Below are 72,089 nucleotides of genomic sequence, written 5' to 3'. Positions count from 1 at the left end.
GCCACCTAGGCGCCCTTATTCTCAGTACCTTAATGAAACTTTTGAGTTCATTGGTGAGTGAAAACACTTAGGACTTGTGGATAAGTGTTTTAAAAAAATACTGGAGAGCACTTCTCTGTAGCAGTAACAACAATAGAAGGTAGAATAAATGGTACAATTATTTCAGAGGGAAAAAATTAAATACATGCCAACCAATATATATCCAAAGAAATGATCTCTCAAGAATAAGAGAGAAAAAAAGATAATTTCGGATAAAATAATCATACTTCCATTAGATTGTCACTAAAGGAACTTATAAGGATGTAATTTCAGGAGGAGGAAATTGTTCTATAGGGAAGATTTGAAATACAAGAGGCAATGGTGAACATTTGTATTTTTTTAAAAGGTTTTGTATGTTTGTTTGTTTGTTTGTTTGTTTGTTTGTTTGAGGAGGGATGCAGAGAGAGGGAGAGAATTTCAAGCAGACTTCATGCTGAGCCTGGAGCCTGACATGGAGCTTGATCTCACAACATTGAGATCATGACCTGAGCTGAAATCAAGAGTCAGATGTTTAGTGGACTGAGCCCCCCAGGTGCCCCTGAACATTTGTATTATGAGGATAAATTTTTTAAAAAGTGACTTGGACTGGTAATAATAATAACATGTAATTTTGAGGATTAGAAAAAAGAACTGTTACTGTGAGGTCTGAATGATACAGGGTTTGCAAAATTTATATTTTTACCTACCACAATATTTAGTAAGGGTTGCAGCTCTACTATCAGATTCCTTTCAGGATAAGTATATTTGTTTTGTTCCCATATGTTTTATTTTTAGCTTGTCTTATAATTTATTTTCAACTTTATTTTTGGTAATGTATTCCTTTTTTTTTTTTTTTGGTTTTCTCTGTGAGATATTTTAGTCTTGGATTTGAACCAATAGTTTAAAGACATAAATCTTGATTTCTTATGTTTAGGTGCATTCAAAATTATTGAAAATCATAATCAAATTATGTTTTATATCATGTTAAAACTTGAAAAATTCACAAGATAATCCAAAACTTAATTACTTGTAAGATGGTTTTAAAAACTGGTGATTTGGGGCACAAGTCCAGCCAGAGAATTTTAGCTTGTTTTTTGTTCTAACTTTGCATTTGAACACCTTTACATGGGTTTTAAACATAAAACTATCCGTTTCATGGCATTTCATACATTTATGTTACCTGCCTAATGCTTAAATTGTATTTTAGTTCTTGATTAGTGACTTACAAGATGACAAGTATATGAAATATGTGTATCCCAATTTAAAAAATGCTGGAAATTCCATAAACTTGCTTTCACTTTTCTAAGAAAGTCTAGCATGTAATACTAATGCCAAGATTTATTTAAAGCATATATTTGTCAATCGTTGATGTAAAATCATGAGCTAATTATTTAATAGCTCTGAGTCTGCTTACCATCTGTAAAATAAGTATAATAATAATTACCCTGTCCATTTCAACCAGCGTGCTGTGTAGATTTCTGTTACCACATTTCTCCCCACCCCCCAAATAAAACAGAGCTGTCTATTATATAAGGAGCTTAGAAGTTCTCACTGCTAACAACACGTAACAAGCTGTACAAACTGAAAAATCAGCAACTCTTCTTAAATTTGTCAGAAAAGTGAGGTCACAGGGCAAACCGTGAGATCGCAGTTGGAGAGATAGACAGGCAAGTGTGGGCAATCACAATTTACCAGAGCAGAAAGCTCTGTGGGAACCAGTGCCAGCAAAACCTGAACTGGAATTGATGAATTGCTGGAGACAAATGTGAGAGTTAAAATCTCCAGGGCGACCCAGTTATAGAGAGACCCTACACTTTTGTGAGTTTTACCTCCAGGAGCTTAACTTAGAGTATACATCAGAGAAAAATGCCCTCATACTTCTGGCAAGGGGAGAGGAAAAGCAACCATTTTTAAATACCCCAGATAATTCTCGTCTTCTCAACAAAGCCTGCCTTCAGGAGAAAACGATATCACAGACCCTAACCTTCTGGGAAAGAGCATCATGGGATAATAACTAAGGGTTGTATGGAGACTGCAAGGGGGAATGTTATATCAGAAAGTTTTAAAATAAACATATCTTTAAAAAATTGAAACACAGGTCATCTCTCCATATGGAATATCTAAGAGACACTAGCTCATATTCCCATCCACACACTCTTGTTTTCCCCTTTCTAAAACTAATATCACTGAGATTCTAGGTTATATATTTCTTACTTAAAAAATTTAATAGCTATTTTAATAATCAGCTTACTCTCCAATGTAATATATCCTGACACTAAAATTATCTTTTCACACCAGTTTCCCCACTGCTGTTAATAAGGCAGTTAGTACCCCAATATTATAGACCTGAAAACTTTTCATCATCCTTAACCCATTCTGTTTTTGCAAGCAAATTTTCACAAATATTTTTCAGAATTTCTCATTCATTTTCATTACCACTGATCATCCCCAAAGTTATTACCATGTATGGTTGTTTTGGACATTTTTCAACATTTTTTGTTTCTACAGACATACCTCATTTTATTGTACTTCACAAATACTGCGTTTTTATAAACTGAAGGTTTGTGGCAACACTGCCCCAAGCAAGTCCGTTGGTGCCATTTTCCCCAACAACATTTGCTCACTTTGTATCAAATTTTGGTAATTCTCACAACAATTCAAAACTTATTGTTAATATTATATTTCTTATGGTGATCTGTGATCAATGATTATGACTCATTAAAAGCTCAGATGATGTTTCGTATTTTCAGCAATAAGTATTTTTTAAATTAAAGTATGCACATGTTTTTTAGATATGCTATTACACACTCGATAGACTATGGTGTAGTGTAAACGTAACTTTTAAGTGTACTGAGAAACCAAAAATGACTGATTTGAGGTGCCCGGATGGCTTAGTTGGTCAGGCGTCTGCCTTCAGCTCATGTCATGATCCCGAGATCCAGGGATCAAGGCCCGAGTTGGGCTCTCTGCTCAGCCGGGGGGGTCTGCTTTCCCCTCTCCCTCTGCCCCTTCCCCCATTCATGCTCGTTCTCTCTCTCTCTCTCTCAAATAAATAAAATCTTTAACAACAAAAAAAAAAGACTCTGATTCATTTTGTTGTGATATTTGCTTTACTGTGGTGGTCTGGAGACAGCCCAACCTACAATATCTCTGAGGTATGTTTGTATATATTAATTCTGTTCAGATTTGGTGTGTCTTGATTGATGTATTAAGGCTTACTTGATATCAATGATTGCTAGAGAACAGAGCACCCCAGACTGAAGGGTATCCTGGGCTGGGATGGAGGTGGGCCTGTGGAACCCAACTCCAAACATGAGTCCCTAAGGGGCAGCTGCCCTGTCCAGTGCTAAAGTCTAGAGGAGCCCCGTGCTCAACTTGAATTCCCCAATGGTCACTATTACAACTTTAAATCTGGTGGACAGGGAATAGTGGAAACAAATCCAAGTTCTTAGGAGCTAAGCTAGTGGTGGAAATGGTTTTTTAGTATGTGTCCATATAGGGCAAAAAACCAACCAAGGCATTGGTGATATGAAAAAAAAAAATTCATTCTTCAGGAAGAAAATTGTCAACATTGTTCCTTAATCAAATATACTTTTTGTGAATGTATTTTCAAAGATTCCTGACAAAACGCAGTTCCCTTTGCAACTAGGAAAGAACATAGCTAAATATCATCACCACTGAATAAGAAAAACAAGTGTAAGAATAAGGACCACGAAATTAAAGAGATTTCCAAAAGGAAATTCTATTTCATATTCTAATGGGGAGGTTTCTGTTCTCAGCTGGAGTTCCTTTGGGAAGAATTTAATTATTAGGGTAACAGAGACCAAGTCTTTGCTTAGATAAATAAAAAAACAAGTCTATCAGAGACAGAAGATTTCTTTGTACTGCAAGTTATAATAATACTTTGATTTTACACATCTCATCATCTAGTAAAATGAAAATTTAGCAATTAATCCCAGTTTGATTGTGTAATCAATATTGTCAGCCAACAATTAATACATGACATTTGGGACACCTACCGTATGTTTTGTGCTATGTTCATTATAGGACTGTAATTTGTTTTGAAAATTTATTTCTGTAACATTTTCAGTTTTGTTATATGGTACTAGAGCTGATTAAAAAAATCAGCTTCAACAAATATAGGAATAAGAATCCTTTAGCTTTGAGAAGAGGTATATTAAAACCAAGATATAGCAAGGTACAGAGGAAAATACATTGTAATTATGTATCAAATTGTAGCTTAAATTCTAGGTTCTACTTACTAAGATATTTCTCTGGGTGGCATACTTAAAATCCCCTCTGAGCCTCAGATTGCACGCCTACACACTGGGACAAATATGATCTATTATGCTTATTTATGGGTTGTTAAAATAAACAGAAATATTTTATTTTGTGGTTTCTTTTTTTTTTTTTTAGAATTTCCAAAATATTTAAGGCATTTTGCCTTAAGAAACCATCCAGAAAACCAAATGTGGAAAAGTCTATGTAAATAGCTTTTTCTCTTCTCTAGAGATCAAAGTGGGTTTTTCAGAAAATCACATCTCAATTTGCAATCCCCGTCATGAAAACAAGCTTCACTCTGCACTGAAAGGATATTGATAAGACGAACTGCTTTTCCCATCAGTTCTGCTGCTTTTCTCATGTTAGATTTGTCGAGCCAGCTCACTCCTGGACACCCCCAAGGATGTCTCAAACCTAACATGTCCAAAACTGAAGGCATTCGCTCCTTCCACCTGCTTCTCATAGTGAAATTAAACAACAGTAAATACTCAGGTAATGACAGTGCTATCGACTTAATCATTTTAAGTCCGAACTTGGTACTCATCTTCGGGTTTACTCTTTCTCATACCACCTCCCCAGACATACAATCACCAAATCCTGCTGATTTTAAAACTTTCATTGGTTAAGTATTTCTCAAAACAGTATTCCTTTGATCTCATTGCCACTCTAACTCAGACCCTTTGAGAGTGCGAAATAGCATTATAACAGGTGCGGTTTCTACTTACTTAGCTTCCCTTAGATCCTTTATTTCTCTACTTCCAAAAAATATTTTATAATACTTTTCAGAATGGAGCATTTAATAATAATACATTACTCTCTGACTTAAAAATTCTTTTTTAAAAGATATTTTTAATTTTTAAGTAATCTCTGCACCCAACGTGAGGCTTGAATTTATAAGCCCAAGATTGAAAGTCCCATGCTGTACTAACTGAGCCAACCAGACATCCCTCCTACTTTAAAATTCCTAGAACTATTGATGTCCTATGACATGGTGCTTAGCATGCCACATAAGGCCACCATAATTTCACTTCGTCTTGTGAATGAGCACCAATTTCCACCATTTCTACTCATTTTTTTGCTCTCAAGTAATACAGAGGTACTTCACTGCCCAGTAGTTGTCACCCACTTCTACCTTCAGTTCAAGCTGTTCTCTCTGTCTGTCCCCTTCTCTACTAGTATTCTATGGCTTCTGTAAAAAGTTACCACAAAGGTTGTGGCATAAAACCACATACAAGTATCTCCTACAGTTCCCCAGGTCAGAAATTCAAAACCTGTTTCACTGGGTTGAAGTCAGTGTGTCAGGAAAACCCTGATCCCTCAGAATCACTAGGGAGAGAATCCATTCCTTGCTTCTTCCTGCTTCTGGTGGCTTCCAGCTTTCCTTGGCTTGTTGCCCCATCAGTCCAGTTTCTGTCTCTGTGGTTACGTTGTCTTCTCTTTTGTGTCAAACACTTCTCTACTTCCTTCTTACAAGGATGCTTGTGGTCCCACTTAGGACCCACTCCAATAATCTAGGATAATCTCCTCACCTCAAGACTCTTAATTTAATTACATTTGCAAATGCTTTTTTTCCCTATATAATTTAACATTTACAGGCTCCAGATTAATTAGAACTTGCTATCTTAAGGGGCCATTATTCTGCCTATTACATCTACCTGTAGAGTTTAGCTAGGTTTCTCTTATCTGGTCCCCCATGGCACCCTGTGCTTACCTCAATTTACACTTGATATATAAATATTAAATATTCCTCATGAAAATGAAAACTTTTTTTTAAAGATTTTATTTATTTATTTGAGAGAGAGAGACAGACAGGGAGAGAGGGAACACAGGCAGGGGAAGTGGGAGAGGAAGAAGCAGCCTCCCAGCGGAAGAGCCTGACATGGGGCTTGATCCCAGAACTCCGGGATCACGCCCTGAGCTGAAGGCAGACGCTTAACAACTGAGCCACCCAGGCACCCCTGAAAATGAAAACTTTTCAAAGGATGGATGATTTTATTAATTTTTCTTTCTTACTGCCAATGCATTCTCATGATGTCTGACCAACCCATAGTAGGCTCTCAATGTGTATTTCTTGATCTATTGAAATGAAGACAGCTCTGCTCTTTTATTTTCAAAGTAGATGACTTACTCCATGGGAAAGAACAAGAAAGATCATATATGCTTATCTCACTGTCCAAAGCTCTCACAGCCAGTGTGGCTTGGTTCCTGACCCTGTCTAATGAAATAATGCAAATAAAAATACTTCACTTTTCAAATGCAGCCTTATTAATTCATTTTCTTAGGATAAAAATTCCAAGAGAAAACTGCTAATGGGGTTATATGGAGAGTACTGACTCAGAATTATATGGAACACATTAAAAAGTAATTATGTCCACATCTGTTTATTTATTAATGTGAAACGTGATCTAATCATCACCATTAATTCTTACATCTATAAATAAAACAAAATAAAGGTATACTTTGTTCAGAACAAACAACAAATGAAGAGTTAGGGCACATGACAGATACATGCTAAGGTGATTCCCCCGTGAGTCTCATCTTATGTAAGTGCAAGCATAATTTGCTTCTAACTACTAGAATATGGCACATATGGTGGAATATCAGTCCTATTATTATGTTACAAGATAAATATATATAAGAAACACACAAACACAAAGATCAGTATCTATCATCTATCTATCTATCTGCAGGGGCATATGGACAAAGCCAAGTGACGAGGAATTACGCGGTCATCCAAGAACAGAGAAAGGTCCTGGCTGATAACCACCACCACTATCAGCACCAGCACCAAACAGAGGAATCAGAATTCTACAGCCCCAGGGAGATCAGAAATAGCTTTTTTACCAGTAGGGCTTCAGAGAACGTCGCAGCCCCAGCTGACACCTGGATGGCGGTCTGGTGAGATCCTGAATCAGAAAATCCAGTTGAGCAGTGCTGCCTGGATCTGATCTATTGAAGTTCTGAGATAATAACTATGTGTTGTTTTAAGTCATCAGTTTGGGGTAATTTGTTACTCAGCAATAGCAAACTAATGTAGGACATAGCTTTTTTTGTAATACAGAATTGGCAGAAGTATAAGAAAGTCATTGCAGAATCTTACAGTAGTAAGAACCATAGAAGAAAATACTTGATATAAAGCAAAACTGAAAAAAAATTATATTTACTTTAAACAAGAAAGGAAATAGAAGGATATCTTTAAAATTACGCACAGCTTTATGCTTGTGAATATAAAGGGATAGTGCTCTAATGACTCAACTTTTGAAAAAATAACCAAGGAGATGAGGTAAGAAAAAAAAAACAGTCAAATATAAACATGTATCATAAACCTGTTGGAATAACATCATTGAGGCCAGAGCACAGGTATCAGAATTTTGCAAAAAAAGGTTGAAAAGGGAAAATCTGTTTCACATAAGAACAAATGAGCAGGGAAAGGAGGGTTGATGGTGGTGTGTTATAGTGGAAAGACTGCAGGCTTTAGGCCAACCTGCTTCACTGCTTACTCTTAGTGTAACCCTGAGCAAATTACATTTTGAAATATGCTATCAGAGAAAATAAAATTTATTCTTGGAAATTGCATTAGGGTTCTCCACAGAAATAGAAGCAATAGGACATGATATCCACCTATCTATCAAGAAATGTATATATGAATATATATATATATATACACACATTATGTGTATGTATACAGTTATATATAATATATAATTATACATTATATAAATAATAGATAATATATAAAACAATATATAATATATAATTATATAAAAATAATATATAATATATAAAGAAATGTGTGTATATATACAAATAATGTACAACTAGTACAGACATTATAAAAAATTGGCTTATATGATATGAGGCTGAGAAGTCGTAAGATCCATAGTCAGTGAGCTGGAGATGCAGGAGAATCAAGGGTGTAGTTCCAGTCCAAGCCCAAAGGCCTGAGAACCAGAACTGATGGCATAATTTCCAGTCCAAAGGCTAGCACAGTTGAGACCCAAGAGGAGCCAAAGAGCTGATGTTTCATTTATGATTCAGGTTTATGTGAACAGAAGTGAAGCCCAGCTATTCCAGGCTACCCCCCAAAACCTCCCACACATGATTCATCATGCTCTTTCCCTCTCCACTGCCCCAGGGCAGGATGTTTGGAAACCAGGCATTGAAGATGTTGGACGAGAATGGTTTCACTGATAAGGAACACATATTTAGTATTTTATGTGAGCAGGAAATACATTTTCTTCTTTTTGAACCATTACATGTTTTGAAGTCTATTTATAACAGTCTTTCAGAGGAATCATACTTTTTATTCATTCAATTCCATTTAATGGTAGGATTCAGCTTGAATTCTGAAAATTTAATTTTGGAATATTTATTTCTAAAGGGTAATGAAAGGAGTTGAGAAAATAAGAGTTATGTATCCTTCTCACATCTGCATTGCTCAGCCTTTTAAACTCCTCTTTCTGCAGAATGTGCACTCACTGAAGGAAACCATACGTTGCTCACTCAAGCTTCCTGTTAGAGCAGCTGCGTTACAGAGGAGGACTGTTTTTGAGGACCATAGTCACTTTTGTTCTACTGACCAACTGCAAGAGATTAGGAAAGTGCTAAGAGCTAACTAAAATTTTAGTCTACTTGCAAACTTCTAACAAAAAGTTAAAGTAGTTTCAAAGAAAACTACCAGTGTCCATAGGAAGACCGACAGAATTTTAGAGAAGAGGAAAAGGGCGAATAGCTGAGTTGTAATTACTATTAGCTACTGTGTTTCAACGATTGTAAATGTAGCAGGAAACTAAAACCTTATGAAACAATAAACACCTCAAGAATAATTTAAAAGAGTAAAATAAATATCAAATCGTTTACCTTGAAAAGATAATTGCAATTATAAGTATACATGCTGAGAAAAATTAGCAGAGGCATTCAATTATTTTGTCTCACACATGCTTTGAAAACCTTTGCAAATTGGTGAGGTATTCATTATTTTTCTTTAAAAAAAAACAGGCCCATGTAATTTAGTCAATTACTAACATGACATATTGAATAAAATTTTTCTTTAGAATATGATACTGAAATGAAAGATTATCTTTCAAAACTTGTTCTAAAAGTGATTAGAATTATAAAGGCATAACTGTCATAGGTCAATTCCATTAATGATGTCAACTGAGTTTTAAAATTGTTTGGGAATGATATAAGCCTCTTTACCTTGTTTAATTAAAATTCATGCAACCATATTTGGTAAACATCATGTATTTATTATGTATTGCAGTATAACTTAGAGCAATACTGGTTCATAAAGGTGAAGTTAATTATGATAGGGATTATATATTCAAGCTCTACTGAAGAATGTATCAAACTTTATCTTTTTCTTTAAATTGAAATTAATGTGTACAATATTTCAATACAATAGCAGCAAATAAGAAAGCACTCTTAAAAATTGTGTGTGTGTGTGTATTTTTATATATATACTCAAGGTATAATCTATGAAATAAGCTATAAGGGAGAAGTTAAAGATGTAGAAAAGGCCATAGGAGAGAAGACGTCATTCATTACGAATCAATCTTGTAATTCCAAAATCTGATTAATGTGAGTTTCAACCAGGAAGAAGCCATAAGATAGAGTTGAATAAATTGTTAAAGGAATAATACAAGAACAATTCCTAGAACTAGAAGCAGGGATCTCTAGATTGAGAGGGCCAAATGAGTCACAGCACAATGAATGAAAACAATGACATGCACCAGAAAATAACGTTGTAAAGTTTTAGAACACTGCTGATAGAGAAAAGCATCTGGAAGCTCCTAAAGGCAGCCAGAAATAAAGGAAGCAAGCAAGCAAGCAGGAGAGAGAGACACATTCACACCAAGAGGAAGGCGGCTGGGGCACAAAGGGGAGTAGAGGGAGAAGGAGAAATAAACTTGGGTTAGTTGCACTTTGTAGACTAGGTTGGCATTCAGTATTCAGATTGATTTGTTAAATTTTTAAGCACAGACACTCAAGAGGCTATAAGCCAAGAACTATCACCATAAATAGGTGTAGACTCTAAAAATAGTCTTCCCAGACCAAATAATGTGGGAGTAGTTTTGATACATAGCAATCTGTTTCACATACGTGTTCAGATAAATAGCCAATCCATCAAAAAGGAATCACACATAACAAAAAAAAATCTCTGTGGGCAAATGTAATGAGCAAACTGCTAGAATATAAATTGATGAACTAAGCAATTATTAGTTCTAAGATACGTATATCATAGCCCAAAAAATATTGAATAGAAGCTTGTGTATGCTAGCCACTATTCATATTAATAGAGGTTTTGTAACAATTGCAATAGCTTCAACATTTGGTTAGGTAAATGTCTGGGTTTGAATAATTTCTTTGCAAGAGATTTGGAGGATTTGTGATTGCAGAGAAGTTGCTTCTAATCTCTGGCTGAGAATGCTATCTGTGCTATTTATGTCATGATACATGGCATAAAGTGCTTTTGGAACAGAAGAGAGATAGAGCTTAGCAATCAAATGTTCTTTTTTTCTGTTAAGTTTCCCCCTAGATTGCTTACCTAACCCTAACATAATGTGGAAACACCTGAACACTCTCGATGTAGTTTAAATCTGTTAGCTGTTTGAAAACATGTGCTTTGTGAGATTAGAATACCATTTTCTTCTTTAAAAAAAAGGCTACTCTTTCATGAAAAATTTGCATATTATCACATAAAGTATCCAGAAGTAATTCCATTTTAAAAACATTTGTTTTCTGCTAGAACTTTATTTCCTTCAGTAACATGGTGTATAATTTGAGGTGAAAAAAACCCTCAATTCTGATTAAAAGAAACCATTTGTATCTAGACACTTACTTCACAATTAATACATCTACAAATTCCTATACCTTGGTCAATAATCCCTTGGGACTAACATAACCAACAATTAAAGATCAATTATGAAGTCATTAGATTGTTTACTTTGGTATATATTTTTCTTTATGTCTTTGGATTTTTTTTCTTAACAAGACTTTTCCCTCCCTACACTTTTTTGGAAGATTATCATATATATGTCAAAGACTATGTAAACTTTCCATAGTTTAACTTTCACACTAAGATTTTTATTATTCATAACTTATTTTTCTGCATGGTATGAGGTACACACATAACTTATTATTCTACGATTTTTTTCTAATAGCATCAACACAATTTAAAGATAACATGTATCAAAAATGTTCTATTCATAATACAATAAATTTCTGTGTTTTCAGTTTCTATACTCAAAAATCTATTCTATTAATGAGCACATCAATCCCATTCTAATAAAATAGTATTTAATGATTTTTTTAGTATTATTTGGTTCATGAAAGGTATTTTGTCACTCTTTTACCTAAAAATTTCTCAATTATTCTTGCATATTTTCTTTTCCCAATAGACTTTCTACATTCAATTGAACCATCTTTGTTGGTATCTTAATTGTTATTGCGTTTTACTTTTAGATTAATTTGGTAATAATGACATTAGGTGTTTGTATTTATGTTTGTTCATGTATTCAAATCTTATTTTATAAACTTCAGTAAACAGAGAATTCACCATAGAAATATTATACATTTCTCTTTTTATTTCTCTTTTTTCCTTTCTTTATGAAAAGGGCTGGGTTTCTATTATATTAGAAGTTAATAATGTACCTACCTGAAGTTTCTCAGAGGATTAAATACAGTGTACCTGGAAAACATTTAAAAATTACCTGTTATACACTGTGTTAAACATGTGTTAGTTGTTATTTTTATCATTTGGAATGACTGTTTTTCTGTTTATCTTTTACCTGGCCATTTTACTGAATGGTCTTATGTATGCTAATAATGTAGATATTATGTTAAGGAAAAATACCATTTGTAGATCCTAGCAGTTTGTCTTCCCTTTTTCATATGTGCTATTTCTTCCCCTCATTGTGTTGAAGACTACCAATTCTATGCTAAACTTAACTTAAAAAGTAAAAATACCTTTTAAAGAAGAATATTGAGTAATAATTTTATAGGTATTTATTTTTCTGATATTTGGATTTTAAAAAAATATAACCTTAGTCAATTAAGAAATCCCCCATATCTGGATTACAAAATATTTTGTTTGTTTACTTTTTAAAGATTTTATTTATTTATTTATTTGAGAGAGAGCGAGAGAGCACATGTGGGGGGGTAGAGGAGGAGAGGGAGAAGGACAAGCAGACTCCATGCTGAGTGGGAGCCTGCCATGGGGGCTCTATCCGTCAACCCTGAGATCATGACCTGAACCAAAATCAAGAGGCCAACTCTTGGGACTCCTGGTGGCACAGTCTGTTAAGCAGTTGACTCTTGATTTTAGCTCAGGTCATGATCCCAGGATCATGATCCCAGGGTTGTGGGATCAAGCCCCATGTTGAGCCCCATGTGGGCTCAGTGCTCAATGGGGAGTCTGCTCGAGATTCTGTCCCTCTCCCTTTGCTCCTCCCCCCCCCATGTGTGTGCTTACTCTCTCTCAAAATAAATAAATAAGTCTTAAAAAAAAAAAAAAGACTTGGATGCTTAACTGACTAAGACACCCAGGTGGCCCTGTTTGTTTGTTTATTTTAAGTGGCTGTTAAATTTCATGAAATGCTTTTGGGAGCATGTTATTCATACATGTTTTCTCCTTTATCTTGGTAATGCATTGGAAAATTCTACCAAATTCTACCAAATTTCCCATTGTTCAATTAACTTGTCTTTCTTCAAATAAATTCTACTAGCTCATGACGTTTGGCTCTTTAAATAACTTTTCTGGATTTGATTTGCTAATATACTTAGGACCTGGGGATCTATATTAATAAATAACATTGTATTTCTATGTATTTCTTTGTTTACTCTTTGTCTATGTACACCATTCATGTCTGGTTTAGATTATGATAGACACAGAAAATGCGATGGGAAGTAGCCCATCTTTTCAAGGTTCTAGAGTAGTATAATGGAGCAAAGATATCCTTTCTCCTTAGAGATTTTTCTAATCACTCCACCCTTCTGAATCTGAAACTTTTTATGGAGAAACTCTGCATCTATTCTAACAGAAATTACAGGGAAATGAGATTAGCTGAGAAGGGCTGGTTAACCTGACCTCAGAGACACAAAAATTAAACAGATAAAATTATAGCATGAATGAACACCTGCTATGTAATTAGTTGCTTATTTTTTAATATTTAATGTCCATCTCCTATGAGCAGAATCTACAAGTACTTTGTTAACTAATATTTTTCTAGCACTGAAAATAGTGCCAATCCCATAGTAGACACTCAATAAATTTTTTTCATTCAATAAATGAATAAAGTAATAAACTAATTTTGTTTTGGTTATGAATAAATATTTATTTAGGAAAAAGTGAGAGGATTCTAGGTAGTATAAATAATATGTCATCAGAATATTAATATTTTAGCACACTTTACCTGAGGCCAAAAAAATATATAGACACTCTGTTTCTTAGAAAAGTATGTACATAATTATATTCTCTCCATCCAGGTTTATAACTTCATTCTATTCCAACACTAGGCTGCTTTTTTACTAGATTTATTTTTGGACTTCAATGGAAGTAGGGAGGAGGAGGATATGGTATAAGAATGCAGGTATTTTGATAACCATCTATATAGTGTTTCCAATATCATGCATACTGTGAAGTTAAATTTTTCCTTCCAATCGGTAGATATACTAAACTCCCTAAAGACAGCTATCAGAACTTCCTTAAGAAGAGAAGAATAGAATCTCTTGAAATAGAGGGAAAAACATTCCATAGTATAAGTCACCTGGTAAACTTCCTTTTCCAAAAAGGTTTTATTTATTTATATGAGAGTGAGAGAGCATTAGTGGGGGGTGGGGGGTGGGGGGTGGGTAGAGGGAGATGGAGAAGCAGGCTCCCCACTGAGCAGAGAACCTGAGCCAAAGGCAAACGCTTAACCTACTGAGCCACCTAGGTGCTCTGATAAACTTCCTTAGTAAAAAAATGATTACTTGTAACTTTTAATATAGGTGCATGGGTTAAAGGGAGAACATAGCTTATTTTTAATTTTTTTTTATAATTTGTAATGAAAGGAAAAATTTGTTTCAGCTGTTACTTTGTTGATCTCACAATACATTCTCTTGCCTTTTCTTTCTTTACAGAGTGTATTTCTTCTTTTGGAATAGACACATCTCCCTAATCCCCAATCACTCTTTCTTTCCTCTGTTGGGTCCTGCTCATGTTTCAACCTTTACCTACTATTTGAAGACCTTTCCATCCACTGCTCTGTTTTCCCCAGCCTTTGGTTAGAGCCTTATTTTAGCCATGATCATGTTTATTGTAATTATAATTGTTTCAATTTTCATCTTAGTAGACTGTAGATTCATTAAGGCAGAAAAAGTATTTATTTAATTGTTGACCTAGTAAACCCAACATGGCTTCAATAAAAAGTGGCGTTACTCAATGTTTGTTAAATAAATGCATTTTTAAAAGCGTGTTATACATGTGCTCCACCCAGCTTAGAAATGGCACTTCTTTACCTGGGCCTCAACATTTAGTAGACAAGATTGAATTCTTGTATTTGTTGTTGTACTCTTTTCTCAACCCTCTAATTTATACATATACAAATGGGGAAAGAGGAAGGGAAGAAGGTAATACGGGGATTTGTAGTAGGGAAAATGGTTAAAAGTATGAAAGACTCATCATTTTGCATATTAAATTTGCCTCTTTATGTCATAGCAGGAGTGAATTATATCACAATACCCCTTCCAAATTTTTTTTTTTTGAATTTCCTTTTTTCCTAATTATAAAGTACTACAGAAGGAAACATGGTAGGTTTCTGTTTATTGCTTTTTAAGCAACATGAAGCTGCTTGGTTTATTTTTTTCTCGGAAACCCTACTGCTGTCTATTGGCATAAAATTTAAAAGAGAGAGAGAGAGAGAGAGATTGCTTATTAAGAAAGACATTGTAACACCCTTTGTGTCTATATATCTCATTGAGAGCCTCACGTGACTCAAAAACATGGGCTGGGTATTTTTGTGCCCTGCTGTCAACCCTAAACTAATACATCTGAGGTAGCCATCCTCTTCCTTCTCTCATTTCTTTTCATGACTGAGTTAACTTATTCCCTTTGTCTTTCACAGAAGAAGCCCAAGAAGATATAGGCTCAGGTATTAACAGAAAAATCAAAACTGATCCAATCTAAGTAGATTTACAGGAATGTATACCCATCATCTAAAAACTTTCTTAATGAAATCATTTTTCTAGGTCTAGGGAAAGGTAAATTCTATGTACATAAAAATAGAGGATTGGGAGCTAAGCTTTCTTAGCTTAGTTAAGAAACTCTTCTGCAGAATTCCTGTGAAATTCTTAGCTATTGACTTAAGAAGACTTTATTTCTAAATAGTAACTGCAGTGCTTTGTTTTTTTTTTAATGGAATATGTTTAAAAAGACTCCAGGAAAACATTTTAAAAGTTATTATTGGATGGTGGGAGTATGGGGCGGAGTTGGCCTTAGAGAAATGATAGCAGCATTAATAAAAAGTATTTTAAAAAGCACATGCTGGATCAAGTCAGTATAGCTCCAGAAGACAGGAGCAGAAAGACAAGATGAATGATGTGAAGCTTGCTGTCTTGGGTGGTGAAGGAACAGGCAAATCTGGTGAGTGGTGTTGTTTCCTATGGAGGGGTTCAGAATGGAAGAAGAGTGAGAAATATACTGACCTAATACATAGATATAGCTATATAATTATGTGTATTATTTTTCATTAGGAGTTTTCATTTTTATGAGTAAATAATGGAATTAACTGTATATTTATAGAATTTATAGACAGTTTGAGAAAGATAATTGAAGTATTAATTTATACGTTGTTTAAAATTCATAGGAATAATAGTAAATCCCTCCATCTCTGTCCCACTTACTTCTCACTTTTCTGCTCTGAGACTAAGGATGGAGAAAAGGTCATGGAGACCTGTGGGTATTTTTAAAAGATTTTTATTTTATTTATTTATTTATTTATTTATTTATTGAGAGGGCATGAGCAGGGGGAGGGGCAGAGGGAGAGGGAAAAGGACAAGCAGAGTCTCTGCTGAGTGTGGAGCCCAGCGCAAGGCTCAATCCCAGGACCCCGAGATCATGACCTGTGCTGAAGTCAGACGCTTAGCAAATTGACCCACCCAGGCACCCCTGTGGATTATTTTTTAAATGCAACATTATAGAGGTGAAAAACCTTAGGATGGGCATGGCTTTATAGATACCTGGAGACTGAGCAACAGGTGCCCTGATTTTGGAAGCCATGGTTTTGTTTTATTTTACTGGATTTTGTTTTTGGTTCCATTATGATAGTCAGGATAGAGCCACCTGACCTTCCTGAACCATACACCGGGCCAGACCCAGGAGCTGCAACAAGATAAACTGACACTAGAGGTCCTTTTTCTGGTTTCCTGGATTTTGAAGTTCCAGTATCCTCACAAACAACGATAAATGCTTGATCTTGTCCTTGTCACTATTAGCACGCAGCACCTTGGAGCCAGATTTAATCCAATAAAGAATATAAAGGGATGTTCTAGTTCTTGAATTTCAGACTTACTGAGAACTGCTTTGGTTACATAAGTAAGCTGCCTTACCTGTTTGCATTCATGAATTAATTGCGTAGTGATTTGAAAAGGCAGATCACTTTCTTTCTAGTCTTTTAATCTCTATGGTTGGATAGTGAAAATCTTGCTATTACTTAGACTCGAATTTAATAAAGCTTTAGGGTCTACATTAATGCTTGGTAATTTTTGAGCTGAAAGATAAAACCTTATGTACATAGCTAAGTTGTCTGTGTCCTAAAACAGAAAAGAACCTAAGTCCAGTATGTTTGTTTTGCAGCCCTTACAGTAAGGTTTCTTACCAAGCGATTCATTGGAGAATATGCCTCTAATTTTGGTAAGTCACCACTTGAGACTTTTTTCACCTTTAAAATGTCAGCATTTTAACTAAACCACAATTAAGATCACTGAGGCATTTTGATAGAATTTTCCATTGTTGCACTTTTAAGCAACTTATTTATTCAGATTCTGGTTGGAAATGCCAAAATAGGTACTTGAATTGAATGTTCTTTTGTGATAAAATGCACCTAACTTGATGTTAAGTGAGATGGATTAGAAAGTCTGTTTGTTTCAGGCTAGAATTAGAAGAATATTAAAACTGAGATTCCTCCCCCCAATATTGTAAAACATGTGAGTATGAATAATTTTGTGAACTGTAAAACAGTTCTGAAATTAAATAAACATCTGTTGAAAGATAAGGACGAATTAATTATAAAAGCACTAGAGCTACAAAATAAAGTTTATTTTAATTGTAAAACTGTGTGAAAATAACAGGAAAATTATGTCTTGATTAAAGATCATATCATAATTATCTAGGTTGCTTATCTAAGTTTCAGAGAAATTCTAGAACATGTGCCAGAGCACTTTAATATAATCTTTGAATCATTTTACTAACTCTGCTCTAAATTTATTTTGATCAGAATTAGCATGACATATGGGAAATACCACAGTGGGGCATTAATAAAAAGTGAGGAATTTTGCCAGAGTTTTGAGTATATTTTTGGCTCAGCAATTAATCAATATAATGGTACTAATATCTCACCTGACTTAAGGCATGAGGGAAAAGTGTTTTTGCTTTTTGAGTTTTAAACAAGAACAGATTATATATATATATATATATATATATATATATATATATGAATTGGGAAAAAGGGAATGATTTTGATTTTTTTGTTCAATAATTCCTAGAGTAATAAATAGGAAGTTATCATTGCAAGTGTGTTTTTCCATGAGAAATAATTCCCTCCACCAAAAAAATTTTTTAGTCTTCATTCATGAGGTAGCATTATTAGAGAATTTTAAAGGTAACTTTAAAGTTTTGTACTGCTTTCTACATGTATCTAATATACTATTTCAGTCCATATGACATTGTGAACATTTTACGGAAAGTGCTTGGAAACTGATCAAAGAAAGGAGAAATACATAGAAAGAGAAATTCCTATTGTTTCATTTCTCAGGTCAAAAACCTCAGTCAGAAATGTCAATATAACACAAAATAGGAGGCATGAAAAAATGTTCCAGAATGACAAAACAAAGCAAAACATAACAGAAATAAAACCACACCCAAAAATAACAGCAGCAGCAGCAACAACAAAAAGTCCCGTTAATCTTTTATAAGATACAGTTATGTAAACAAATTAAGTGGACACATTTCTGGCTGGTACATTTCCATTAAAAAAAGTAAGACTCAGAGACATTTTGAAAAGACAACCAAATGAGCAAAAGGTCATCCTTGTATGAGGACAAACTAGCAAAAAATGACTCCATCTTGTAAATGAAGACCTGAAAGGGAAAATAGTAATTCTAAAAAGTTAAGAGTTAGTGACCCCTGCTGGCAGTTTTTGAATTTAGAGTAGATATTTTTAATCTGGAACTTTTATGGTTCACAGTCAGTAGTAAACCTATGAAGTTAGAAGGAACTGTCTGAAAATGTATTTTAACGTTTAATGAAACAATAACAAATTTCATTAAATGTAACCTAAGAAGATTTTAAAATTCATGCCTAACCCCCTGAAGTTAGTTCCCCAAATGCTTGCTACATCTTTTTAACTACGGAATGGGGCATGATTTTTTGTCAGTGTGCCATTTTGGAGAGAAGTAACTCTTTTATTAAATCCTGGAGGAAAAGTTACAGAAAGGTAGTCCTTTATGCATTTAACAAATATTTATTGAGCACCTACAATGTCCCAGGTACTCTTCTAGGTAGAGAAGCTATAGCAGTGAAAAAGAAGAGAATTATCCAAGCTGTCGTAAGATTTATATTCTGGAAGGAAGGGTCAATTAAAAAAATTAAGTATACGTTATGTCACATGATGATAAATGCTATGAAGAAAAAGGAAACAGCGTGGGGGAATGGCACTAATATGGTATGTGGCCATTTAAAATTGGGTAGTTAAGGTTGACTTTGTTGAGAAGGTGGAGGGGATGAAAACTGAGCCATGAAGATATCTGGAGGATTACATGCAAGGCAGGAGGAACAATTACCACAATTCTGAGGCAGGAACTTTCTGAAAAAGTTGAGGAATGGTATGGAGGATGGTGTAGCTCGAGTGCAAAGAATTTGAGGGAGAATAGTCAGAGAAGTCATGGGAGACTAGACAATGAGGGCCATTCTTAGGTATTTTAAAGGCTTTGCTTTATGCAAGTGAGATGGGGAGTCACTGGAGAGATTTGATCAGACAAGTGATATGATTCGGGTACAAGGTTCACTTTTGCTCCCGTGTTGAGAATAGAGTAGGCACAAGAAGGGAGTTAGGAGAGGGGTAAAGCAGAGAGATGAGTTAGGAGGTTTTGTAATAAAACAAAAAATAATGATGTATTCATAATGGAGATGATGAGACACAGACAAATTCAAAATATACTTTAAAGATAGAGTAAAAAAGAATTTTTAATAGGATAAATATGGGAGGTAAGAGAAAGATAGGACCAAGGATGACTTAGGGCATTTAACCTGATCAACTGGAGTTCTGGGTATGTCATTTAACGAAATGGGAAATTGTGGAAGATACGGTCTTTTCAGGGAGATCTGGGATTCAGTTTTAAGCGTGTTCAGGGTGAGATGAGATGTCTATTCTGTATCTAAAGGGATATGTGCAATAGCAGGAGTTGTTTGCATCTGAAGTTCAAGGAAGAGGTCTGGGCTACAGATATAAATTGGGTTCATCAGCAATAATTGTTCTATAAAACTCAGGATGAGATTAGCAAGGGAGCATAGATAGAGAGGAGATCCATAAACTGGACCCATGTCTGGAGAGTGAGAAGACATAGTGGGACAAATAAAAAAGATTAATACAGAGCAACAAGGAATAAAGAAAAAAACCAGGGGAGTATGTTGCCTTGAAAACCATATGAAGGAAGCATTTTAAGGAGGCAGGAGTGATTGACTATATTAACGTTACTAGGGCATGTAAGATCAAGATATAGAATTAGCCATTAAATTTAAAACCATAACCTTGATAAGAACAGTTTATTTAAGTTATTGGAGCTAAAGCCCGACTGGAGTAATTTAAAGAACTTGGGGGAGAGAAATTGAACACGGCAGGGTTATATACTTACTAAAAGGTCAACAGAGAAATGGGGCAATAGTTCAAGAGGTTGGGGGCTCTAAACGATTGTCGTTAGAAATTCAGCTGTTAGTAATGATATAGTAAAGAAGAACAATTTATGATTCAGAAGAGAGAGGTAGAGTTGGCGGGGTCATGTCTTTCAGTAGATCAGAGTAAATGGTAACTAGTTCATAATGAATGGATTGGCCTTAGATAGAAACACAGATAACCCATCCATAGTTATAGGATGGAAGGTAAGTATAAGCACAAGAGAATGTAGTAGTGGTGGTGAAGTTTATTTGTAAGAAATATATATATATATACATATATATGTATATATATAATATATGTTATATATACATATATATAATATATATAACAATATATTTATATGTTATATATATAAATGCATGTATTTGACCACTAGCGTTTTAAAAAAGCCACTGTACTATTCTTCTAGAAGATAACCAGTTGAATTTTCAAGACTGTGATCCAAATATGAGTTCATTTCTTTTTTGTTCTGGTGTATTTCCTTACTGACAACGAATATATGCATATTTTGCAGAATCTATCTATAGTAAGCATTTGTATTTGGAAGGGAAGCAACTGAATCTAGAAGTATATGACCCCTGTTCTCAAGTAAGTAAAAAAAAATATATGCTTTTATTTTATTTTTTCAATCATGATTTGAAGAAGATTGGAGAAGAGTAAATGAAAATAAAGTTGCCCGTCTTAAAACTGAAATTTATTCTCAATTTTAATTAAAGTTTTAAGAGATGATTTTTAATGTTATACATTCCATTATCTAGCTTCTCTGTGAAGTTATAACAAAAATTATCACAGTACAAATATCTTTAAAATAACAATATTAGGCTGCATTTATATTTCTAGGCGGTCACAGTATAGCTATTAGCAGTTAATGGTTTAGGGGCACCTGGGTGGCTCAGTCAGTTAAGTGTCTGCCTTCAGCTCAGGTCATGATCCTGGGACCCTGAGCATGGGCTCCTTGTTCAGCGGGGAGTCTGCTTTTCCCTCTCCCTCTGCAACTCTCCCTGCTTGTGCTCTCGCCTCTCTCTCTCAAATAAATAAAATCTTTTTAAAAAAAGAAGTTAATAGTTTAATGGTTTAAGGCAGTTTATATTCAGTTTATATTTTCACTAAGTTGCATTTGTAACTAATCACTGTCAATAAACCATAAGTAAGGTAGATTTTTAGTACAAACTCCTGTGTCTATTCAAAGACAAAAAAGTTAAAATAGGATTATCTAAATAAGAGAAGGAATGGCCAGCTGTTCAAGACCTCAAAACAACTCCAGGAGATAGATTCATTTAGCAATGTAAAATATCCCTTAAATGTTTTTAGCTAAACCTTATCAGTGGTTCTTTTTTTTCCTAATTTAAATCTAGTACCAAAAATCAATAGATAACCCTTTTACTAATATTGATAGAAAATATTTTCTCTTTTCAGAACAAATACGTGAATGTTATTTCAAAGGGCAACTATTAGAGCTTATCCAACTTCCAAAAAATTAAAGATATTTTCTTAGAGAAAAGTTGCAAATGAGAGAGATAATAAAACTTTATTATACTTCCTCTTTATTTTAAACATTTAATCACTTTTAATTAAAGAAAGAGTGATAAGGAAGAGAGAACCAAGGAAACCACATTTTAGAAAATATCAGTCTTTGGCTTATTAACGTCTCTTTTAGGTGAAATGGGTTTTCCATTAATTAATTGTCTAGATTATGCAGGTGGACTATCCCGCCGGTTTCAAAGTGCTTGATTTATTTTCAGCCACAGAAAGCAAAATTTTCCCTCACAAGTGAGCTGCACTGGGCAGATGGGTTCGTTATTGTGTATGACATCAGTGACAGGTCGTCATTTGCTTTTGCAAAAGCACTGATCTACAGAATTCGGGAGCCACAAACCAGTCATTGTAAAAGGTAAGATATTCTTCACTCCTCTCTCCTTTCTTTTGAGTAAATCATCATATGGCTATAAGCATCATTAGGAAGAGTTTAATACAGCCTTCCAATTACAAAATTTAACAGCCCTGAACAATTCACCTTCCATTCCACAGGAGTTACACATGTAGTAAAAGGAATAAGATGAGAATACTTTATATCCCGGCTGACATAAACAGTTACTTGCTCTGAGTAAATGGCTATTTTACAAGACAGCTTCTATTGTTAACACGACACTCACTTGCAAAATAATGGCCCTCTGTACACAAGACAGTTCAGTTTCCAACCTTTCTTTTCATTCCCACAAAAATATTAAGGATACTAAATAAATCCAAATTTATTACATTTGGCATCCAATTCCTAGTCATTGGGTTGTTCAATCTATCAAAGCAAAATAGACTGAATAATCAGACCATTACAAATTCTAAGTATGCGGATACAGTTTTCTCTGTTTCATCTCATAAAATAAAGCGCTGATCAATGATTTCCCATTGTTAATTGTTCTGACATGCGTAACTATGAAGGAAGACATAGCCGTGCCTTAAACCATTCTTGTATTAGTAGATACGTTTAACCATATGAATTTCCCATTTAGCTTTCCTTATTTTTTTTTTGGTTTTAGCCTTTTGCATTTAAAATATTTATGTTTGTTCAACATGCTGATAGAAAGGATTCTTTGTGCTCTTGATTAGATTTGTTCTTAGAGTCTGAAATAACATTCTTAATCTGAGAATCAAGAAACATAGTATTAGTATTGAAAATTCATATATGTGTTTTTATATCTATTTTAAATGCCCACTATCAAGAAAGCATGGCTAATAATTGATAGAGGGTATTTCCCTGGAGTCAGTTGGCGTACATTCTTGTTGATATCTGATTGACCTTAGGTACCACTTTAATCTCTAGACCTAATTTTTCTGATTATAAAACTGATAGAAATATGGTAGGAGAAAAGGATGTGATTTTACTAAGGTACCTCACAGCTCTGACTTCCTCTAATATTACAGATTTTTTTTTTTGAACTCCATTGTTTTAACCATTAAATGCCTCATATTTAAACAGCATGACTTAGGTAAGGGATAGTAATAAACTTCCTTTACTTTCCTCCAAATCGAAAGAATCACTTAAGAATACTCAAATGCATAAAATGAAAACACCTATTCTTGACATTTTCAGGCAATTTTCTTAATGTACTAAGTAATTTTTCGAGTATTTACAGTTCTAAATCTGTAGATAGACTAAAATAGCAAAAAATGTTACTGTTTTATAAAATTGCATCTGATATTTGTGACTCAGTCTGCAAAATATTTCACTTACCCTTTCCCATTAATCCTTTACAATAATTTTCTGACCTATACAGAAAAAAGATATTAATACCCTCAAAAGTCTAACACATGCAGTGCTTTTTCCCCTCACCACTCACACCATCATGTGAATAAAGCCAACTTTGAACAGAATATGAAGACAGTATCTCTTCAGATAGAGTTGAAGACTGCATTTATCCATTTTTTTCCCCTGAAGTAGATAACTTGGCAGAGTTCCGTGACATTTGAGGACTAGTTGTCTTACTATATCCTTCAAATGAAATTCTGTTTTAGAAATGTGTCACTATAACCAAGGAGAATATATTGGTATTTGCTGAAGACATTATCTTAACAAAGAAATATATTTCTTCAATAAATAGAAAAATCATACAAGGTCATGAGATCATAACATTTTTCTCTAGAGTATGGTATAATGGATATTAACAAAGAACAAACAGCAGGAGTATTGAGTAATATTTACCTATGAAAATTATATTTAAATTGTTCATTACAGTAACTATTCTGTAAAGAGACGTTAGTTAGTCCTTCTCTTTCAATTGATAAGGAAATGAAAAATAATACTCGGTAAGCATCTTTTGTTGCCTGTCACTGTGCTAGGTATTTTTATATCCATCATTTAATTTAATGTCTAGGAGAATTCTGTGTAATGAGTGCTATTTTGCCATTGTTTTACATGTAGGAAAATTGAAAGTGGGAAAAGTAACAATCATGCCTTATTAGTAAACAGAGCCATAATTCAAGAATAGGTTTGTATCAATGCAGATCTTATGCTTTAAGAGTCTTGCTGCTTCTGTGTCACATGCTAAGTTCTATCCAAAATAATCTTTGTAAGTAAATGGGAGTATGTGTCAGACACATACATATGACTATAAGGAACACACACACACACACACACACACACACACACACACAGTATTTTTGGGGGGGGTCCATAATTCATTTTGATATAAGCCTACTTGATGAGAAAAAAAAAGATGTGAAATAATCTTGCTAGAGCTGTGTTCTGTGTTTCAGAGCTATGGAATCAGCTGTGCTTTTGGTTGGTAACAAGCAAGATCTCTGTCATGTACGAGAGGTTGGCTGGGAAGAAGGGCAAAAGCTGGCAGTGGATAACCGATGCCAGTTCTGTGAATTGTCCGCAGCAGAGCAGTCTCTGGAGGTAGAAGTGATGTTTATCAGAATTATCAAGGACATCCTGACAAACTTCAGACTCAAAGAAAAGAGAAGACCCAGTGGATCTAAATCAATGGCTAAATTGATCAATAATGTGTTTGGAAAGAGACGGAAATCTGTTTAGCAGACATGTAATCCTAGGGGATGTATTATGTCAGAGAGTTTCAAATATTCACATGATAATTAAATTTACCCTTTGTATGCGGTTTTTTAAAAAAATAATTCTCTTAGAGATATGAAATGACTGAACATAAGCCACAGCTGTGTTTTCAAATACATATAGTTTGCTTTTTGTTTGTTTGTGTCTTGTACACTCTACTTCACACTAAACCTTTTTCTTTCTTACACGGAATAGCACCACTGTAACTTCCCGGTGCGTTGCTCTCCAGTTTGCCTTGCCAAATAAACTCTGCTTAATAATTTTATTAAACTACCATTCCATAGGCCACAGTTGACGTTTATTTTATTTCTTTTGAATGAAATATGCAGTTATATTTCATACAGTTAATATGTCATAGTGCTGAATTTATAAATTTGTGAAAGTTCACGATTTAGTAGAAATGCATGAATTTAATTTTAAAAATGCCTTTACAGTAAGTCAGTGAGTTCTTGATATTGCTTACATCTTGATATTAGTTATTACTCACACTACTTATTTTACTTTTAACTTAGGCCTTAAGAAGTTAAATTTCTTGCCTGTAAGTGTAGTCTGTATTCGGTCTGATGATGAAAAATTCTGCCTCTCCTTGTATGCTTTGCTAAGGAGGCTAATTATCGCAGAGAAATTAAGTTATACAGCTTTTCGTATAAAAAAAGATTAGTTGTTTTTAGTTCATATAGAGAGCCATGCATCACAGGGAAAGGGCAAGTAAATGCTAAATGTATAACCTTGAAGACCTTCTTGCCCTGAAAGGAATATTGTATTAGATAAACATCCGGGGCCTTCTCAGATTTCTCTGAGTACAGTTCCTTTCAGAAATCAACTGTTTAACCTCTGGACTTCAGGATCACTGCTGCTGGCCTCGTTGCATTTCAAGTCATGGTCCTAGACCTCACTTGAGCCAAATCACTGATAATCAAGGTTAGGTCTCCGAGAAGTTAAACTGAGAGTACAAGCAATGCTAATATATTGGTTAACATGTATTGGCAAGAACTTGGGGGCCAAGGTGGAAGAAGATCTTGAGTAGAGGGTGGTAGGCAAATGGGAGATGGGTGATACAGAACATTAGGCTGCAAAGGGGAGAATTCGTTGACATGGCATTACTCACCATGAGCTGTGATTCCGCATTATAGGGGCGACACCTAGAGCTCATCCATGTAGCTTTGTTGTTCCTTAGGAGCCTGGCCTTGATACACTAGAGTAAAAGAGTAGTGGAAATAATAAAACATCGTGTGGTAGAATACAAAATAGTTCAGAACATTCATAAAGATAGGGGGGTTAAAATTGATATGGTAGATTGGCCCAAGAACCTGCCATCTTACTGTGTTGCTTGGGACAATTCAGAGGAATTTCCTTTACTAAGGAAGTGAGGAGGCACAGACAACTTTGAGAAGCTTAGCAGTGACTGTGCTTACAGGTCCCAAATTGGCGGTGGGGATGTTGCCATCGAACTGGGCCCCTCAGTATCAGCGCAGGTGGTAGAATCCTGGAAGAGCAGAATCTGGTTGCTGGCATTTAACTTGGCTCCTGTTATCCACCCACTCAGCCCCCAAAGAAATGATGTTATGTCTGGGGCAAAGGCTCCATTTCTAATACTGGCTGGTTGGAAATTTAAAAGTGACATGCTCAGTCAGCTACACTGAGGCAAAGTCCATATTATAAGCCCAGGCATTGCTTCCATCCATGCCACTGTGACCACTATTATCCTGGATCCATTTTGTAAGCACAAGGATGGCCAAGGAAAGAGGCAGGTTGATATCTGCAGGATCGGTTATCCTGTCCATCTGGTTGCAAAGTGGCTTCTCATTGGTGTATACTCTCTGATGGGCAGTGACATGATACATAAAGATATGTATACTTTATGCCGTCTCTAAGAGATCCATTAATACACTTTTTCTCTAGTCTTTCTTGTCACTGTCTTCCAGTTTTACTTTATACTGATCTCTGACCGACTGGCAAAACCACCGGTGGCTGCCTAGAAATCTGTACCATGTGCCACCTTTCCTAACATACAAAGGGTAGACAACCAAGTGTACATCTTGAAGCCCTGGCAAATGGGATAATGAACTTCCTGGTAACCTCTGTGTAATAGGGCACAGTCCTCTTATGGTTGGCCCTAATCTCTCAAGCTTAGGAAAGCTTTCTATCAACTTGGAACATTCAGATTAACTTGCTATGTAAATGAGAAATAAACTTTTCTTGTGTAATGTTATTCTAGCAAATTCAGTAATACACTATTTTTGGTCAACCATTTACAGGGATTTTGTTAATCTTTTATATTCTCAATATTCGATGACTTTATCAGTTTAACCATTATACCTTAATGTTTTTGTTTTATTTTTTTCCTCACTATTCTTTTGGGTAGTCTCAGTTTTAGAGATTTGGTCTTCATTCTTTAAAACTATTTTCCCAGTAAGAAAGATTCTTTTGCAATGATTTTGTGTGAAAAACAACATATTAACTCATGTTATATGCACGAACTCTAATGTCAAAATGGTATGAAAATTCTTTAATAGCTTAATCCTTGCATATGTGTCTGTGATGAGTCAGAGTTCAAAATTCCTCTGTTAAGGATACTAATATTTGCATATATTTTGGAATTTCATTTATTATACCTTGATTTTTTGTCAAGATGACTTGGGATAACAAGTCTTGTTATAAGGAGTCAATGGAACATAGTAATGCAAACAGACGTTCTCATACACACACACAAAAGATAACTATATGAGGTGATATGTTAATTAACTTGATTGCAGTGTGATTGTGGTAATCATTTTACAATATATATGTATATTAAACCATCATATTACAACTTTACTTTTCAATTTATGTCAACATGGAAAGAAGCCCAGTTTTACATTAAAAAAATTACATTTTAAGTGCAGTTTCTGTGAAGCAACCTTCGACATGCACGCGATTATTTTCCAGAGTGATATTTAAAAGTACTGGATTAATTTCCCCTTTTATGCTGTGACAGTTTTAAAACATGTTCACACATTTTTTGACACTTCTCCCATCAAAAGGTTAAGTCTAATTCCCCTCTCCATGATTATGGATCACCCTTGTTGACTCTCTTTTTAACAAACAGAATAAGGTGGAAGTAATGGGTAGGACTTAGGAGACCAGGTTGGGAAAGGTGCTAGAGCTCCCATCTGTTCCTGTGTCATCTGTTCTCAGCTGTCCCATCTGCGCCTCATTGGGACTGAGCTTTGGGAGCCAGGAGTCAACACGTATGATTCAGGCTGCCCTGAAGGCACCTGACTGGAGATACCGCATGGGAGTAGTAACCACAGCCACCCAAGATTTGTGAGCAAATCCTCAGGTGATTCGAGCTTCTAACCTTGGACTAACTGATGCTGAATAGAGCAGAGATGAGTCGGCCCACAGAATCTTGCCCCAGTTGCAGACTTGAGAGCATAATTAATATCGTCGTTGTTTGGGGGTTACTAAACCATTGCTTTGGGGTTGTTATGCGATAATAGATAATCAGAACAGATAACTTATTAAAACTTTTGGCAATTAAGACAATACAAAATATTTGGCTTTCTTCTAGGGGAAAAATGGTGAAAAAAGGATTCTTCCAACCAGCTTCAAAATAGTCCAGAATGTGAAGTTATCCCACCATTCGTTTTCTTGGGAATAGAATTCACATGTAAAGCAGCTTGCAAAAACTTAAAAAATAATAAATTACAGTTTTCCAAAGTGAGAAAACCACATCTGCTTACAGAGAAACAAATACATCAACATTAGACCATAGGATATTGTAGGTTGAGGATAGCAAGTGTGTCTATAAATCTCGAAGATAGTTAAGCCGTATCAGTAGGCTGAGAATTGCTATGCTGCTTCTAGTAAAAAAGATGCTGTCATTCACTTTGGATGAGCTTCAATGAGATGACACATAATGAGGGGCAACAGCTGAGGAAGGGAATGCCAAAAGGGAGGGGCCTCTAAAACGGTTTTGATTTAATACAAGGCATGCACTATTAATAAAGAGGTTGAATGATACCTGTATGTTTTATAGATTTATAAATTGGCTGTAGTAAAATATTTTACATCTTAGATCACTAGGTATTGTTTCAGCTTATTATGGGAGATATCTGTCTAGAGTTGACTGAATTGTATTAATCTGAACCTAGTTTAATGATGCCTTAACATTTTTATGGGGGAATTTAATGTTTGCAATATCCATGTTCCTTATTTGAAAGCGTGACTTATAGGTTTCTCATCTTCCTTAAATTATGAAATCCTTCAGCTAATAAAGGAAAATGATTATAGTTTGCAAAAAAGGCAAAGTCATTTAATAATCCATATAACTGTCTATTGTAGGACTTTGCATAATAATTGTAATTTAGCTATTAGGGATTCTAAAGGCAGTTATCAGTCATACTCTACAATTCTGGGGGAATCAGGCAAAGCCCAAATTATTTAAAGTGTTTTAAATTCCCAAAGAAAAAAAAAAGACACACTATAAATTGGAAATATATTTTATAATGACAATATATTATTTCAAAGCAAAGAAGAGGGTCATCATAATTTTCAAATGTATAAACTACCAAACAGATTGTTTTTCTTTCTTTCTTTCAGATAAAGATACAATTTAAGTTTACTTTTAATAATGGAAATGTAAATTCCTCTAAGGAGGGAATTAGCAGATTATAAAGTGTTGTTGCAGTGTGGAATTTCACCAATATTTAGTAATCCTGGCACCACTAAGGCATAAAGAATTAAGAAAAAAAAAAAACACTGAAGACAAGTAAGAGATGAAATTACTTGTCATTTATATGAAAGTATGACTGTGAGTTACCGCCGTAGTATCCAGACCATTTTATAGGACTCAAGATGACTACTTAATAACTAGACACTTGGAAACATTCAAACACTTATTAAATTAGACTGGTATTTTTCCAGACATAAATTTACTTTCAAGGTAATAAGTTATTCAGTTTTGCATAATTTGGATATAGTTCTACACACAAACACATCTGAGGGTTAAAATTCTTGGGTTGAGTTGGAGGTAGAATGTTTAATTCATTCAAATGACAATTATTTAAAAAATAACCAGTTGGTTGACTTTTATCAGAAAATTTTAAGGCTTAGACTAAAAGAGGTCTATATTTTACTTACACAACATTCTCCACAGTAGGAGAGGTTTTGAGCACAACCTGCTAAGAAGCAGTTTAAAAATTATGGAATTTGGTCATTCTAAATTACTATTTATTTTTAATAATGTCTTTTTTTAAAGCTTAACATATTTATAGAGTAAGACTAACACACGTGTGTGTTTGCGTGTATGTCTATAGATACACTACTTACATGTAAATAACATGTATATATAGATATGTTACTGTTTAATCTGATAATAACCCATTTGGTCAGAAGGAATACAAAATATCAAGTGAATTAATGAAAATAGCAAAATAATAGAAAAAAAGGATGATTAAAATATGTGAGAAAAGTTGCATTCAAAATTATAAAATTGGGGACAGATTCCAGGATAGATCCTTTTAGAAGAGAAAAAAAATAGTGCAATTATAAAATGGGGAATGATTGGATACATATAAATGTTAGAAAAATTGGTTTGTAGCTACGAACAATGAATAGCTGCTTATCAATTTGGCATTATAGTTAAAATAAGTGGGCATGAGACAAAAATGAAATTGAACGGTTCAGGAGATAGAGAAATATAACAGATACTATGGCATAATGTTCCAATTGGTCTCAGCAAATATCAGAATTCTAAAAAGAATTAGTGGGCATCTATAAAGTATTAGAAAATTAAATCTAGGAGAAAAGTTCACAAAAGGAGAATTTTGTACCAAAAACAAAATATATGTTCTTTGGGTATCTTATTTTATAACAGTGAATAACATGTAACTTAGAAATTATATATAAAATGAAAAAAAGATATTTTGGAAAAATATATTTTCTCCTACCACATTTTCTCTTGTTAAAATAAGTATGTTAGTTTGTGACGCTCAGTATTGTAAGAATCAGGAATAGAACAGCAAATGCTTATACTACTTCTTTTTCTTTAACACCAGCCACTGTATCAATTATCTGGTAGAGAATAATCACCAAACATTGTTGATGGAAGATGATGGAAGATAAGCCCAGAACTTGGATTAATGATGTTCTTTTATTAAATATCTTTTTTTTTTAATTTTATTTATTTGACAGAGAGAGAGACAGCCAGCGAGAGACGGAACACAAGTAGGGGGAGTGGGAGAGGAAGAAGCAGGCTCATAGCGGAAGAGCCGGATGCGGGACTCGATTCCATAAAGCCGGGACCACGCCCTGAGCCAAAGGCAGACGCCCAACTGCTGTGCCACCCAGGCGCCCTTTTTATTAAATATCTTAAAGCAAATTGAGTTTCTCCTAGAAGGAAAATATAAAACAACATGGCTTTAGTAATTTTATTTTACCTTTAGAGAACCACTAGTAAGTGATATCTGTGAAAAAAACCTTAATTCAGACACATTGGTGTGTATTTTTTAATCACCAGGGTTTCACTGAGACATTGACTACTTAGGATGACTAAATCTGCCATTTCCCAATTTTCTATTTAAATTCTAATTTGAATTTGAATAATGACAGTTTATAATAGCATTGAAATTTCATATAACAGAAGTCAGTTAGCAGAAACTCGGTGTTTCACTAAGTGAACTGAGAATTGAAATGAGAGATAAAAATCATAGTTTAGGTTTGTGCTACCTTCTGGACTGAAAATGCATAATTTGCCTGGTCCAGAGAGCTACAATATATTGCCTTTTTCTTAAGAAAGCTTGTACACAGCTTTGTACAACCAGAGAGCTGGCCATTTTTCTCTCCCTTCCATGAGCATGGTTTTCTGAAATAGCCACATCCCTTAACTTCTCTCACTCGGGACCCACTACCAACACCTTCTCTTTCTTTAAGCGTTCACAGCTAGAAGAATAAGAAAAGTGGGAGTGGCAAACTGTTTCTTAGTCAGTACAGTGCTTATGGGTAAAGGCAAACATAGATAGAAGTAGAGATTTGGTTGTTGGAAATGTTAGGGCAGGGCTCAGATATTTGATTTACTATGATTCACGCGTTGTATTTGTTTAAAAGGAAAACAAAATAATTTGTGTCCTGTTATTTACTACATATCACCTCTTCCTTGTCACATGAGGATGGCGAGTATGGGAACCACCTCCCATAGCCAACTGAATCAATCCTAATTATGCATAGAAATTATGCTGAGATGGGCACAATAGCCAGACTTCTGGAGTTGAGACTTGAGAGAGCTACACCATTCCCTTCCCAAAATAACGATTGAGAGGATGATAAGGGCAAGACAGGTGCACCATATGTTGGCAATCCAGACCATAGAACATCTTTCTTTTTTTAGGGATCAAGAGACATAAAACGAACAGATAAATCCCTCCACCATACATGGGCATTAAAAATAATGGATTTTTGAAAATGTTCCTTAAGACAAAAACATAACAATATTAATTGGAAAGGAGAAAGCATATATCTGAAAATAATTTTAAAAATGAAAAGTAGACTAGAAAGTCTAGAGCAGACTTTAAAATCTGCATTTTTGGTAACGAAGAGTCGAACTGGCATTACAGAAAGTCAGTTAAATGGCATTGATGTATAGAACAAGAAAAGATTTTTAAGAACATGAAAGACGAATGAATGTATTAAAAACATATAATATAAATATAGATATGAAGATAAGAATATAATCAAAATAATACAGTAATAAATAATACAAATTTCTGGAATATAAACTCAGAAATCCACAGAAGCAATAATCCCTATTCTGGTAGTGCAAGGAGATTAAATTCTACATCTCAAATATGATTCAGTGTGTTTTAAGAAAAAAAATACATATTCTAGTCTCTCAGAAAGAAAAAGCATGTAAAAATTAATTGAAAAAATTCAGTGTGACTTAAATTTCTTTGCAATTACATGAACAGAAGTTAGTTAAGAAAAGTAAAAAGTCTAAAGAGTTTTGAGGGCAACTTTTGCAAAATTCTAGTTAAAAAGATAGCTGAATTCTAGTTAAAATATGAAGACAAAAGAAAGATATTTTCAGAGATACACAAATACTCAGAAAAAATATACGCAATTAGTGTTACTTAAAAATTATCAAAGTTTCAATTCTAATAAATAGAGAATAATTGAAATTAAGGATGTAGGAACTAAAAGGCTATAATGTAAGAGAAATTGTAGTAGGTCTAATTACATGCATTGAATGATGTATGTGATATTATTTATCATCAATGACTAAAGTGATACTTGTAGAAATCTAGGCTATGATTAGTCAGAAAAACAAACTAGTGCAAGTAGCCTTTGTTACAGCAGAGAAAAATGTAAACAATATCATCTAACAATGTGGTTAAGCTAGTTATGATATAGAAATAGTTATGGTATGTGGACTATATAATCATTTATTGAGTCTATGCTAGATACCTAGCACAGTGCTAGATGGCTTACATATATTTTATTAAAAGATATGAAGTGCCCTGCAAAGAAGATATTATCTTATTTTACATGGCTTAGATAGTCATATCTTTCACACACCTGAACAGAATTAAAAAGATTAATCTAGATTAGAGGCCAGTTATTTCCCGAGCTGGAATTCACAAATGTAACTGGCGCTAAACAGCTCTCTCCACCACAATACCCTCCCTCAATACCACTGAAAATTATATACACATGTTAAATCATGTCTAAAAATGGTTTTGAATTATATGGGGAGATGCCTATGTTTTGATAATAAATATAAAAGCAAGATACGAAAGGACAGGTAAGTATGACTTCATTTTTGTACAAACGTATCACAAAAACAGGGTTGCAAAGGAGCACACCAAATGATTATTAGCTCTTGGACGACTATCTCTTTGGGTTTTCCAAATTTCCTGTAAATGAACATGAATCACTTAATTAAAGGACAATTAAAGATTATTATTATTATTTTTAACATTTTATTTATTAATTTGACAGAGAGCATGGGAGAACACAAGCAGGGGGAGCAGCAGGCAGAGGGAGAGGGAGAAGTAGGCTTCCCGCTGAGCAGGGAGCCTGATGCAGGACTCGATCCCAGGACCCTGATATCATGACTTGAGCTGAAGGCAGATGCTTAACTGACAGCCACCCAGGCACCCCTAAAGATTATTTTAAATTTACAAATGTTGAAAGAATTTATTGGGCTGATTTATAGTCAAAATTTTGGGATTATATAGATTATACATGCATTACAAAAACTTTACCCTTACTATTATGATTTTATAGATCTTTATTTTTTAATCTAAATCAAATCCCAAAGCTTGTTAATCATGTACATTTTCTATTTTGCAGATGGACTTCCTCCCTCCAATCTTCCACAAGAACATGTGTTACATTTATGATTTGGACATAGAAGGCTATATACTTTTGTATCTTTGACCAAGATAACGTACATAAGCAAAATGCCTGTATTTTAAGTGTCCAGTTCTATGAATTTTAACAGATGTATTCATCTGTGTAACTGCCATCCAATCATGATTAAGAGCATTTCCGTCATTTTGGAAACCTCCCTTGTACTCCTTTCCAAGCAATCTGGAAATCAATTTGCCATTTTTCGTAAACATAAATGTAACTTTAAAATAATAACAAGAATATGCAATTCTTAGAAACAACAGAAAGAATATTCAATCTTTATGCGATGAATACTCCTGTGCTGCATGACTTCAAGCTCCAAGAAAGTGGGTGACTTGTGCTGCTAGTTCAGCACCGTGTCCCCAGGACTTACCACAGAGCCTGGCACACAGCTGGAGCCTTTAACACACTCACTGCATGAAACTGGAATGCATTTTATCTGTAGGCACTTATGTGAAAATTTTAGTAAAGATGTAAATTGCTTTTTGCTGTCTTGTAGATTCCAAATTGGTGATTCTTCTGAAGTAACTCGGTGTTGAAACGGACCTTGAGAAGGTTTGTCACCAGCAGCACAGATGTTCCATCAGCATCTCTCGTATGTGCTCCCACTGACAGTGAATACTTTGATACCAGCTGTCAGAGGTCATAGTGACTATTTTCTCAGTCCTTCCTTTTCTATACTATGGGTGACTCGATTCCTTCTTGCAGGCTCAGGTATGTCCATGGGTAGCCCCAACTATGACCTCCATCAAATAGGAATTTAAGAGACTACAAGTGTTTTGTATTACTATGTGAGAGAACCACACGCACATGGAATCTGTCCTTTATCCAGAATTTGCAGTTGCTGGGGCTCCTGGGTGTCTCAGTCAGTGAAGCGCCTGCCTTCAGCTCAGGTCATGATCTCAGGGTCCCGGGATCGAGCCCCACATGCTCAGCAGGGAAGTCTGTTTCTCCCTCTCCCTTCACCTGCTTGCGCGCTCTCTCAAAAAATAAAATCTTTTAAAAAATTTGCAGTTGCTTATGTAACTCACTATGTCTTCCTCCTTGTGCAGCTAATGACCTTTATGTCAAGGTACTCTACTAAGGAACTAGCCAACTGTTAGGTCCTAGTATGCATGACACCTACACCTATATTCACTTTAAAAACAAATAAAATAATGTTGACCAATAATCTATTAAGGGCCAGGCTTTATTCCAAGCTTTGAAGATAGAGCAGCAAACAAAACACAAAACTCCATACCTTCATAAAGCTTACCTTTTAGTGGGAAGACACAATGATAAACAAAATATGTAAATCAGACAGGATGCTGAATAATGATGAATGCATAAGGACTACAGCGAAAAGTAAGTCCGCGGAAAAGAACAGGCGTGCTGCAGGAATGGCAGGGGGAGAAAGGGCTATTTTAAATGAGGTTTAGGTACGGAATTTTTGAGCAGATCTTTTGAACAAAGATGTGAAGATCACCTGAGAAGCATTCACGGAACAGCACCACCACCATCGCTTTCCCCTGCAGTCCAGAGCCATGTGGTTTGTTGGGGTCTGGGGCCATGTGGGCTGTGGTGGGTTGGAGGGGCTCCGTGTCACAGTCCGCAGGGATGGTAGCGGTGATGAGCGATGGCCTCCTGGGCTCGCAAAGCTCTGTCTCCACCACCGCACTGTCTCTGACCCGGGAACTGTGAGGCCAGGCTATCCTGGGCAGGGACTTAACGATAACTTTGGCCGAGTCCAGCTGCAGCTCCACAGGCGTCTGGAGGGTCACCATCACCATCTTCGTCTGCTCTTCAGTGACTAGGTTCCAGGGCTTTTGCTGCCGTGGGCTGTAGTTCTCCACCTGGTCGCGAATCTCCACGGGCCTCCGCAGGTGCACCTGCCTGCTACGTGAACTTGTTACAGTCGCAGGCAGTGCACTTGAACTTTCGCACCGACTTGGGCCTTCTGACGTGTATACCCAGCTGCTGGCAAAAGTGGGGCCGACCCTCCAGGTGGCGGCCGACCCACCACGTGCTTCGGCAATACCCGTTTTAGGAGAAGGGCTCCTTGCGGAACTCGGCCTCGCAGCCGAATGGGTATGATTGTGCTTGTTCGGGTTGGCTTGAGCACAGACGGTCTTGCCACAGAGGTGGCCCTGGAAGGGCTTCTTGCCCGTGTGCGTGCGCAGGTGCAGATTGAGATAGGCCTTCTGGGTAAAAGCGTGGCTGCAGAATTCACAGACAGACGACCTCTCACTCCTGTGCTTGACCCTCACGTGCATCTGCAGGCGATTTCTGTTCGCGGCTGGTGCCCCCAGTCCTGGCGTACGAACAGCTTCTCCACATGCTGCTTAAAAGCCTCAAGCGGCTGCAGTTCCTTCGAGACACGAAGCACTTGGCGCAGGTGGGACAGAAGGGGGGCTTGGCAGCTCGATCGTGGGCTCTGCAAGTCCTTCGTAAACTGCTCGGGGCGGGAAGAACACGTTTAGGGCATCTTTCTTCTCCCTGTGCGACGCCAGGCACAGCTACAGCTCCATCCTTCCCCGGAAGATCTCCTGGAACACGGAGCACGTTCCCAGCCGTTCATATGACTTCGGGCTTTATGCTCCAAGAGTTTCTGAAAATAACACTTCGTACACTGGGGACACTGAAAGGGTTTCTCCCCAGTTATTTTCTGTTGTGGACTTTAAGATTCTATTTGCTAAGGAAAAACTTTTTTGACAGAAAAAGGAAGACCTGATTGTCCTTCTTTCACCTGTTTCTTAAGTGCTTTGAATTAAAAGTAATTAATATGCCGAAGTGGCATATTTTGAAGTGACATTCTAATTTCCTTCAAAGGCGTATAGATATCTTCTAGGATGATAGGGGTTGGGTGCCCATTTCTATGGTACTGTGTGTGTGGGGGGGGGGGGAACAGCACCTAGAGAAAGTATTTCAAGCCTAGTGAAAAAATCCTCTATGGATTTGAGAGCCAACTGGGAAGTCAGGATAGGACAGCAGTCAGAGGGAAGATGATGGCACAATGTGCGGTATAGAAGGCTTGGCCTCAGTAATTGTGAAAAATATAAAGAAATTTACGGTGTGCAGGGGACCTGCTTAGAATTACCAATGATGCTTCCTATCCTACTTCTAGCCCAGAATCGCTTATGTTTACAGTTGTTTGATAAATATCTCACTACAAAAACGCCTAATCCTTTCCCCAATTTTAGGATAGAAGATGTGTGCATGCATCTGGAATTATGAAGACAGACTGAGTGTATGCACTTTGCAAAGGCAGGCTCAAACGAGCTCACAAATGGATAAGAAAACCGTCTCGGCAGTATGCAAAGGGGGCTATGTCTCTGGACTTTTTAAATCCTTTTATTTTGTTATTATTTTTGTTTGTATTTTAAATATTAAAATTGCTTGTGTTTTTACTTCTAAATATCTAACATAAAAGTCATTATCTCACATTGCTCCTTTAAAACAGTTATAAAAGCATTTCTTGTATCACCATTAAATTTATTACATTTCAGTGATATTTCGTTCCCTGTACGATAGGAAGTTAATAGGACTCACAAACTGTATCTAGAATACAAGTTGTACTGGTAGCATATTCCAACCTCTAAATGTCTTTCATGTCAGCATGAGAGATACCATCAGGCATTTGAAAGCTCCGGCCTATTTATAAAGATACCATCAAAACCTGCCTGATGTAGCTGACTTATGAATCAATTATCTGAACTACACCAAGTGATGTATCTATTCTGAATTTTAGAGTCATATGTTTGAAGCTGAACTACAAACAGATAAACTATTCAACAGCCTATCATGATTCTTATCTTCATGTTTATATCTGTCAAATGTAGGGAGACTAAAAGCAAAATCTTCAAGATTTTACTGGGAAGCGTTTACAAAAAATAAATCACACATACAAATTCTCCCTCTCTCTAGCACACACACACACACACACACACACACACGCACACACAAGCACACCCACCTGGCTATCAAATTACTTATGACCTGAGGGAAAATGAGCACAGATCAAAAAGTAAAATTTAAATAAAATCAAGTGCACGGAAAGGATTACTCTTGTTGTAAAGGGGAAAAATAACAATCGGTAAAATTTATTCTTTTAAGTTCTAGGTCTTAAATGGCTGAGTGTTGCAGTAAACAGAAATGACATTGTTGTTGTAAAAGTTACAAAGCCACTGGATATGGAGAGGAAACGGTCCTGTTTCATCCCAGATGTTGTTGCAAATAAGCTAAACCTAAGAGAGATGTGTTTCCTTTCTGTTTTCTTTCTAGGCGATACTTCACAAGGTATATTCAATTTAAGGAGCTACACTTCATTTGTAAATATTAATTATGTCACTTTTATTGTTTTGCCCGGTAAGATTAAAATTTTGGGAAAGTTTTGCTCATGCTAACCAACCAAACCCATGAGAAATGGAAACATTAAGGTAACAAGGTATTAATAAAGACTGAGAAATGTAGTAACTTTACTTAATGAATTATCTTCTCAATACAAAAACCTGTGGGAAGATACCAACTTGATACCAGAAGTTCGGTTTTCTGCATAGAATTATAATAAAAGAAACTCAACAACTTACTGCTTCCTTGAAAGACAGTAACTGCCAAGGTGAGTAAAAAATAAGAGGCAGTTAGGCAAAAAATGCTGATGAAGGGCTTTGGAGTTTAATACAACATAAACCAAGATTTCTGACGTTATGTTCCCTGTAGCAGAATCTCCTGGGAGGGTAGATGTGAGGGGATGGAGTTAATTCAAAATTCAGAATCTTGGATATGGAAGAGTTGAATCGCTGTTTGTGAATCTGAAGCTGACATTACTCTGTGTGTTAACTAACCGGAAAGCAAATAAAACCTTAACAAAATGCAGAGTCCTGGGCCCCACCCTGGATTTACTAAATTAAAACCTGTGGGCATATCCTCGGAATTAGTCTTACCATATTTTTTAGTACTTCTTAGGCACACTCAAGCTTGAAAAACCTTTTTGTTAAAGGGGGAGTCAAGAAAGCTGGCATGGGAAGCAGGAGACAGGTCAGGAGTGGCCGAGGCATCACGATAAGGTGGGTAATGGTGGGTAGCCCCTGAGCAGGAGAATGATGTACACGCATGTGTGTATTTAAAAAATTATTTTACCTTCAGGGTCAAGAAGGGCAATGGGAAGAAAAGAATGATGTCTGGGAAACCGTAGTAAGGAAGTGGTTGTAGTGATCTAGTCCCGAGATGGTAGTGGGTTGCGCTCATAATAATTCAAACAATATTAAAAGCCATAGCTAACATTTACTGAACCATTATGTGCCATAGAAAGTGCTTTCTAAGCATTTTCTCACTTAAATTTTAAAACTACTCTACAAGGTAGGTGGGAACTGTTACTATCCTTATACAGACAAAAGAGAAAACCTCAACTCAGTAATTCAGTACTTTATATAATTAGTAAGTGGTAAGACAAGGATTCTGATCCACATCTCTTTGACTCACCTGCTCATATTTTTAACTGCGTGTCACTGTCTGAAAAGTGAAGCAGGGGCGCCTGGGTGGCTCAGTCAGTTAAGCATCTGCCTTTGGCTCAGGTCATGATCTCAGGGTCCTGGGATCAAGTCCCACATGGGGCTCCATGCTCAGTGGGGAACCTGCTTCTCCCTTTCCTGCTGCCCCCCCCCCTGCTTGTCCTCTGTCTCAAAAATAAATAAGAAATCTTAAAAAAAAAAGTGAAGCAGCAGATTAGGGAGCTACAGAGAAGGTGGAATCGATAGGATTGATGGTTGCTTATATGACAAAAGAGACAGGGTCGCCCAAGATGAGGTCTGGAATTTGAGGTGGATTGTGATGCTTTCCACTGACATAAGTGGGTACAGCAGGAAGAAAGAGAATATATTCAGTTTTGGATTTTGAGTTTACGATGCCTCTGGAACGTCCATGCAGGAAGAGGAATACATTTTGGAGTTGAGGATACAAATTTCTGTAAGACTGTAATTGGAAGAGTCAGATGCACATCGAAGAAACTCAAACTTAAGAAGGGATGCTAGTGCCCAGAGGCTTGAATATAGTGAGAAGGAAAGAAGGCACACTACAAGAAACCTTGGCAGCACTCACCGGCAGAGGAGGAAGTCACGAAGAGTGTTACCACAGAATATCTTCTCCAAACTGGTCTTTCTGAGAGTGGCACTAGTAATTAATACAGCGAGGTGATGGGCATTAATGGGTTCTGACCCAGGCTGGCCAGGACGTAAAGCCACCCTGCTCGAAGGAGACTAAGAAATGAGCATTTTAAAAGGCAGGAAGAAAACCAGCCAAGAGTGGTAACGTGGAATCCAGGAGCACCTACAGCATCAGTGTAAGGTTTCTGTGTGCATAAACATATTTGCTCTCAGGAAGCCCATAATTCCAGCCACGATTCCAGTCTTCACGGCGAGTACACAATGAATGGGGAAAAATTACTTATAGAATGTTGCCTTCTCTGGCTGTCCGGTCATATTCTATAGAAGGATAAAACTTCTAACTGGATTTAAGTGGCTGTTTCATGAAAATTTCATCTCTTTCTTTCTGCAGTATTCTTCATTTGCTGCGAGAACGCACAATAACGCTTCTTTTTTTTGGAGGGGGGGGGCAGAGGGAAAGGTAGAGAGAATCTTCAAGCAGGCTCCACTCCTAGTGTGGAGCCCCACATGGGGCTCGATCTCACAACCCTGAGATCATGATCTGAGCTGAAACCAAGAGTCGTGCTTAACCACTGAGCCACCCAGGTGCCCCACACATATTATTTTTTGAAAAATGTTACCATACCTTCATTTTGGGCATGCACTAAGGAATCATGATGAAGACAAGGCTGCCCTCTTTGTCATCTGCTATCCAGAAATGACCTCAGGTTTACACCTCCGGGAAGATTTGTACAGATCACTGACCTAATCCACAGTTATTTATTTTTGCGTTTATTTCAGAGAGTGGCTTTTTTACAATGCTGATTTCAAATTGTGGATTAAGCCTTATTTCATTTTGGTATCCTGAAATGAACTTGATGGTATGATTTTCTTGCAATTATTGGAGACAATATTCTCAGGATCAGTTTTGTCCTTTGTTAGAAGAGGAACATCATGGCCTAATAACTCTGCTCAATTTCCTCTTCTTCCATAAACATCTCCAGCTTACTCTAGCCAAATAGGCCCCTGTTCTTCCTTTTTCATTCCCTGCAGTAGTAGTGGTTATTTTTTCCTACATAGCACTTTGGGTATTTTATAACTGTCTCTTAACAGAGTGAAATATTCCTTGTTCGTTATGCTGGTTTGTACTCCATTGTGGATAAACTCAGGTTTTTATAAATATAAATGCAGAAAAATTAATCTTTGATATATGTATTTTTGTCCCTAATTGTCTTGTGAAGTCCATAATAGTGGAGGACATTAACATGCACTGTTTAAGAACGTAATAAACACTCAAAAAACATTTATTGAAGGGATTAAATTTCAGGACTACTCAGGTATAGAATGATACCTTGTATAAAGCAGATACAGACATTTTCAGTGGGCCCTGATAACTACTGGTAGGTAGTAGAACAGTGCTTGATATTAAAATGCTCCACTCTTTTTTCTGCATTTTTTATTGTTATATCAGGAGATTTGCAAAAGGGACTGTACTGTCTTGGGTAATTGAGTAAAGGAGATAGATAAATTGACACTATCTGTAAATAAGAAGCATCGGAAGTACCATGTAAATATACTTTAATTATCAAAACATGTAATTGTAACAAATTCCTCTAATTTTATTTTATCCTTAGAAATATTAAAAAACATAACAAAAGACATTATAATAGGTCTACCTTTGCACAGAAGCTGATCAGAAAGTATTCTTTCAGGGTGCCCGGGTGGCTCAGTCCGTTGAACAACCAACTCTTGGTTTCAGCTTAGGTCGTGATCTCAGGATTGTGATATCAAGCCTGGGGTCTGGCTCCACACTCAGCACTCAGCAGGGAGTCTGCTCAAGATTCTCTCTCTTGGGGCGCCTGGGTAGTGCAGTTGTTAAGCATCTGCCTTCGGCTCAGGGTGTGATCCTGGCGTTCCAGGATCGAGTCCCACATCGGGCTCCTCCGCTGGGAGCCTGCTTCTTCTCCCTCTCCCCTGCTGTGTTCCCTCTCTCGGTGGCTGTCTCTCTGTCACATAAATAAATAAAATCTTAAAAAAAAAAAAAAAAGATTCTCTCTCTTCCTCTCCCTCTGCCTCTCTCCCCAGTCACATGCACGTGCTCTCTGTCTTAAATAAATAAAATCTTTAAAGAAAGAAAAGAAGAAGAAGAAGAAGAAAGTATTCTTTCTGGAGCACCTGGGTGGCTCAGTCAGTTAAGACTCCAACTCTTGATTTTGGTTTAAGTCATGATCTCAGGGTTGTGAAATCAAGCCCCATGTTGGGCTCCCCACTGTGTGTGGAGCCTGCTTAAGATTCTCTCTCTCCCTCTCCCTCTGCTCCTTTCCACCTTCTCCCTCTCAAAAAAAAAAAAGTATTCTCTCTCATATGTGTATTAAAAACAAAGTCTAAAAAAAAAATAAAAAATAAAAAATAAAAAAATAAAAACAAAGTCTAGAGCTGCAAAAGAAATTCAGTTAAAGATGTGTAGGAATATAATAAAAATTTAAATATTTGATTTGTAGTATGAAGTAAATGAAATTTGTGACCCTCCAGAACATATTTCTTTGGATGTAGTAAGTGTGATATCTTCAATACTTAATATTGTCTATAAATCAAAGGAAATTAAAAAGAGCAGTTACTCCATATAAAATGAGTAAAGGCCACAAAGAAGAAAATAAAAAAAACCAATGAGCAGATCAAAAATTAGTCAAGTTTATAGTAATCAAAAAAATTAAAATAAAAATACTGAAAGCTTTGGCCTCGTCTATCATGTTGGTAAATGTTAAGATGAGAGTAATATTCAGTGCCAAAACCAGGATAGCAAGCCTGGCATGTCTGACACCTTGCTGGTGCCTTGCACATGGATTAAACTTCACAGGAAACGAATTTGTCAATATGTATCAAGAGCCCATGTTGATAAATCTGTTTTTTTTTTCTGTCTATGTGCATGGCACTGTGTAGAATTAGTACCTTTTATTAAAAAATAAAATCAAATTAAAAACATAGAATCCTTTAGACAACTCTGCATTATTCATTTCTTCTGACATAATTGTTTAATTATTATTAGAGAGGGAGAGGACAAGAAAATACACGTATATTCTCTTTTTCCACATATTCAGTTCTGTGAAAGTTATACATCCTATGATTTATCTCTCAATTTTCAAATTTAGAATAGTTACAACTATGTCATAATGTAGGGTAGTTTACATTTCTACCATGTTTTCTTTCAAGTTTAAATTATTTCAGTTATGTCTTTATGTGAAAAGGAGAAGAAACTCGGATATTCTTGTACCATTTTATGTAGCTATATTCCACTTGATTACAAAAGGTACATTTATGTAAAAAATTGTTTTTGAAGTTTAAAAAGATGTGTTTTCAAGTGGATATATACTTAAAACTATGAAGAAAGTGTTTTCTTTTTTTCCATTGTTCTGACCTGGGTCTGAATTATGGGCAGCATTTTATTCATTGTGTTTCTAATTTTTAAAAATATAGAGATAAAAAAAATAAAAATCACATTTACTTCAATGCCTCGTCCAGGCTGATTTTTTGGTAAGAGCTTTTACTCCTTCTGAGGTACTCTTTATTTCATTGACATATTTTAAGGACTAAATGCACTACTTGGAGGTTTTAAATTTCTTTTTTGTGTGTTTTAAATTTCTAATGAAATTGGAAGGAAAGAGAAATGATACATAGGGAAATCATGCCTCTTTAATTCCTTCAAGATGCGAAGAGGTACACACATAAAACTCAGTCTTTTGAAATAATATTTATATCTTCTTGCCATGAAATAGTATTTCAGGATTCATTTTACAAATTGTTTTAACTTAATGGGAGTAATAGGAAATTTTAAAGTATTCGATGAGTTATTCAACTAATATATATTGTTAATTTTATAGATGTGCATATTTAGAATAAATATTATTTCTTATTTCAGCTTTATACATTTTTTAAAAATTCCACAGAGTGACTTATAATATTTTACTTCATGATTTTAACCATCAATGTGACAATACTTTTTTCACCTTCATTTGGTCATTTTATTTTTATGGTATGACACTTATTTAATGAATGTTCTGTAGTTAAATATTAATGATTTTTCAATTTTGTTATAATATATACTGCTGTTATATGTGTCATTATACACATATCTTTTCATAAAATTATCATATAAATAAGGGAACATTCTAGAATAGGAAAATGTTAAATAATTGCAATGTTTTAAGATTCCTGATACCTCTTGCCAAATTACTTTCTAGAAAAGTCTTCCAACCTATACCATCTCCAGTACTACCGAAGGTATGATAGTATCTTTGCTTATCCATTATTTCTTTAGTTTTTCAGCATCTTCTCCATTTGGTCCTTAGGAGATTTTTTTCTTATGGCAAAATTCATTTTCTATATTTGAGAAAATTCATTCTGCTACAGAAGAAAAGAAAATGAGTAGAATAACCTTCATGCTAAACTGTGGTGCATGTTAGAAAGATAAAGTGGATCATATATCTGTGAATATAGAAAGGGATGGGAGAAAGCAGAAATACCTAACTAATATTCACAAGGCACTAAATATACATGAGGCACCAGGGGCACTAAATATTCATGACATACTAAATATACATGAGACATTCAATATTCTTGCAGTCTTAGTTCAGCCAACATTTGATGACTGCCATCATGGCCCCATGAGTCCTCTGTCCTTGTAAGGAACATTCAAACCTCAGCTTTTGTTCTCGTGTTCACACCATCATCACACCACAAACACTGCAAACCCCAAGAATCGGGTAGTGTCTTTTCAATTTAATTGCATTATATTCTCAGCCAGTTAAACACCCATCTCTTTCGCTTTGCTTTGTGCTGTGTGCCCTAAATTCAAGTCATTCAATTTGTTCTGTGAGCTTTTCTGTTCCCTAATCTCTGGGGTAGTTTGTCTGGTAACATACTTGTACTTGGAGGCAACCTTTGTGTGAAGACAATTTTCCACATGACTCTTTCTTACCTTTGCAACTGTACATTTAAGCATTTTTAATACATTTGAAGCACTTTTAGGTTTTGGTTTTTGGGTTGTTTTTTGTTTGTTTGTTTTTGAGAGAGAGTGCGTATGTGGTGAGTGAGGGGTGGGGAGGGGCAGAGGGAGAAGAGAGAGAATCTTAAGCAGGCTCCTTGTCCAGTGTGGAACCTCATGCTGGGCCCAATCTCACGACCCTGAGATCATGACCTGAGCTAAAATCAAGAGTGGGACACTTAACGAATTGAGCCACCCAGGTGCCCTAATCTTTTAACAAACTTTTAAGTCTATGGTACGGTATTATTAACTAAAAGCACAATATTGGACAGCTGGTCTTTAGAACCTTTTCACCTTGGAAAAGGCACCATTTTTACGAGATTTTTTTCCCAAATATCTCACAGGAGTTCTGGGCATTAAGGAGGGCAGTAATGAGAATATTTTTTTTTTTTAAGATTTTATTTATTTATTCGACAGAGATAGAGACAGCCGAGAGAGGGAACACAAGCAGGGGGAGTGGGAGAGGAAGAAGCAGACTCATAGCGGAAGAGCCTGATGTGGGGCTCGATCCCATAATGCCGGGATCACGCCCTGAGCTGAAGGCAGACGCTTAACCACTGTGCCACCCAGGTGCCCCGAGGATATGTTTTGAGTGGTATCACCGGCTCTATGAGAGTAAGGAATTTTAGTATTTTGGTTGTCATACTCTTTATTCTTGGCTTTCTGTTGATGTACCAGAGTCAGCTGTTTTAAATATTGATAAAATACTTTCTTTCTCACTCTGTAGTAGTATAATGCTATCCTGGTGAACAGATAATTGTATTATATGTAGTTAAAGGTGATGGTGTTTGCAAGGAAGCTCCTTGAAAGAGTAGTTTCATTTTGGATAGATCCGTACATAAGGACGAACAAACAATTCTAGGTTCCTTCTTTGCTACTGTTGAGTTACCAGAAAGCAGGCCGAATGTGTTAGCTGTTGCTACTAGAATCGTGCCATGATATACGGGTCTTATATGAATGTTAGGAAGCACATAGGAGAAAGGACTCTCCGCTATGACAGGTGAGGATGACAAGCGATGGGTACATGGGTGGCTGTCTCAGTTTGGGAAGAATAATTTTCTGGTATTTAGACTAAAACTTTTCCTTTACTAGGCACCGAACAGTGTTCTTTCACCCTTTCAAACTGAAACAGGGACCACACACTTATATAGTAAAATTAAACTTATAAGACTCTTAGATCAAGTGAAATACTTTTATAAAAGTACTCACTGAACACAACCATAAAAGAGATGAACACCTCATGTGGTTGCCACAAAATAAACTGTATCAACCAATAATTTAACTGTAGTCTTGAAATAAGAGTAGTTTTATTATTAGTGGAATATATATTTCTTAAAGAATTGAGAGCTTGGAATTAAAAATAGAACAGGTGCCCTAGAACTCATTTAATCTATACATCCACTAGGTTTTAATTAAAATCTTATATACATCCTATTTGCAAAAAGTATTTTTGTGGTAACTATTGTATGTATGTTTGCTAGTTTATGGTTTCACACATGCTAGGACCTAACAGATTCACTAGTTCCTTAGAAGGCTGTCTTGACATAAAGGTCATTAGCTGCGCAAGGAGGAAGACATAGTGAGTTACATAAGCAACTGCAAATTTTGGATGAAGAACAGATTTCATGCGTGTGTGGTTCTCTCACATAGTAATAAGAAACCCTTGGCAGTCTCTTAAATTCCTTTTGACTGAGGTCATAGTTGGGGCTACCCATGCGCATACCTGAGCCAGCAAGAAGGAATCCTGTTACCTATAGTATAGAAGAGGAAGGACTGAGAAAATAAGCACCGTGACATATGACACCTGCTATCAAAGAATTCACTGTCAGTGGGAGCACATACAACCGTTGCTGATGGAACATCTCTGCTGCTGGTGTAGGGGGCAAGCCATCCTGAGACTCATTCCCGCACCAACTTACATTCGAGAGTCATCAATTTAGAGCCTACAGAGCACCGAAGAACAATTAATATCTTTACTAAACTTTCTCAGATAAGTTGGCCTATAAGTTCTGAAATAAAAGAACGTATATAGCATGTCACAGAGTCAAATATGTTAAAAATCCACCTACCTTTGCTAATCTCCCTGAAGTTCTAAATATTACAGAAGTCCCCAGCCCTGACTCGCCTTTCTGATTTCATCCAAAACGTCGTTTTCTCTCTCAAAACATGAATTCCAACTTTATGATATTATCTCCTGTCTCTTTTATGTGATTTTGGAGACTGATTTAATCACACACCGATGAAGCAAACTCTTCATCATCCATTATCACAAGTAACTCAATAGTGTCAGCTAGAAACTTCCATATAAAACGGAGTGAGGGGGAAAGTTTGCTCGTTGTCCATGACATACTGGTGATGTACAAATGGTACGTTTTCTCTTCTTTTGGTTTCCTTTCTTTTTTCCTGTAATTTCCTTCTTTTTTTCCCCTTTCCTTTGTCCATTTGTCTTATGTCCTCTTTTCTTTTCTTTATTGTTTTTTTCCTGTGTGAATCACAAAAGGTTTCACAGAAACAAAATGTAAATTAGCCATCACTTAAAATAAGGTCAATAATCCTTACCACAGCCTGAAATACTTTCTAAATTGCTTTCCTGTGTCAACCTATTGGAGTTCATCTAGTTCCCGGATGCAAAGTCCCTGAGAAGGACTACTTAATTTTTGGTGTTGACTGGGGTAACAGTATATATTGTAGTCCCATAAACTCCACCAAATACACCCAAAGCACTCACACACTCCCTCTTCTCTCTGTGTGTGTCTGTTTTTCTCTTTCTTTCTCCACTTCACTTCTCTTAGTTCATTCCTGATGGATGCTTGTAAGTAAAATGGACCATATATATATATATATATAATGAAAGAAAAAAAGTGAAAAAATACACAAATGATCAGTGGATTTCTAGAATCTAGAGAGTTGCCTCACCAGAGGGTTGTGAAGATGATGAAGCGATTTTGGGGCCCCCATTCCCTTTCTGTTCTTTGAAACTTTCCACCTTCTATTTGTCTCTGTTACTTTCACATCTAAAGCTTCGTGGGTGGGAAAATTTAGACACACCTCTTTTCAAATTAGAGCTTCACACTTTCTAGATGCATGTTACCTTCCTTTGTTGCTGTTATCACACCTTGAAAATAAAAATAACAATACCTATTTCATAGAATTGGAGGCATCAAATCAGAGACCAGGGACATCAAGTACCAGAGAGCAAACAAAAACCAGTCCACACATGTTTCTTACATCCTCACTTACTTTTCTTTATTGGAATATATTTTCCTGAAAGGGTCTAATATTAGAAAGCTACAGTAAAAGGAGAAGTTTTGTCTGTAAATTGCTTGTCCTGAGAGACAATTTTAAGCTTTATATGTAATAGAAAAGTATCAAATGTATTCTATATTAAGGGGGATCTTAAAATGTTTGAGCTGGTAGAATTGAGATATAATTTCTTCCAGAAAATCTTATCTGTTGGAGAGGATAATATTTGAACATTTGGTTCTATTAGTCACAAAGCATCTCTCACTATATTCTTGTCAATAAAATCATTTAAATATATGAAACATGAAAGAAAAGTGAAACATTATGGTTTCCAAACCTTCACCTGGTTGTAGATTATCAGCATCTGAATATCACAGTTTTACTTTAAACACAATGATGGTTTATAACCTGCACGAGACACCATAGGAACCATTAATCTCTATTTCTAATAAAACTTCATAACTAGTTAAGTGCAGTTGTTAAATAATTTCTTTTTATAGTAAAAGCTTTTACAATTAACAAGCCAGGCACTGATTCCCGTCCTTATCAATTTCTCTGCGATTATTATAGCTTCCGTAATAATCTGCACTCTATTAACGTGGATTTGGCTGCACTGTAAAGAGCAGCTTCATTAGCTTTGGTTTTACAAAAAGATGAGAAGAAAGTAGACTTTTAAAATCATGGAGTCTCAGAGTTACAAACTAACACCAAACCTCTCGGGCCAAAGACACAAATAATGCCGTATTTAATTTTGAACATGACTTATTTTTGTTCCAAAACTAACTTTGGGAGCTTGCATTCATTAATAATTTTTACAACTGTCTATTTCTCATTTAGAGTTCAAATTTGAACAAAGTAACACCTAGAAACTCATGCAATTACACAGCAGAAAACTTACCTAGTTATAATTAATGTTTATCATCCAGAGAAAAAAATAGTCTCGGAAGGAAAGTCCAAGAGGTAACAGTCATGCATCAGATATATTGTAAATGTGGTTGAGACTAGACAAAAAAATGACAGTGTAAAACAATAACGATATTCTATTAATTGAACAGATGAAAGTTCAAAACACAACTAAACATCTAGAAAAGAGCATGCCTTTCCAGGAGAAGATTCAAGAAAATGCTTAACTTTATACATTGTTACACATGCATTTATAATTTCTATGGTAGGGACTTTCAGCTCTGATGGGGATAGAGTAGTTCTCGGTGGATCAGCAACCCCGTCTAGTATAGATAAACATAAATCAAATACATGTAATTAAAGAAAATAAAAATGCATAAATCTAACAGAAAAAATCTGTTCGAAGGAAGTAGACAGTTGCTGGAATAAAAAGAAGTAGAGAGAATTCTGAAGGGAGAAAAACTCAGAGATAAAGGATGGCTTCCTGAACGCTTACAACCCCCGGGCCATCTGCTAGACCATGCATTTGGGGCAGCTGGAAGTCTATTGCAAAGTCCAGAGGAAGGTTACTGAGAAAGGACGGGGAAAACAGAAGAATTATGCATGGAAATTTAGAGACTCATATACATAGCTAATTTTCTGTCAGTACATTTGCCAAATGCTGAGGCTGCGTGGAGCACAGGTCTAAATTTTGCAGAAAAATTTTGAATAGCATAAGAGAGTGTTACCATTCTCATGAGGATAGAAATTAGAGATTTTTACTGATACAGGAAAAAGCCATGGAATACATACGATTTTTAGTTAAAAGTAAAAACAAAAACGAAACAGAAACCTGGGAAGCAGTGTAAATCAGAGGTGGACTCAAACTTACTAGAAGTTCAGCCCAGCTTTGATTTATCATAATCTCTGTTAAGATTAAGATGATCAACCACTTCTCTATCTGAACTGTGAAATGAAGGAGAGAAATTTTCAATATACAGAAAATAAGACCTGAAAATAGTATACAAGCCTCTATGATATTTCAGAAACATAGTGTCGGGAGTTCAGTCTGAGGTAAAAAACAAGTCAAAAAATAGGAATATAGGGGCGCCTGGGTGGCACAGCGGTTAAGCGTCTGCCTTCGGCTCAGGGCGTGATCCCGGCGTTATGGGATCGAGCCCCACATCGGGCTCCTCCGCTATGAGCCTGCTTCTTCCTCTCCCACTCCCCCTGCTTGTGTTCCCTCTCTCGCTGGCTGTCTTTATCTCTGTCAAATAAATAAAATCTTTAAAAAAAATAGGAATATAAAGAACAAAGGAAACAGAAAATATAAATGGACACCTATGTAAATGCAGATAGACATATATAGATAGATAATAGGTAGATAGATTTAAGTAAAGTGACTAGAAGAGTCCAGCACTAAATTAGATACAGTATAAGATAATAGAACTAAATGATATGACAATAAAAAATATTTGAATATTTGCATAGGGGAAAAATTATGAACACTGAAAAAGAAAAGTGTCGTAGAAGAAGCATTACTGTTGATGAGTCCGAAAGTAGAGAACATAGAAAAGGGGGAAATCAATATCAGAACTGTTAGGATTCTAACAAAATTAAAGTATTTCATTATTGGAAAAATTAGTTACAATACATTCAAGATATACTGAAATAGTTAGTATGAATATAATGATAACTATACCTAGGAACAGCCCAGTACGAGCACTGAAATCAAAAATAACAAAAAATAAAAGCAGGCAGAGAAACAGAATTGCATTTCCTTCAAAGCAGCAACAAGGAAGCTGATGGCTGACCTTTCCGTGGGTGTGATGAGAGTCAGAGGAAATTGAATTAAATCTGCAAAGTGCTGAAAGGAATTAGCTCTCACCCTAGCAATCATCTATATGCAGTGAAAATATTGTTCAAAAGAAAAGGTGAAATAGTGTTTTTGGTAAATTAAAAACTGAGGGATAGTTCACAAGTTTAGAAAAACCAAAATTGAGACAAATTGTCACTAGCTAATCTGTAACAAAAGAAATACTAAGTGAAGTTGTTCTGGCAAAAGAACTTTCCAGCAGAAAATGGAGTTCTGCGAGAAGGAATAAGAGCCCCCAGAAAGGGCACATATAAGGGCAAATACAAATGAATATTGATTGAATACCGATTTCCAAAACAACACAATGTCTTATGAATTTTAAATCTCCATGAAATATGATAAAAAATGGTAAATGAAGTTGAAGTTTCCTACGGTCTAGTATTACCAAAGAAGTGAAAAATGAAATAAAATAATTGTATCAGACTATGGAGTGTTAAATATAAAATATTTTTAGAATCTGTAGTGACCACTAAACAGGAAGTAAATAAGATTAATAAATTAGAAACTAGCAAGATAAATCTAAGTAATAAAAAGTTTTGATTTACACATAGAAAGCAAGAAAAGAGAGAGAAAATCATAAGACAATTGAATTAAATGCTATAACATTTTCGATGTATTTAAAAACCCAAATACATCATTACGTAGGTTTCATGTAATTGTACCAAAAGTAAAAGACTTAGATAGCCAGACGTCCTAAACAAAAGACAACTGCAACCTGCTTGTAAGAGATATCTATTGAATGTAAGAACACAGAGAGATTCTTACAGGATCGAAAGCAACAAAACATGCGAACACTAATCAGAAGAAAGCCAAACACCTGACAAGAAGGACTCAAGGCAAGAAGGCCTTAAACTGTTATATACTTATAACACACTTTCAAAATATGAAGAATAAAAGTTGGCAGAAAAACAAAAAAACAAAAAGAGACAGACAAATGCGTAATCTTAATGGAAGACTGCAATAAGCAAACAAAAATGAGAAAATATATAGAAGACTTTAATGTAATTAAGAAAATCAACCTGTTAGACCTATAGATAGTATGTGGGTTCTTTTCAAGAGCATATATAGTACTTCCCCAAGTTAACCATGCACTGTCATTAAAATTAAAATGATTTTTATTACTTAGGGCATGGGCTCTGATTGTAGTGAAATTTAAGAGATAATCAGAAAATTCTCAATTGCTCAGAAGCAAAACAAAATACCATAAATGACTGAGAGGTCAATGAAGGAAATGTAATGGAAATTGGAAAAAAGTTAAAGAAAATGGAATGGTGACATGATTCTTTAAATAACTCTAACATCACACAAACAGGAAGGAACACTTCCTAAGTTTCTGGGGTCAGTTAAGACTGACAAAGGAATTGAAAAGAAGAAAATTACTGACAAATGTTGCTGAGCAAAGTAAATGCAAAAAAAAAAAAAAATCTCAGCAAAAGAAGAGCAATAGAATTTAGAAGTATCTATGTATATATTTGAAGTCTGTAAGTGCATGTATATGTATTTATACACACTGTATGAATGCTTACTTAAAATTTACTACATATGTGATACACACACACATATATGAAAAACTAACAAACTAAGGTTTATTTTAGGATTGAAAGGTTGGTTTAACATTAGAAAAGATAACCCATACAATTCACCACATTTTAAAAAAGGACAAAACTCATTCAATCAACTTGATAGTTATAGAAAAGAGAGTTGACAAAATTCAGTATACTTACTACAGTGTACTGTCCCCAGAAAACACCCACAAGAAAACTTTTAACAAATCAGGAATAGAAGGGTATTTCCTTAACCTGAAAGGAAATGTCTACAAACGGTTCCTACAAAACAGAAACATGTATTTGATGCCGACTTCGTGAAAGGAATGGCCCTTCCTCTTGTGTTACTGAATATTGATTTGAACCATGTCTGTACACAAATAGCCATGAAACACGAATGCTCCTAGCAGCCTTATTCTCCATACTACAAACCTGGGCTCATTTCCAAAGTTCAAACGTCCTAGAATGTATAAATTCTGGTCTATTCATTCAGTGGAATAGTGTACCGTAACAACCACAAATAACCACACTTACCCACAATGACATGAAGGGATCTCACAAATAGAATCTGAGGGAATGAAACATAGCACGAAAGTGTGCACATATGTTACACACTTATATGCTGTTGTGAGCAAGGAGAGAGTATCCCCTTGGGTGACGTAGCTGGAAGACAATAGAAGGAGTTTTGGGGGTTTCGATAATCAATTTGGTTTTTTTATCTGGGTGCTGGTTACATTATGGTTTCATTTCGGAAAATTCATCAAGCTGTTTGCTGTTCCACTATATACACTTTCCATGTGACTGTTTATTTAAATTGAGTTTATTTAAAATAACATAAAATAAAGATTCTGAGGGAATAGAGCATAAAAATCCAAATGCATCAGATTTATAGGCTAATTTCGTATTGTAAAGGCATAACAGGAAAGACGACCAGCACACTTATTTTCTGTAATTATTCTCCATAAAAAGAAACTGCTGCTTTTGATCCTATCTATGTATATGCATATGCATATGTGTATGTATATGGATATCTCTTTCTGTTGCACAGATCATTCCTCATTTCTGTGAAAAAAATGCCATTCTAATCATAATTCAGGTTTAGATCTGAAACCTATTTACTCCAGCAAGATGGGTGATGCTGCTTGTGAATTTCAAACTATTTAATATTAGCCTCATTGCGTTTCTCAATAGCTGGCCTTGAAACATAAGGCAATGTTTTCTTCTGCCAGTGTTCACAACAGACGTTATACAAAATTAATTAAAGAAATTTTAAAGAATTTTCATCCCAAACCATTCTGTTCCTTATTCCTTTTCAATGCAATGTCCTAACATAGTATATACTAGAAAGTGCTTAAAGTGTATACACACACACACACACACACACGTGTGTATGTATGTTCAGCAATAGAAAGCATTTTTCATCTGTAATCTAATTGTAAATAATTTATATGTAAAAGCAGCCATTAATGTAGCTCTTTATCTTTTTGGAATAATGTGAACAATACTAGACTTTCAAAAATACGATGACTAATGTTCTATGCTTTAATCAAAACATATATTTTGACAGTTATTAACCTACCATACAAAATTTGAACCTAATAAAATATTTTAAGCATGTGTAAAAAAAGTTTAATGACAATGAAATGTTTTTCATCTAAAGCTTCTCCTTAAGAACAATGAAAGCTAACCATGTAATAAATCTATTTTACCAGTCCTATGCTATTTTTTGCCCTTTTTCACATTTCATTAAATTTCTCTATGTATATCATGAATAAATACATATAATACTTATTAATACATTTTCACATAAATAAATTAAAAATTATATTCAAGGATATGTCATATTTTTTTCTAAAGTACTTTTATAATAACTTTTAAAAATGAGTGGAATAGTGTAAAATTTTGTTATGTCTTCTGTAATAAATTATGATTAGCACTTCTATTTATATGTTATTAAATTATACCAAAGATATATGATTTCTGAATATTAATAGAGCATTCAAGATAAAGAGAGGTAGAATAATATGATGACATATTATGAAGGGTAATCCTACGTATTTTTCCCATACCAGCTTGTTCATAAGAAATGTTTACTGATAAAATAAAGTAGAAGTCACCTTCAGAGAAAATTCCAGTATTTAACACTATTTGTATATGGCAAGAAAATTCTCATAAAAATGTTAATGCCATTGAGCTAAAAAAAATTAATGTACTTATTCATACAGGTAGGGGTTAATAGATTTTTAAGGATTTTTGAACTCTTTCATGGAGACAAAAGTAGAGATGCATTTAAGGGTTTTAAACAGGATGCTAAAATGGTAGGTTGGCATTTCTGAAGATTTTTCTTAGACAAGGTAACAGATGGATTGAAGATCTATTATGACTGAACTATAATGCCCTTCAATGATAATATTGATTTGATAGATTAAATTTATGTCTGTGGAAAAAAGTATTAAAAGTAGTAAATGATATGTTTATGCATTGGAAGACTGAACATAATCAAGATGTCCATTCTCTTTTATTGGTTCATAGCCTAAAAGTTTCTATCAAAACTTAAGCAAGTTTTGTGGGTTCGTTTTTTTTTTGTTTGTTTGTTTGTTTGTTTTGGTTTGGTTTGGTTTGGTTTTGGTAGACATAGGCAAGCTTTTTCTGTAAATTTATATTGAAAGAGAAGCTCTACAATAGCCAAAACAATTTTGAGAAAGAGGAATAAAATGGGAAGAGTGGCTCTCCTTGAAGTTGAGGCTTAGTATATACTACTTAGAGTAAGGAAGACAAGGTGGTATTGGCAGAGAGAGACATAGAGGTCAATGCAACCTAACAGAGAACTCCGAATAGACCATATAATATGTTCAGCTGGTTTTTGATGAAGATGCAAAAGCAATTCAATGGAGGAAAGAGCCTTTTCAACAAATTATTCTGGAGCAAGTAGGCATCCATAAGAAAAGAACAGAACTTCCACATAAATCTCATACCTATACAAAAATTAACTCAAAATGGATCATGGGGGTGCCTGGGTGGCTCAGTTGATTGAGGGTCTGACTCTTGATCTTAGCTCAGGGCTTGATCTCAGGGTCCTGAGTTCAAGCCCCATGCTGGACATGGAGCCTACTTTAACAAAAAATGGATCATGAACTTAAATGTACAATAAAAAACAGGAAATTTTCTAAAAAAAAAAAAAAATTAGGAAAAAATCTTTGGGACCTATGACGAGGCAAAGAGTTCTTAAACATGTTACCAAGCACACAATCCATAAAAAGGAACTCCAGTAAATCGGATCTCAGTAAATTAAAAAGTTTTGCTCTGCAAAAATCCTGTTAGAAGAATGAAAGGACAAAAGAATATACTTGCAAGTCACATATCTGACAAAAAATGCCTTTTAACTATACTGTATAAAGAATTCTTAAATGTCAACATTAAAAAAACAAATATCTAATTATAAAATGGGCAAAAAGTATAGACAGATATTTCACAGCGAGAATATACATATGGAACATAAACATTTGAAAATATGTTCATCATTGGCCATTAGAAAAAAGCAAAATAAAATCACTTAGTATTCACAAGACAGAGAACAGGAGAAGAAAGAGTTGCACAAGAGAACTCTTAAAAGGTCTCTAGAGGTAGTCAGCAGAGCACTGTTTGATGCACATGTGTGGGGAAACTGTCCACAGAGAGGACAGAAGCATATGAAAGTATTAAAGAGTACATGGTGCTCACACAAGGACAGGAATAGTGCTTAGTCCCATCAGCCAGACTAGAAAATCTCGTAATTCACAGGATTTTGATAGAGTGTGGAGATGGGTCTTGCCTTAGTAGTGGTGAATAATTCACCCTAAACTAAATACTGCTCTAGTCTTGCCAAGCAAACTTAAAGGCAAGGCACAAAAAGATCAAACTATTTCTGAGTAACAGTGCATACCAGCGTGAAACGCAAGAATATTTGTAAGAATAATAATAATAAAAAAAAATTCAACGCCCAGCAAGGTAAAATCCAAAATGTGTGGCGTCCAATTAAAGATGATCAAGCATGGGGGCGCCTGGGTGGCACAGCGGTTAAGCGTCTGCCTTCAGCTCAGGGCGTGATCCCGGTGTTGTGGGATCGAGCCCCACATCGGGCTCCTCCGCTGGGAGCCTGCTTCTTCCTCTCCCACTCCCCCTGCTTGTGTTCCCTCTCTCGCTGGCTGTCTCTATCTCTGTCAAAAAAAAAAAAAAAAAAAAAGATGATCAAGCATGCAAAGATTTGGGAAAATATAACCATTAAAAGGGAAAACAAACAAACGAACAATCAAAACTGACTGAGAACTGACATACATGTTAGATTTAGTAGAAAAGGATATAAAAACAGTTGGGTTAAAATAGTTAACTGGAGACATAGAAGAAATAATAAAAAGACCCAAATAGAATTTCTGAGATGACATGTACATAAAGCGTAATTGACAGCAGGTCTGACATTGAAGGAGAAAAGGATTAGAGAACTTGAAGACACAGCTATAGAAACTTTCCAAAATGAAACACTCAGAAGGAAATAATTAACAGGTAAAAGTGTAAAAGTGAAGTTTGGACAACTTCAAGTACCCTAAAAAATGCATAATGGTGATCCCCAAAAGAAAGGAGGGAACAGGGAGGCAGAAAAACATTTGAGAAATAATGGCTGCAAATTTTCCAAATTTGATAAAATATATAAATTCATGTTTTCCAAGGAACTCCATAAATTTTAAGCACAGAAACATAAAGAAAATTACACCAAAGTACATAATCAAATTGCTCAAAATGAGTGATAGAGAATCTTTTAAAAAATATTTCATTTATTTGTTTTGGGGGGGAGGGGCAAAGGGAGAGGGAAAGAGAATCTCAGCAGACTTTGTGCTCAGCGCACAGGGGGCTTGATTCCCATGACCCTGAGATCCAAAGCCAAGAGCAGAAGTTCAACCGACTGCACCACCCAGGTGCCCCAAGTGTTAGAGAACCTTAAAAGCAGCCAGAAGGGAAAAAAAATACTACTTACAGAAAACAGAGATAAAGATGACAGATTTCGCACAGGAAACAGCACAAGCAAGAAGAAATTGAAGCAACATCTTTAAAATACTGAAAGAAAAAAATACACTGCCGACATAAAATTCTATATCCAGCAAAAATAAATTTTACAAAGGAAAACAAAATAAAGTCTGTCAGACATAAAATAACGAGCACATCTGTCAATCAGAAAGAAAATGATACCAGGTGGAAATGTGGGTCTACACAAAGGAGTAAAAAGCACTAGAAATAACTACATGGCTAAACACTTTTTTTTTATCATTTAAATCTCTTTAAAAAGTAATTGTATAGATGAAAATAACAGCAATGTGTTCTTGGGTTTATAATATATGCAACATTAAAATATATAACGACAGTATCCCAAAGTCCAGGAGAAGAGAAATGGAAGTATACTGAGGTGAAATCCTTACGCTACACTTTGATAATATAAAAACACATGACGGCGGACGGCATTCAGTTAGAGGTGGACTCTATAAACCCTACACTAATCAAGAAAATAACAAAAGAAACAGACAAAATGGAATCATAAAAAATACTAGTTCATCCAAAGACAGAGAAAGAAGAAAAGAAAAAGAATGGTTGAGGCAAAAAGAAAATAAAGAGCAAGGTCATATAAATTTGCACATATATACTTACATTAAATTTTAATTATCTAAATATTTTAGTTAAAAGTTAAAGATTGCCAGATTACATAAAATAGCAAGACCCAGTTTTATCTTGGAAAAAATAATCCGCATGTTAAAAAAAAAAAAGACACGCATAGGTTACAAGTTAAAACGGTAGAAAAGGGAATAGGATACTTGCAGTAATTAAAGGAGACTTCGGTTATTATATTAATGGCAGACCATTATCATTTAGAACACATTCATATACGCATAATACATACATACCCCCACCCACATACACACAGATTTTATACCTTTATAACAGAGGCAAGAGTTTTTAAAACAATGTTTTGTATGCTTCTGCTTTTCTTGGGCCAGAAAAGTTCTTTTTCTTTTTTTTTAAGATTTTATTTATTTATTTGAGAGAGAGAGAGTGCTCGCAGGAGCAGGGGGGAGGATGGGGGAGGGTGCAGAGGGAGAGGGAGAAGCAGATTCCCTGCTCAGCAGGGAGCCAGAGGTGGGACTCGATCCCAGGACCCTGGGGTCATGACCTGAGCCAAAGGCACACACTTAACAGACTGAGTCACCCAGGCACCCTGAGAAGTTCTTTTGGGGTTCCGAAATCTTGGCTTTGGTTATGGTGGACGAAGGTTTGGAGAACCAAAAGCCCACAGTTTATAATACCAGCCACTAGGCAGAGAAAAGAGTAAGAACGTGAGGTCAGAGCAGTTTTCCTACCACTAGAAAAGGGGATACTGATACATTTAGCTTGTGGCGAAGAAACACATCACAGGGGAAAGAGGTAGGGTGTCTTTGGAGGGGAGAGGGAAGTGTGCTGGCACAGCAATTAGGGAAGATCTAAGAGCTAATTGCAAAGTTGTAACAAGACAGAGATGCCCCCTGAGTGCTACAACTAAAAGTTTAAAGTGACAAAAGAAACAGTAAGTGCATAATAAGTAAGTAAAAAGAAACTTAGTCTGAAGTAAAAGTATAATCAGTAGGATTATGTTTGGGATTTTAATGAGGAGGTGACTCTAAGCCTCAGTAAACTTTAAATATTTAAATTAAGCTTACAGAGGTCCAGAAGCACTTTAATGCTAAAAATCAGAGTTCCTGAAAAATCAATCACTGTGAACATTTTCCATCAGGAAGCTTATTTAAAATAAGTATATGTGGGGGGGAAATGGCACTTGCTTTCACTGAGGGAGTGTTATTTTAGGAAGTTTTCTATGTGGTTAGATGTTTTACATACGCAATAATAATTACAGTTATTATAGTAACATAATAGTGAACACTTGGAATCACCAATGAGGCACTGGGGTAGTTAATTTACATGTTTTCCGTTTTATTCTTCCCCACATGTGTCAAGGGAAGTGGTGTTTTTTTTTTTTAAAGATTTTTTTTATTTTTTATTTATTTGAAGAGATAGTGACACCCAGCGAGAGAGGGAACACAAGCAGGGGGAGTGGGAGAGGAAGAAGCAGGCTCCCAGCGGAGGAGCCTGATGTGGGGCTCGATCCCAGAACGCCGGGATCACGCCCTGAGCCGAAGGCAGACGCTTAACGACTGCGCCACCCAGGCGCCCCAAGGGAAGTATTTTTATCTCCATTCCACATATGAAGAAACTGCTACTCAGTGACATATCTAAATGGTTTGACTAGAAAGTGGCAAATTAGACTCCGACTATTCCAACTCCAAGACCTCACCTTTTTAACAGGGTGACAGATCATGAGCCTGTAACTAATAAAACTGAAACAAAATAGCATAGTCAAAATGATAGTTCCCTGTATGAACAGTATGAACTTTTGCACATGCCGCTGAAGGCAAAACTCATCTAATCGAGATTCCAGGGACTGCATATGGGTAGTGAGAGTTCCATCTAGAATTTCTGAGATTTAAATTCGACCATCAGGCGAACCTTAATTTCAATCTGCTACAATTTTCTCCTCCTCCAGCTGAAACAAACGGATTCTCACCAGCTGGTTCTTCCCAGGTCCCATTTCTCTCATGTTTATACTCAGTATCAACTTTCCTTTGCTGATAGTCTGACCCTGATTCCTGGGTCCTCTTCTGAGCATAAGGGCCCCCTATATGGTTCCACAGGCCCCTCTCTATATGGGTCATTTGAAATCGAGGGAGGGTCATTTGGTTGCAAAGAGCAGAGACTCATTCAAGCTGCTTAAATAAACAGGTGATTTATCATTAGAAGCCACGTGGGCAGAATTGGGACTAAGAATTCCTTCAGTACGTGAAGCCTCTCTGGACACCAGCTTCACTCTGTCTCGTCCGCAAGGAGAGAGAGTACAGGCTGTGAGTGAAGATGGTTTCACTTCAATCCTCAGTGGAATGACCTACGAGCTACGTGCTCTCGGAAAATTGTTTCGTTTTGCTCTTCCGTAAAATACAGATCATGATAGCATCTATACCTTGGGCGTGTGACGATTAAACGATTATAGCCTGTGTGCAGCTATTCTATTTTGGCTGGACCACAGTATGTGTGAACTTCGCTACTACTTTGCATAAACTTCACAGTCACTTTAAAAAAATTTTTTTTTTGTTGAGGTGATATTCACATAATATAAATTTAGCCATTAAAAATGTACATTCTCCCCATTACACAGCCATCACCCTATCCAGTTCCAAAAACCTCCCCAAGAGAAAACCCCATACCCATTAAGCAATCTATCTTCACCCTCCCTTCCCTCCAGAGCCATTAAAAAAAAAAATTGTCGTAGAAAATACAACATACGAGTAACATAAAATTTACATCTTAACTATTTTAAGTGTACCTTTCAGTAGTGTTAACTGTTTGCATTGTTGTTCGACACGTCTTTAGAATTTTTTCATCTTGTAAAACTGAAACTCAATACCCATCGAACAACAATTCCCCATTTCCCCCTTCCCCAGCTCTTGGCAACCACTATTCTACTTTCTGTTTCTAGAAGTTTCACTATTTTTGATACCTCATGTAAGTGGAATCATACAGGATCTATTTTTGGGACTAGCTTATTCCACGTGGCATAATATCCTCCAGGTGCACCCATGTTGAAGCATCTGGCAGGATTTTCTTCTTTTTCTAAGTCTGAATAGTATCCTATTGCATATATATACCACGTTTTCTTTATCCATTCACCTGCCAGTGGACATCCAAGCTGCTACCAGCTCTTGGTTCTTGTGACTAATGCTACCATGAACATGGGTGCGCTTACAGTCACTTTTGACTTTTGACTTTATCTGCAAGTTTTCGTTGTTCTTCTCCTCCTATGACACACCTGCATGCTGTTTTTCCCAATTCTTAATATCTTTCTCTACCTCATAGATTTTGCTTATAATAATAACAATGGTTTTTAAATTAATCAGTATCAGTCTGATTTCATTAGATGGCATTATGAAGTATCAAATTTTTGTCGCAGTTTTATTACCCTTGTGTAGCAGTTACGATGGTTTCAGTAGCAAGATCTAGGAAAATGCAATTCAAACTGGGATTTGTTCACATGACCAAAGATCATGGAGCAGAAGCTCATGAATGAGGCTTTTCTGTGAATCTCAGCTTTGTCCTCCGATTTGAACTGGCTTTGTCCTCAAGGTAAGAAGAGGGCTCCTGGTAATCCATGGATAAAGGCTTTCTCCTTCACAGAGAAAGAGAAAGGCTTTCTCCTCTTCTTTATCAACAACAAATCTTGAATTTTCCTTTGACTGGTTTGAAGGAGGACGATTGTTTATGGCTAACGCGACCACCCTTAACACAAGTCACTGCAGCTGAGGGGTTATGACATGCACCAAATGTCCTGGCCTAGTCAGGGGGCACCCTTTGGAAATTCAGGGCCTTATTAAGAAGAGAGAGAAAGGGAAAATGGATGCTGGAGAAGCAACCGAGGAGAGCCTCTCTGCTTGAGATTTTTCTCCTCTAAGGATAGCTACTAATGTCCTGTTGCTGTCATCTTGTTCCATTGGTGCAACTATCCTGAGTCCCAGTACCTCATACCCTTATTTCAGTTCATAGTTCTTCAGGAACTATGTATTCAGAATGCTCTGATATTATACAGGAAAGAAATACCTTATGTGTAAGTATAAAATAGCGTGGCTGGCTCAGTGGGTTAAGCGTCTGCCTTTGGGTCAGGTCATGATCCCAGGGTTCTGGGATTGAGCCCCATGTTGGGCTCCATGCTTGGCAGGGAGCCTGTTTCTCCCTCTCCCCCTGCCTGCTGCTCCCTCTGCTTGTGCTCTCTCTCTCTCTGTCTGTCAAATAAATAAATAAATAAATAAAATAATTTTTTAAGGGACTGGAGGCAATTCATAGACGAAGTAATATTGCCTCCACCTTGGGCATTTCTGATACTTCCCAAGAACATCTTCATAGGAAAGCAAGGATTTCTCTCCCTCCTGGGATCCAAACTCAGGTACAAAATTGATCCTCATGTATTTAGGAAGGGACACATGAGGTTTGAATATATACTTCAGAAAAGTGAATATACTCAGGTGTGAAAATTAAACTCTAATAAAGCTTTGGGTTATACTCACCTCTGTGAGTACTTTGAGCTAAATAATAAATTCTAAACATGTCTTAGTGTTATTATTCTCAATTTGTACAACAAGATACCAAGGCTCAGAGTTAGAACTCCTGCTATAAGAAAAGAAAAGGAAAAAAAAAACAAAAAACAAAACCACTTAGCTTGCAATAAATGAAGCCGTAATTAGAACCTGTCTTCCTGATGTCAAGTTCTCTGATTGCATGTTTCAGAGGAATTTCACTCTTGGTTGTCTCTCTGTATCATGTTCCACAGTGGAATTGTATTTATAGTCATTCTGTGCCTTACTTGAACCTGTAGATTACCATTGGGGGAGATATTTTTTATTTTGGTTGTTGGAAACTCCCACACTTGCTGGGCATGGACACATTCTCATCATCAGCTATTTTGCATGTCTGTCGTCAGTATGCTAACAGAGCATATCAGAAACTAGTTTTTAAAATATTATTGTAGAGAAGATGGCTTAACTAGCTCTTGACATCCTTCAACAAGTTAAATCATATGATAAGCATCAATCACTAGAAAACAACTAATTACAGAATTTTAAGTTAGTAAGAACTCGAAGTGAATTTTCCTAACCAGCATTTGTAGCTGGAAAAATGAATTCCTGGTTTCAAGTCACAGTTCTCAACTCTGACATTTTAATGCAATGTCAACTTTCATAAGAGAACACAGCACGAATGTGGCAATCTCTGAACTCAGATTGCTCTCCTTGGGCATAGTTTCATTATTACACTCCATAAGAAAGACTAATTTTCTTGCTGGTAAGTTAGGAGACATTTTGAAAATATCTTCTATGGAATAGAAATAGATTTTACATGGTTTTATTTGAGCCGATCTTGTATATGATGATTTTGTTTCTGATTTTGTTGTGTACCTGCGGTATGTGGACACCTGCGTCTGCGAGCCTCTATTTTTGTGCCTTTTCCAGGACTTTATTGTATCGTAAATATCATATTGCTGATTAACTCCAGTCCTAACTTACTATTTATTACATCTAGGATCCAAGCCCATCAAACCTTTCCAACCTATTCTTCCCTTATTGATCATCTTTTCCTTATTTACTAATGGGTTCTTTTTCACTCTTGTAGCTTCAGTGACCTCATTCCATTAAACTACTTGTTTTTCAACTTGAGACAGCAGCAGATAATTAGAGAATATTTGAAGTGAAATGTGCTGGTCTTCTCCAGTTTGATCGAGACTTACACATGTGCATACCAGTACATACAGTGAAAAACATATGGCCACTGAGCAAGATATAGCTTTAATTAGAGAGAATATTAATCAGATGTTCTACAATCCTTGTGTAAATGCACATGATTAAATACCTATAAAATCGTTATTCCGCATATGCAGGTGTATGCACGATTCGTTGCTTATTTGAACTGAACTTTTTAAAAAAAGATTTTATTTACTTTTATTTATTTATTCATTTATTTTTAAAGAGAGCAAGAATGAGCAGTGGGGAGGCCTAGAGGAAGAGAGAGAGAGAGAGAGAGAGCAGATTCCCTGCTGAGCAAGAAGCCTCATGCAGGGCTCAATTCCAGGACCCCGAGATCATGACTTGAGATGAGGGCAGACGGTTAACCCTACTAAGCCACCCAGGCATCCCCTGGATTGAACTTTTATATAACGCTTAAATTATTCAAAATTTTTCTATTTCGCAACTTCCCTAATTCAAAATATATCTGAGAATTAGAAGTACAATGAAGAAATCATATATATATATATATATACACATATATACATATATGTGTATATATATCCCCAATTCATTAATAGAAAAGTGTGCCCTCCCAACTAAGCCTATTCTTTAGATGAACTCAATGTTGCCGGGTAGCTGCCATTAGTTTGAATGGTACATTGAAGAAAAACCCAAACAATAAGAGTTGGACACTATCTGGGAGAAATTTTTTCTGTGATTTGGGCACGTAAAAGTTACACAAATAGAATGAAAGTGTAATTAATTTTAGAAAAAAACCCACTAGTTGGGCCAAGGAAACCACCACTGTGTTCTAAAACGCTTTTAGATTGTTCAAGTCTTAAAAGCTATTCAGGCTTCCCAATTTTTGTAAGTCAGAATCAGGTTGCAAAAATCTAAGCGACACCTCGTTCAGGTGTGGCTAAGAAGAGAAAGGACCACAAAGAGCCCATTAGCCAGAAGAGCTGGGGGCTCTGCGAATTTCTATCAGAGAGTGAACTCAGATCTACTCAGGCAACTTTCTCCGGTGATCCCAATGGTATTAGCGCTAGGATCTGCTTCTGAACATGATGGAGAAATCCACGCATCGCCAAGTGATTTTAGACTTTGAGCTACATAGGACTTCAGGTTTTCTCCTTAAAAAAGGAGAGTCGCTTGTTCCATATGTGGGAAGGAATGTAGGGATGGATATTTGATTATTAGAGGTCAGGCTTGGGCAGAGAATGCTAGTAGCTGTCCATTACATATGTAAATATATTTCTTCACAGGCACGTAACTAGCCTGTATTTCCCAGTTTCTCTCCCACAGGTAGTTGTGGCCATGGGACTGAACTCTCGCTCATTTCTAGTGGAAATGCTGGACCACTCGGAGGTCTGACGCGCCCTCCCCTTTCTGGCTGACTGAAATGATGATGCCCAGGAATCTTGGAAGTCCCTCACTGAAGAACTAAAGAAGGCATTAGCTTGGGTTCCTGAAGAACTATGTAGAGATCACTGCCCTGAAGTATTACTTATGAAAGAAAACAAACCATTTGGTCTTGAAATAATAAATTTGGTCTTTAAATAAACTACCTGTAATTTTTCAGTCCACTTAATTTTGTAACATGTTGAGAGCGTATTGTCCTATTTTGCTGGCAAAAAAATGGGGCTTGTGCCTGTAATAGAGTACCACGATCTGTAGGATTAAACTCAATGTTAAATGTGATCAATCCTTTCTAAAACATCCCGGGTTATTTGTCTGAAAATAAAAATGAGCAAATTTTGCTTCTTCTCTGGTCCCATTAAAATGTGAAAAATGATTCATTTTTCAAAGCAGTAGCTGTATAAGAATTTGAAGAACTTGGAAAACAAGCTATTTTCCACAGTCTGAAGCTCAACAGGGATAGAGCACATTTCAATATTTCTAATTAAACTGGCAGAATAGGTGATGATAACATCTGGGGGTTTTGTGGTAATAAAACCTATTGATGTTGCTGACCTGAATATTTCTTATCTGTGAAAGACAACAATTGAAGATAAGCCGAGGTAAAAAAAGAGGAAAATGGGAATAAAGTCACCACTAAATAGCTAATTCTATAATTTCAACATGAACTCTCTCCTAGAAAATTTTTTTAAAGAAACTTTTATTTAATAAACATTAGGTCAGTTAGTCAATATGAGTTTTTCACATCGTTTAAGAGATATTTGAATATAGGGGCGCCTGGGTGGCTCAGTCGGTTAAGCGTCTGCCTTCAGCTCAGATCATGATCCCAGGGTCCTGGGATCCAGTCCCAAGTCTGGCTCCCTGCTCAGTGGGGGTTATCTCAGTCTGTAACTCCCTCTTCCTGCCGCTCCTCCTGCTTGTGCATGCTCTCTCTCTCTCTGATAAATAAATAAATAAAATCTCTAAAAGAGAGAGAGAGATTTGAATATAGATATAAAAGCTGTTACAAAAATCTCTTCATCTCTCAATAATATATCAGGTAAAAATATATTCTCCTTAATAGAATTCAAATTTGAAGTCACAAGTCCATTTGCACCCACTAGAAAAATTTTTTTGTTTTTAGTGTTTGTAAAAATAAAAATAAGAGCATATGTGAATGGATATCTAGACAGCACACTGTTAACTTCGTGTGTGGTAAGAACAAATAAGTCCCCTTGTAGCTATCCCTTAACGTTTGACCAAAAAAAACCCCACAAAAAACAAACAAACAAAAAAAACAAAAACACACTAAAAGAAGTAAATTTGGCTATAAAAAAAAACATGGTTTGCAATATTTGAAATTACAGGAGATTTTTGCAATATAGAAATAAGTGTTTCTTTAAAGACAGTCTTTTTTTCTTTTTTCTTTTTGGCAGTCTTATTTCTAAGCAGAGGGTTGACGCTGTAATCACCAACTTCTGTAGTTTGACTAGAAGATGGCAGCAGTGTCAACAGATGTGTCGCCACAAAACAAACACACTAAGAGTTGGTCCTTTTAAGCGGCTCAGAAGTAAATTAAGCATGAACGACATAATGCTACTTAACTTGTAATTGTGACAAACTGAACCAAAAATTATATCCAGGCTGGGCAAGCAGCACGTGTTCTACCTTCTCTCTAATTACGCTGCTTATTTTCTCATTTTAATAGTCTTTTATGAGGGAGGTATTCCATTTAGTATTTGCGTTTCTTTTTGTTTCTCTAAGGTCTGCATTTGGTTTTCCAAAGTATTCGATTTGGACATAATACTGTCTTACCTTTGGACCTTCTGGGGGCATTGCCGCAAGGAGGACGAGTGTTTGAATTCATGCAAAGATGAGTGCGTGTGTCTGCCGCTAGGGGGCGAGCAAACACAGTTCTGTGGGAGTTGGCGAAGGCAGGAAGGAGCTAAGGTGGATGGAGAGTCTACTTTGTGTGGACCTTGAGGTTTGCCATTTTTGCATATGTTATATGCAATTATGTAATTCCTACAAAGGCTTTGAAGGTAGGGTTTTGTTTTTTTTTAAATTTCACGATAAATAGCCTTTCTGATGCTTCGAAATGCTGTGATTGGCCCCTGGGACAATAGCACTAGAAAGCTTGCATTTCACACACCAACACACACCGCCCAAAGATCCTCAGGGTGAGCCCGGCCAGAAATGGGCAGAGGAGGGGGCAAGAACACCAGGCCGAGAGCCCGGCTGACTAGAGCTCTTCTGTGGTATCTCCAGCTGGAGGTCATGTGATCCCTAGAAGTCAGAGCTGGAGAGGAGCAGGGGTGGAGATAAAGATACAATTGTGACAAATGCAGAGACATTTTTTTCTAATTGAGAATCTGGACACAGTTAGCTTCTGTTACACCTCCACGTTTTTTATGGTTGTCCTATTATTGTCTTCTTTTAACAAACATTATCCACATGTAGTTTGGGGCTGTATAAGGTGGCATCTTTCCTAGTTTTTCTGGGTGGAATTCCATTTTAAGTGAGGTCATCTATCAAATAGTATCATCACCTACTAACAAGGCCTAAATGAATAGAGGTCAGTTTGGCAGGAAAACGTCCTAAAACGTTTTGTATTAGCATACCAGAGAGTTATTCTCTTAGTTTTAATGAACGGAGGGTATAAGGATGTATCTGACACCTTAGAGTTGAGATACGATGACTGCCTCAATAGCTGACTTACTTTTCCCTGTATTGTACCATGCTGGGCTACAAAGACTTTTCGAGCTATTGATTATAACCAGAATTATTTTTATTATGCATAAATTACAGAAAAACCCTAATATGAGTGCCATTCCTTAGAGTTCAAAAGCAGATTGATACTTAGCTACCTGGAATATATATAAATTCTGATCTCTTGTTTTTATATATTAAAAATAGAACATCTGCTTTCAGAGAATACATATGTGACATCAATATTATAGAACATTATAGAGGCAAAGTTTTAAGAAAATATGCATAGTATTTGCAATACAATACTCTTAACTTGCATAAGGGAAAAGTTTAATTAGATACAGAAAAAATAAAGAATGTTTTGCTATTTTCTTGTCTCTCTAGACATCTGGAATGTGCATATCAAATTCTGTTACAAAAAATATTTAATTTAGTGAAGAATTCCTCCACAAGCAGGACACACACAGACATTTTAAAGAAAACCCCCCCCAAAAGGTAAAACTGAGCCAATTTCAGTCTCTCTTATTTCAAGCAATATTTAATGCAAAAATACCTTCAGTATAGTAAAATATTGTGAGGAATGTCTATTATTCACTGTATAAGATTCAGTTGACATATTATCAGTTCCATTTCCTGTCTTCATTTCCTGTTATATAATAGCCCTGACACTTAAATACAGTGTAATCTTAAAAAAAAAAAAGAACAGTCTTTAAATCAACTTTATTTTGGAGATTTATTGCTGTTGTTGTGATAATCACATCCTCATAGTCGTGATGCCCTGTTTGAATACTACGAGATATCTGCAGCATGAAAGGTAAATAATCTTGCTCAGCATGGGTTCCCCTCCCTTGTGGTCTTCCTTATGTATTTCCAGGACTACCTTGTAGCAAGAGTTCTGGATGGAATTTGGGTTCTACTGATCAGGTGCGCTCAGGTAAGTCTTGAATTCAGAGCTAATCTAAGTGGAGAGAGGGGCCCCACCATGATTACGGTTAGTGGAAGAGAGCCTGGGTCCAGCCATTCTGGTGGAGCCTCTTCTTGCCTGGATAACGGCAGGTGGTACGTTCCCCAAACCAACAGGCGCAGTGGTCCTTCTGTGATCTCCAGATCCCAGCTCACGTTTTGTGATCATGAAGTCAGAATTTAGGGGATCGGTGTCCTCCTCTCGTTTCCTGATTTTGTCACAGGTAGTTTAGTGGTCATTTCTATGGTATGATCCTCGAATTAGTCAAGACTGCCCAAACACTGATTTGGTAGCATTGAATTTCTTTTAAGTAACTTTTTGGATGAAATAGCTAGGGTACTTTCTGTTAGTTACAACTGGACCCCGACTGATATTGTCTTCACAAAATGATTCTGTGATAAAATGAGAAAAACCTAAGAATTTCTGAAGACTTTTCAAAAATTACATGGTAGAAGAGTAAGAGAGGGAGATTGAGAGAATCCCAATATACTGTATCTGGACTAGAGTAGAACAAGAGAGTAAATCTGAGACTCCTCAAAGGCAAGGCTAATTAAACCTTGGTGGTCTAATTTCAACTACCCAGAAAGGCAAACTCTCTGCCTACTTACTATGTTTTGAAACTTATTATGACAAAAACATCTGTGATTTTCTTCTCTACAAAAGGAGACTACTGTTCTAAACAGTCTTTGTGTGTGTGTGTGTGTGTGTGTGTGTGTGTGTGTGTTTTAATGTTTGCAGTAGTGTCTGGTTGGCTCAGTTGGTTAAGTGTCCGACTCTTGGTTTTGGCTCAGGTCATGATCTCAGGGTTGTAGGATCAAGCCCCCACTGGGGCTCCGCACTGGGCACAGAGCCTGCTTGGGAGTCTCTCTCTCCCTCTCCCTCTGCCCCTCCCCCCATCTCTCTCTCTCTTTCTCCCTCCCTCCCTTCCTCTCTGAAAAAAAAAAATTGTTTGCAAAAGTATAACTTTAAATTTAATATTCCTCATCTCAGCACCATAGATTTGCAAATTCCTTCAGGTGGTCTGATGCTCTGAAATTAAATGCAAAATGTTGTCTATGTAAATATGTAACGTTTTCAAGTGACTGATCTATGTAGATGATCTCCAGATTTTCAAAAAGTTCCATCATCCAAAGGCCAAGAAACAAAAGGAATCCTATAGACCATACATGAAAATCATTCCTTTTACATTATAGTTACACTCCTATATGCATGAAAAAATTCCTATGTTCATGTGATATTGTATTTAATTTTTATCATAATTTTGTATAAAGTGTTCAGGATAATTCTTTGGTTCATCAGCACCATATATGAAATAAAAAGAAAGTCATTGGTTCACTCAAATGGCAATTTGTCTTAAAATGTGGGCAACTTATAGAATTATTTTCTATGATTTGCAATAATGGATTGTAATTATTTTTTATTAATAGTTCAGATAAAAACAGTTGCTACATGATGGAATAACATGGATAAGTCTCATGCTGAGTACATAGGGTGTGATTCCATTTATGTACGGTTCAAAAGGAGGCAAAAAAAAAAGAAGACTATGTTTCTTTTGGAATGAAGAGAGCTTTTCAAGGGGTTCAGGAGGGGGCGTTCCCTGGCATCAGTAATGTTCTATATCTTAAATTAGTTGTTGATTATATGGCTGTGTTCTCTTGATTAATTTCACTGCACACTAATGATATATGCATTCTTTGTGTTTTACTTCAATGCAATATCTTTTATAAATTCCTAAATAAGAAGTTCATTTCCTATTTAGATGCTCCAAAAATGTCACCCAACACTATGTTTGTATAAACTACCTGGTCAAGTACTATGGCTTCCCCATTCTTTCACCATGTTTTCCCTCCTGCCGTAAGCTGATCTAATATTCTGCCAGACATCGTCCTTTTGAGGTCACACCCAGTATTCTAAGGTAAGAGGTCCCTTACTGTGTTTCCTCTGGACATTAGCTTAAGGAAGCCTGTGGCCTTGCTTGTGAACCAGGTGGGAAGTGGGAGGTAACAATGTTCTTATCTGATCTTCTATTTATTTGATCTTTTATTTCCTGTATTTGTCATTTGATCTTTCATTTATTCAGTATCATCCTCTTCATTTCCAAGACTCAAGAAAATTCTATGAAGTAGATTTTATACTTGTCTCCTTAGTATTTTATTGTCATATATCCCAGAGACAGGAAGAGACCTACCTTGGAAATTTTAGTCTCACATGGTCTACTCCCTTAATGTTTGAGTATTCAAAATTAGAATTTCAGATGCTTCTTTTCTCTAGAGATCCATATCTACATTTGAGAAAAGCTGCTGCTTGATGAAGTGGTGTATATTCTTAGAATGATAACAGGTCTAAAAAGCTAAATTCCTATAGGTGAAAAATAGTACTTGGACTACACATCATTTTTGCAGTCAATAATGACTTTTACAAATCTTTTAAATTTAATGATACATATAAACAACTATTATTTCAAAACAGGATTGAAAGAAATACATATATCTAGGTACAATGAGACCCCTTGTATTTATTTAAAGATTATA

At 36.0% G+C, this 72,089-nt stretch overlaps 1 protein-coding gene and 1 pseudogene across 2 annotated transcripts; one reads left to right on the top strand and one right to left on the bottom strand.

Moving 5' to 3' along the window:
• The first annotated feature begins 15,769 nt into the window (after nt 1-15,769).
• RERGL (RERG like) lies at nt 15,770-27,904 on the top strand. 2 transcript variants are annotated; one of them, XM_026502334.4, is made up of 5 exons: nt 15,770-15,922; nt 17,135-17,191; nt 20,965-21,038; nt 22,193-22,341; nt 24,702-27,904. In XM_026502334.4, the coding sequence occupies exons 1-5, from the start codon at nt 15,871-15,873 to the stop codon at nt 24,982-24,984; spliced, it is 615 nt and encodes a 204-aa protein (XP_026358119.1). In that variant the 5' UTR covers nt 15,770-15,870; the 3' UTR covers nt 24,985-27,904. The 2 variants fall into 2 exon arrangements, with proteins under 2 accessions (XP_026358119.1, XP_057159215.1); XM_057303232.1 differs by lacking the exon at nt 17,135-17,191 and having other exon boundaries at nt 15,802-15,922.
• A 7,909-nt stretch (nt 27,905-35,813) lies between these two features.
• On the bottom strand, nt 35,814-67,721 carry LOC113258071 (telomere zinc finger-associated protein-like; annotated as a pseudogene).
• Between the last annotated feature and the right edge of the window lie 4,368 nt (nt 67,722-72,089).

This window comes from Ursus arctos, unplaced genomic scaffold (genome assembly GCF_023065955.2).
Source record: "Ursus arctos isolate Adak ecotype North America unplaced genomic scaffold, UrsArc2.0 scaffold_26, whole genome shotgun sequence".
NCBI lineage: Eukaryota > Metazoa > Chordata > Mammalia > Carnivora > Ursidae > Ursus > Ursus arctos.
Note: the sequence above shows the minus strand (reverse complement) of the source record. Positions and strands in the feature narration are given on the sequence as shown.

What these genes read in the sequence shown, in the direction of transcription:
- RERGL (XM_026502334.4), top strand. Translation starts at nt 15,871, where the DNA reads ATGAATGATGTGAAGCTTGCTGTCTTGGGTGGTGAAGGAACAGGCAAA. An exon ending in TATATGACCCCTGTTCTCAA is followed by an intron (nt 21,039 to 22,192) that starts GTAAGTAAAAAA and finishes ATTTATTTTCAG; the next exon opens with CCACAGAAAGCAAAATTTTC. An exon ending in CAAACCAGTCATTGTAAAAG is followed by an intron (nt 22,342 to 24,701) that starts GTAAGATATTCT and finishes TCTGTGTTTCAG; the next exon opens with AGCTATGGAATCAGCTGTGC.